Source organism: Ixodes scapularis, unplaced genomic scaffold, assembly GCF_016920785.2.
Source record: "Ixodes scapularis isolate PalLabHiFi unplaced genomic scaffold, ASM1692078v2 PGA_scaffold4__175_contigs__length_147842914, whole genome shotgun sequence".
NCBI lineage: Eukaryota > Metazoa > Arthropoda > Arachnida > Ixodida > Ixodidae > Ixodes > Ixodes scapularis.
In genome coordinates, this window is record NW_024609879.1 from 96,407,495 (window position 1) to 96,478,938 (window position 71,444).

Sequence of the window (71,444 nt, forward strand, 5' to 3'; positions counted from 1 at the left end):
GGCGACCAGGCAGTACATACGACGCGGTGTAGCAGGCAGCGAGCGCAGGTTCAGAACGGCAGCGGAGGAGTTAGATGTGACTAAACTCACCCGCCGCGCGCGATACATCCCCTGCCTTGTACTGCCTGGTCGCCTTTTGCGCATTCTAGCTCGTATCTCTAGCCACTGTACCTACCATTTATTAGAAACGGTCGTTTATACCATTTTCAAAGTTTTCGCCGCCACGCTTTTATCGGGGTTTCAGAGAATGCCGAACACCTGGCCAAAGAACGTTCACGTTAAAAACGAGCCTCTTCTAAACAATCTACGCCGCCACTTCGCAGGCGATGGACGCGTAGGGATAAGTGCTGCCGACAGATGGCATACGCCGGGTCGAGGGACGGCCGGACGATTCGGCCATAGCCATCTCTCTACTAACAAAACCTGGCAGGTCGCCACGAGACGCGGCCGCCGAAAGTGAAAAGGTAGAGCGGCAGAACAAGAGTCATGTAAGGGCACCCCGCTGCAGCGAGACGCCGAAACACACTCGTTCCGAACGATGGAATGTCCGCTCGTGCTTCTCGCGTTCCTAGGGATAACGCTTCTTTTCTCGTCGAGTTTGAAAACCATGTTTCGGGCCCTCGCCGCTACAAAAGCTGTGAGCAAAGTACCACACTCCCCGAGAAACGCTCTATGCTACCAGATCCTCACGCTCCAAATCTGCGGCCGGGCACTCTATGGCTCCGTCATCGAATTGTCAGGCTTTGTGAGTATAGAGGAGGCTAGGATTCGGGTTATGATAGCAGAGGAGCCCGCAAAAGGAACCCGAATCGGCTGTCGCTCCTTCGACGCGGCACACGTCACCTGTTTGCAGCACTTATCCCTACGCGTGCATCGTCTGCGAAGGTGGCCTAGATTGCCCAGAACGGGATTTTTTTTTCTTTTTTACCGAGGTAAGTTTATTCTTTGATCGTTTTCACTGTAAACTTCCACCACCTGCTTGCAGCTCTGTAGTAAATTCCACCGCGATACGTTGAGAAAGCGATTTTTGCAGGCCGGCTAAAGTGCCTTAAAAGCGTTGGCTTACAGGTGACGTTCGGGGCAAAAGACGCAGCTGCCTTGCCTTCTAGGTGGCCTTGGCGCTAGATTTCGTACGTGACCCAATGCGGGTAAGAGGTAGCCAGATTGAACGCAGGAGCTTCGTTCAGCTGGGGTTCGTGCCCACGACCATAGAAACTGCCGCTTCCAGTCACAGCGTGTCCTCACCAGCAGCCGCAACAAAGGAGCGTTCAAAGGAGAAGAAAAACTTGCTGCTTCCAGACGCTGAAGTTTTGTCTGTTAATAGTCCAACAAAAACCGAAGGTTCGCGCTGGGCGTGAGTACCATCCCTACCGAAAAACCCGGTATAACTTTTCGCTATCCTGATTATGGAATTGGAAATCTATCTGGATTCTATCTGGATTCCATCTGGAATTTATTTTTTCAAAAATTATTTCTATGTCTGCAATCTGGATTTCGGGTTTCCAGACACAAATTTCCGGTTCCATAATCCGGATAGGGAAAAGTTATACCAGATTTTTCGGTAGGAGCAAACTTGTACTTACCGGGTTACTAGTTCCTTGTCACTTTTACAGCGGAGCTGTTAAGGGCTAGTTTCTCCAGGATGGTGTCCGTCCTCAAATGACCGGATGGCACAGAACTCTGGACGGCTGCCGCCATCTATGAACGACGGCGGCAACTTTTCGAGCCTTTCCACTCTGGCTAGCCGACTTGCGGCAGGCCATTCATTCCCACCGTAGTACCGCTTCGCTGGTCTTCCTTCTTCACCAGAGTGGAAAGGCTCAAAGCTGTTTTTTTGCTATCGAAGTTTCACCTGCAAAAACTGTAGCAAAAGAACAAAAAAAAAAAGTCTGGCCTCTTTTGGGGCATTATTAATTTCCCCCATTATGTGGCTAATTAAAATAGGGTGCATGTGCGCTTCACTTAGGGTGATGACATCTGACCGATTTGTTCCTAACGCTTTTATTTCTTTGTTTCTGGGCGCGAGCAAGCGCGCGTACCGGCAGGAGCTCTTGCATGGCCTCCCATGCCTGGAAAATCGCCACGAGAAGCGGCCGCTGAAATGGAAAATGTGGGTCGGCAAACAACGGATGAGAGGAGAGCCTAGGGCGTGTGTATGAAGGCACTCTAGGAGAGCCACCTGACTGGCGCCCCGCTGCGGCGAGACGCCGAAACACACTTCTACCGAGCGGGGTCCTCACCGCAGCATAAGTTATGCGCTGACGTCCAGGTTCCCCGAGAAATGACTCTTCGGTGCTCTGTGCTATCAGATCCTTGCGCTCTAGATCTGCAACCGGGCACTCTATGGCTTCGTAGTTGACCTGCCAGGCTTTGTGAGTATAGAGGCGGCTATGGCTCTTGGCATTGACAGTGCTACGGCTGCACCTTTGGACCGGATATTACTTTGCATTTTTCTCGAGAGCGTGCGCTGTCGGCATCCGGTACTACAAATAATTTCATCACCCTAAGCAAATAAGCGCGCATGAAGGCACCCTAGATAGATCTAGGTGAATTTCAGATTAGGTGTGTGTTATCTTATCGAGACGTACACGTTTCAAAAGCGAAACGGATCGATTCTTGCTCCGGCAACCAAACCAAATGTGAAAACGAGTATGGTTGTTTTTAGGAGAAGGAATAAGTAACTGTAGTTAGTTCCGAAGGGGAACGTTTACGAGACAAGAACCCAACCTAGTTCAATGCCCAGCCCGCGACTAATTTTCACGACGAGAAGGCCTAGATGGGCCATAAAACGATATGCAGGAGATATACCGGTAGAGCCTAAGTTGTACACGAATAAACCCGTTAAAAAGAAAGGCATTATGAACGTAGAAGAATATTGAAGGCGGCTACTGTTTTACAAAAGCGACACATTCGCAGCAAAGAGGAAATAGCGGGTTACTTTCCACCTGAAATGACCAGTTTCTTTTGAATCGCAGTAGGGAATGGCGTATTTGATTACTTTTTGAGTGAGTAGATGATCAAACGTGTACACGTTACTGAATAAAAAAAGTAACGAAACACCCTTACTCGCGCTCAACTAAGTTCCTCTTTGCTGAGAAGAAACGCCTTATATATACTTTCGTTCGAAAGCAACAACTTACTTGTTTCTCTGGGCTTTTTTGAAAAAGTAATCATCTACCAATATTCTGTGTGGTTAATAATGCCTCGTTTTTGAACCCAGTCATGGGCATCTTTTTTACTTTCTTGGTTGGCGCCTTTTGTGAAAGACAGGCTTGAGCTTTTATTTGAACCGTTAACTTAATTCTGTTGCACCCGTTCCAGAAGCGACTGGTAAATAGAGTTACTAGTTACTTCGTCAAAAAGCAACGAGAATACGTTGTTTTTTGACGCATTCTACAAGTAACGTGCAAGTCCGGTAAAGAGTAATGTTATTTCGTTGCTTTATTTCAGTGACGTGTTCATATCTGGGCGTGCCCACTCCAATGTCCGACCGTCTCTGCTTTTTCAGTATGGGGTGGGGGGCACTGCCAGCCACCGGTGCAGTCGGAGACCTGCCCAAATCCCATCAAAGACATTGAAAAATTCTACAACACGTTGTCCGGAGAATGCGAGACGCTGGACGACTTGTGTCTCGCCGGCCCGAACCGCTTCCAGACGCTGTCCAATTGCCTAGAGACTTGCCTGCAGCGCGCACGGTGACCAGCGGCACATATTATGCCATACTTTTAAACAGATAATATATGAATGAATACAAAGGGAATAATTCATTTCGAGACATGTTATACCATGGTACCGGGAAGGAGTCTCCGACTGGTGTATTTAGCGCGTCTTCAAAAGTGGTCCCTGGATTTCTGCCTGATGACGTCATAAAAGTGCTACGCTGTCGCCTGCCGCGATCCTGCTGGTGTCTCAGCAACGGTAGTTTCCTGCCACAGGTAGTGCTAGCACCAACCGCCAGGATCGCGACGTCCGACAGCGTGAAAGTTGACTTTTTGTGACGTCATCTGTTGCCACTCGGAGGCCACTTTTTTCTGTATGGGCTTTTGATGTACATCAGTCGGTGACGCGTTTCAGGCACACTAACACACTGTTTATACACTTTGCCCACATCAGGCGTGGGCGCTGCGCGTGTGTAAGAACCGGAAGAAGGGAAGCACCGGCGCATGCGCAGTACCGGCGACAGAGCCGCCGCAGTGTTATGACGTCAGAGTGTCGAGTTGGTCTATAATAGGGACCAAATACATTTTTGCTGCCTCTATGATATGTTAAATATTTATTGTTAATTTATGACATTTTTTTCAATAGTCGTACAATTATTGTGTCCTGCGTTTTTTTGAAGATGAAAAAAAAAGAAAGCTGTGATGACTTTTTGTTGAGCATGTTTTAACATTTGCATATTTAGAGAAGTGCAAATTTAGTACGAATGAATGTGCCAGACGTTTTATTTTATATATATATATATAGGTACAGGGTGTTTTTTTAAGCTTAACAGATTTGTTTAAAAAAAGCCGTGAAAGTAACACTTATGCCGCTTGTGGATGTGAGTTATACGGCCAGGGGGACATATTATAGGGGGATAATCGTAAAGATCAGTCGCCTAATTAATTAAAATTTGTTAATTAACTTTTTAATTAATGGAAATAGACATATGGTTCCAATTAGAAACTTGCTCAGCGTCATTGAAAACCACTAAATCAATGATTTTCAGAAATTCTTTCGGCGCGTGAGAAGGGTAGTATTGTACTAAAGTTACCACTCGTGGAGCAGGTACAAAACTGGGGCTAGATAAAAGACGAAAAAATCGCGCGGGCGCGATTTTTCCGTTCCTTATGTAGCCCCCAGCCTTTATAATATATATATATATATATATATATATATATATATATATATATATATATATATATATATATATATATATATATATATATATATATATATATATATAATTGTACGTACTTGCTGCAAACTACGGGGTAGAAGCCTCTGACAGGCAGAAACGTCTTGTTGGCCTTTACCCGTGAAAATCCAAATAATTTATTCTTTAGCCACAGCTAAAACTTTGACGCGAAGATGGTAAACGCTCTGAAGATGCCTTTCTTGTTTCAGCTACCATTTCTTGGAAACAATCGCGTACAATAATCAACCATAATGAGCAGTTTTCACTGGACAAACGTTCAACACACAGCGCTAGCAAAAATTTTAATTGGAGGATGGAAGTTTAAAAGCTCGAACGAAACGAGGACAAACAAGACACAAAAACAACAGGAGAGGCGCTATTTTCGCCTGTCCTGTTATCTTCGTGTCTAGCGCATGTCTTAGAGCCGCTAACTAAACTACGCTCCAAAATAACGAAACTTCGGTCATTTCAGTATTAAAACCATGATTGCCAGTTATCTGAATCTTTATATAAAATCGCACGAACCGTTTTTCCGTCCTCCAGAAATGTTAGAACAGTTAGCGGCAGAGCAAAATGATATCATTTGAGCTTCTTATACCACCATGTCAAAAGCTGAAAAGGCGCATTCTCGAATTGTGACGATTGACAGTTGCGTCTGTTCTGCTCTGAGCACCAAGATGGCGGCGCCCACTAGCAGATAAGGGAATGGATGCCGATACTTTAAAGGCCCGTTCACACTCTTGCAACCGAGCACGAAGGAGAGAGGCGAGATCTGTTAACTGTATACACACTGACATTGTGGCGCCATCTATGCGGTGACCCTGGAACTGCATTTTACAAGAGCAAAGATTTCGCGGGATTTCCGAGGTCAAATGTGCGTAATACTTATAAGAGCGGCTCGTTTATAACGTTGACAAAAGTTTTTCGAGCCAAGAAAGAAAGGATAATGCGAGAAAGAAATAGAAAATATACCAGACCGCCAAGTTTCCGCTGCTACCCAATAGATGGCGCCAGTGTATCCTCTGGTTGTAAGAGGTTTTAAGGAACCCAGTTTTAAGAGGTCGTAAGAGTGTGAACGGGCCTTAAGCGTTTACTCATTTAGTGCCTCTAACCTGTCCTGCTGTCTTCGTGCCCTCTTTGTCCTTGTTTTGTTTGCGCTTTACAAACATTTTAAATAATATGGACGAACTAGCCAAAAAAAAGTTTTAATGCAAACCTATTGTACAAGCCCTACCCACCGGCGCGTACTGCCGAAAATTGTTCGGATCGACGAAATGAATGCTGAAATGTAAAATTATGTCAATTAATATGTAACAAACTGTGGTGCAAAAAAAGAAAGCTTAAAGTCGAAGAAAGGAAATGATGAGGCCATTCCACTCTGTAAAGGTGGATGACCCGCGAAGTTGTTGAGCACACAACACAGACGTGAAAGAATTTTGAACAAAGGTATGAAAACATTTATTGTCTTGATCGGTGGTCATCGTGACGAACGGTACGCACCGTTCGTCACGATGGCGGATGTCGAGGACTATCGCCGCCCCGAGAAGCCGAAGAAACTCATGACGTCATATGACGTCACAACTTCGAGTCACGTGTCGTCGATTTTCCCACTAAATTTATAGTGGGGAAAGTTCCCCGCTAAATTTAGCGAAAAAAAAAATGCATTGGTGTTGACGTCACTTGACGTCAATTTACCCGCTAAATTTAGTGGGAACATTTCTCCGCCAAATTTAGCGGAAAAATTTCCCCGCTCGGGGAAATTGACATCACGTGACACAAAGTCGTGACGTCACATGACGTCACGGAGCCGTGACGTCATTTCTATTGCCGCACAAAAAATCCACGGGACCCTAGCCCCCATAAACAGCTTCTCTGTAAAAGACGACAGTAGAACGTCTCAAACGCAGCTAAAATCATTATTTATTTTTCGCTCCTTGCACACACTGAATGCCGACATCCGTAGAGTTCCTGTATAAGGAGTATTCACTGGGCGCCATATTTGTGGGTGCTGTCTAGAGCGCATGCTCAGAACGGGCCCCCATTAATAGGCTGCTAAGACCTGCAATCTTGAGGGTGCGGAATGCACGTTACAAAAGAACTGTAAAAGCTCGCCATCAGCACCCGCTCAGCAGTCGCGCACACAGCTATGGCCGCCAGTGAATACTTCCTATAGGCTCCCTAAAGGGGCCCTGCAATCATATATAAGCGCCTACCTTCTTTGCTGTTTCCACGTCTCTTGGGGTTTGGGCAAGCCAGCGGGCACGGAGAGAGCAACTAAATATCAGTGCGTCATATTTTAACCGGACGACGCAGAAACCTCCTCCTCCGACGAGGGCGACCCGCGGTACCGAAAGCGCGCAAAATGTGACGTCTTTGGTCCTTGGCTTGCCACTGGTCAAAGCCGCTAAGAGTTTTTTATTTAGTCGCGATACAAAATATAAGTGTCGCGATCCGTTTCAATTATGTATGAAAGTAGTTTTTGTTCACTACTTTAGATCAGAAAAGAAACAAATGCAGTTTAGAAAGTACGGAAACAAGAAATGACCCGTCGACATACCCGCCACCAAGCGGTGGAAAAAAACGGCGCATACTAGAAAGAACTAGTGGGATGAGGCTACGACGACCGAGGAGCGTAGAAAGGTCCCGGATGTACGCGGCGACGCTGCGGTCGTATACACCAACTCAACTCTCCTACGTCACGCCGCGGTGGTGGCGCGCCGGACGCACTTCCGGTCTGGGGCGGTGGGCAGAAGTCGCCGTGCCAGACATGCATTCCTGTGTTCCTTTGGAAGAAACGAGACAAAAAAACCTGCCTTTTCGTAAAAATGCTGCGATGGGGGCTTTACAAAGAGAGTCTGGGAAGGTTTGAAGATCAGTTTTCATGTGTTTTTGCACCCTCCGTTCGTCCGAGAACGTCGATAGCAGCCGTGAAAAGAGCAAACCTGACGCTGTCGAACTACGATTGCGTGTGCGGGCCACAATTTGTAGTCGCCAGATGTATTTGCTTTGTTCCAACATGACCGAGAGAAAACCCCCAAGTTGTCCGGACCACCCACGGATTCAGTGCGTCTTCAAATTCACACGGCCGCCTGATCGTTCGAACTTTCGTCTGCTCTTTCAAAGTTGTCTGCTTTTTGTCGTTTGCTCGTTCAAACAAAAGCGGCCCGTAGACCAAACTTTGACCCGGTGATTGCAATAAGAAGTAATTGCAGGCCTCAAAAGACTTAAGTAGGCTCGGTGTAAGCAGTAGATACAAGATGTTGATCATTGGTACCGGTGGCCATCACCGACTTGTTACGCTTTGTCTGTTCCCGCTTCCGATTTTCAGTATCGACGTCGATCATCGCCGCTACCTTCTACACTTTTGCAGCACGAGGGTCGTCGCGACCGAAAATAGCTAGAAGAGTCTCATCATGGTTTTGTACGTCCATTCTGCGGCGGTCATGCAAATACATCACCGCACGTCAAATTATTTATGCAAAGTTTAGCAGCGTAACGAGCCTTGATGATTTCGCTCAGGCGATTAAAGTGGTAAGACATTGCGATGAGGACGTAGAATCGACAACTCCAACGCGAAAAAGAGTATGCATACTCACACAGACGCCGACAACGTGACATTCGAATGGTTTGTTGACGCGGGACGCGGTGCTTCTTGCCCGTACTCCATTGCGCGTGCGTTCCAACTGTCGTCTGCTCTTTCAAACTTGGCTGCTTTTTGTCGTCAGTTCGTTCAAACGACAGCGGCTCGTAAACCAAACATTGACCCAGTAATTGCGATAAGAACTAAGTGCAGGCCTCAAAACACTTTTGAAGGTTGGTTGGGGTAAGTCGGCTAAGTGTAAACAGATACAAGAAGTTGTTGATCATTTTTACCAGTGGCCATCACCGACTTGTAATGCCCGCTTCTACTTGAGGTTTTCAGTATCGATGTCCACCATCTCAGCTACTGTCCACGCTTTTGCAGTCCGAGCGACGTCGCGACTGAAAATAGCGAGCAGAATCTCGACGTGGGAGTCAGGCTTTATCGCCCATTCTGCGGCGTCCACGTGAAATGAATCGCCGCAAGTCACATTATTCACGCAAAGTTTTGCCTCGATAGTTTTTGCTGAAGCCGCTCAAGTAGTCAGACATTGTTAGGAGGACGTAGAATCAACAATTCCAACGCGAAAAAGAGCACGGGGACTCCCACCGACGCCAACAACAACGCAATTCAATGGTTTGTTTATGGGCGACGGCGGGCTTCTTGCCCACCATCCACCGCGCATGCGCGGCGCCGGTGACGTCCGCTAGGGGCGCTCCGGTTTGTTTGTAAACATGAGTTGGTGTATAGACCTTTCCAGCTGCATTCTCGAACTAGGCGCGTTACTGCTCGCGTCCCTGGTTTTGAGAGTGCATGCCAGTGTTGCCGGGCTTTGCTGAGCTGTGGAGTTGCTTGTCCGGCAGCGGTTTGCATGGGTACTCGTTCGGTTTTACGGAAAAGGAGTGTGGTCCGGAAAAGATTTCTGTATTCGGTAGTATGAGGCATGGCGTAGAACAATCCCAAATCGACTGGGCGCCACTGCGTCGTTGTAGGATGCACGAACAACCAGCGGAAGCGCAAGCTTGACGACGAGTGTATCTGCAGCGAACATGGCGTTGACAGAAATCGGTGCGGGTGTCCAGCTGACGAAAGTTTGCGTTTGGAGTGGTTAAGAGCTATAAATAGAAAAGGTTTTGTTCCAACTATATCGTCTCGCGTATGTTCCCAACACTTCGTCGGTGGGAAGCGCACGGATCAAAACAACGTTCCGATGATCAACCTCGGTTATGCCAGAAAGGTATGTATACAACTATTGAATATGTGATTTTGAGATCCAAGCTGTTCAGCCGATGCGATTCCCGGTTGCAGCGATGCTATTTACTGATCTTACTCTGGGTGGTGATGGGCCGTCGGCGTTTGATTCGCTACCAAAATGGACCGTTTCCGTGTAAAAAGGTTCGTGTTGTCGAAACAACAGCCGAGTCGACAAACCGCATGCAAGCGATTTGGCGAGCGACGAGACAAGCTAGCGACGGCGACCCGCTTCGCTGTTGCTCGGTCAGTCGTGCAACGATGCAAACTGCATGAAAGTGACGGGAGCGAGCGACCAAGACGATGAGCGACGTTTTCCAGGAATCCAAAAACCGAGCGGCGCGACGGGCGACAGTGAGAAATCTCCGTCGCTCGTCACTGACTCGTCGTTGCCGCCGTCGCTCGTCTTCGTCGCTCGCTAAATCGCTAAAATGCGGTTCGGTCCGCGAGTGTTAGATATGTGCCATGACTTTTAATATTTACCATTGCAGAATAAACCTGTACTAGTGAGTGCTGACTATGGTACAGGCTACCAGCATGCTAATCAGGTATGCTTTTGTTACAAAAATTTCTATCATTTCTTTTTAGCCCTGTATTTTCTCAACTTCATGAACTATCCTTGGGGCAAAACTCCTTAGACAATTATTACGGCAGAGATAACTGGGACGTTACTCCATTGTTTGTGTCAGTAATTGCCTTATTGCTTTGACTAATCTCTTCACTATGATTATTTACATAATTTAAAATACTTTAAGATGCTCCATTCTAAACATGTTTTCTGCTCAGTTTGGAACCATGCCACACAGAATGATCCAAACAGCAGACCCTGTAAGTACCTCCACGAACCCTGTGAATCGGCTGGGCATTACACACTTTTGCTCGAGCTTTATCTTGTCGCATTTGTTTCTCAGACGCAGTTGCTGCACTCTCACTCGTTCACGAGGACCTCTCTGACCGAAGAACTGCTGACCGAGCCGGTGAGATATTTGTGCCCTTCGTGACAAACGCGTCCTCCCATTTCCTTCGACATACTAATCAGAGTTTTGCCTCGTCCTTCCCAGGCTGAAGCCGAGCAACGCACGCCGAGACAGACGGCAGACCCTGTAAGTACCTCCACGAACCCTGTGAATCGGCTGGGCATTACACACCTTTGCTCGAGCTTTATCTTGTCGCATTTGTTTCTCAGACGCAGTTGCTGCACTCTCACTCGTTCATGAGGACCTCCCTGACCGAAGAACCGCTGACCGAGCCGGTGAGATATTTGTGCCCTTCGTGACAAACGCGTCCTCCCATTTCCTTCGACATACTTATCAGAGTTTTGCCTCGTCCTTCCCAGGCTGAAGCCGAGCAACGCACGCCGAGACAGACGGCAGACCCTGTAAGTACCTCCACGAACCCTGTGAATCGGCTGGGCATTACACACCTTTGCTCGAGCTTTATCTTGTCGCATTTGTTTCTCAGACGCAGTTGCTGCACTCTCACTCGTTCATGAGGACCTCCCTGACCGAAGAACCGCTGACCGAGCCGGTGAGATATTTGTGCCCTTCGTGACAAACGCGTCCTCCCATTTCCTTCGACATACTTATCAGAGTTTTGCCTCGTCCTTCCCAGGCTGAAGCCGAGCAACGCACGCCGAGACAGACGGCAGACCCTGTAAGTACCTCCACGAACCCTGTGAATCGGCTGGGCATTACACACCTTTGCTCGAGCTTTATCTTGTCGCATTTGTTTCTCAGACGCAGTTGCTGCACTCTCACTCGTTCATGAGGACCTCCCTGACCGAAGAACCGCTGACCGAGCCGGTGAGATATTTGTGCCCTTCGTGACAAACGCGTCCTCCCATTTCCTTCGACATACTTATCAGAGTTTTGCCTCGTCCTTCCCAGGCTGAAGCCGAGCAACGCACGCCGAGACAGACGGCAGACCCTGTAAGTACCTCCACGAACCCTGTGAATCGGCTGGGCATTACACACCTTTGCTCGAGCTTTATCTTGTCGCATTTGTTTCTCAGACGCAGTTGCTGCACTCTCACTCGTTCATGAGGACCTCCCTGACCGAAGAACCGCTGACCGAGCCGGTGAGATATTTGTGCCCTTCGTGACAAACGCGTCCTCCCATTTCCTTCGACATACTAATCAGAGTTTTGCCTCGTCCTTCCCAGGCTGAAGCCGAGCAACGCACGCCGAGACAGACGGCAGACCCTGTAAGTACCTCCACGAACCCTGTGAATCGGCTGGGCATTACACACCTTTGCTCGAGCTTTATCTTGTCGCATTTGTTTCTCAGACGCAGTTGCTGCACTCTCACTCGTTCATGAGGACCTCCCTGACCGAAGAACCGCTGACCGAGCCGGTGAGATATTTGTGCCCTTCGTGACAAACGCGTCCTCCCATTTCCTTCGACATACTTATCAGAGTTTTGCCTCGTCCTTCCCAGGCTGAAGCCGAGCAACGCACGCCGAGACAGACGGCAGACCCTGTAAGTACCTCCACGAACCCTGTGAATCGGCTGGGCATTACACACCTTTGCTCGAGCTTTATCTTGTCGCATTTGTTTCTCAGACGCAGTTGCTGCACTCTCACTCGTTCATGAGGACCTCCCTGACCGAAGAACCGCTGACCGAGCCGGTGAGATATTTGTGCCCTTCGTGACAAACGCGTCCTCCCATTTCCTTCGACATACTTATCAGAGTTTTGCCTCGTCCTTCCCAGGCTGAAGCCGAGCAACGCACGCCGAGACAGACGGCAGACCCTGTAAGTACCTCCACGAACCCTGTGAATCGGCTGGGCATTACACACCTTTGCTCGAGCTTTATCTTGTCGCATTTGTTTCTCAGACGCAGTTGCTGCACTCTCACTCGTTCATGAGGACCTCCCTGACCGAAGAACCGCTGACCGAGCCGGTGAGATATTTGTGCCCTTCGTGACAAACGCGTCCTCCCATTTCCTTCGACATACTAATCAGAGTTTTGCCTCGTCCTTCCCAGGCTGAAGCCGAGCAACGCACGCCGAGACAGACGGCAGACCCTGTAAGTACCTCCACGAACCCTGTGAATCGGCTGGGCATTACACACCTTTGCTCGAGCTTTATCTTGTCGCATTTGTTTCTCAGACGCAGTTGCTGCACTCTCACTCGTTCATGAGGACCTCCCTGACCGAAGAACCGCTGACCGAGCCGGTGAGATATTTGTGCCCTTCGTGACAAACGCGTCCTCCCATTTCCTTCGACATACTTATCAGAGTTTTGCCTCGTCCTTCCCAGGCTGAAGCCGAGCAACGCACGCCGAGACAGACGGCAGACCCTGTAAGTACCTCCACGAACCCTGTGAATCGGCTGGGCATTACACACCTTTGCTCGAGCTTTATCTTGTCGCATTTGTTTCTCAGACGCAGTTGCTGCACTCTCAAGGCTAGCCCACATGGCGCGTTTTTCAGTGCGTCTAGACGCGCGTCTCGGCTTGGCGCGCGCGCTAAGCCAGACGCGTACGCCCAGTCAAACCACACGCAGCTCTACTGGCTCTACCGCGCAGCGCTTCGCGTCTGCGTTTCCGAAGCGTCTATCCAACGTAGCCAGACGCGCTTAAGAAACACAAGCAAATTTTAAATAGAAATCGCGCGTTAAATGATGGCTACATGCCGTAATATTTAATTTTATTAATAGTAAGCACGCATTTTTATTACAGCAATTGCAGTGAAGCTCAATTTTACTAATTTTCATCCTTTTTAGTGCGTAGGCCTCATCCACGTTTCGATACGCCATTGGCATCACCATCGCCCGCACCAAAACATTCACAGCTGGCCGGCTGGCCGCTGACTGGTGCACGTGGTGCAGAGGTTGCGTTGTGGCGGTTGTTGCCGGTGTTGCCGGTAGTATTAATGTACCTTTGTCTCTCGGTGTCCTTCTAATCTTTACATTTCGCCTGCCAGAGTGCAGGACGCTTTTGTACTTTGCTAGGTCCTCTCTGTTCCGCTGAAGGAGCGTAGCCTCTCCCGCGGAGCAGAGAGGATTCCCTGGACTTGTGTAAAAGGTATGTTAAACTGATATCCGCGGGGGGAAGGACGTAACTACCCATGTTCGCCCTGCTGCTAGCGTTGGCGGGGCCTAAAAGCCGTTTTTATTTAAGGCCGCGAGCGTGCAAATTTATTTATTTATTTATTTATTTAGATACCTTAAGGACCCCCTTGGGGGTATTACATAAGGGGTGGGTACAGAGCGTAAAACAAAAGGGTAGAAAACACGCCAAAAACAACTCGCGTACAAAGAGCAAAAACACACAAATGTGAAAGGCAAACTGTACACATATAGATGGTTCGTACAAACCTAAAGTGGGGAGTCTAGCAAGCGTTTCTTAAATTCTATCGGGTCATGAGTGATGATGACGTTCTCGGGAAGATCGTTCCAATCAATGGCAGTGCGTGAAAAAAATGAATTCTGGAAGGTGACGGTTCTTGCTTTGGGGCGTCTTACGCCGAGGTTATGTCCCGTACGACGAAGCCGGTATTCTGAAGATATGATGTATGATGACCGGAGGCACTGACTGTAGTAAAATTTGTGAAAAAGAGATAGCCTAGCAAGTTTACGACGGACAGAAAGGACAGGGAGGTTTGCACGGATTTTAAGATTAGTTACGCTAGAAAAGGAAGAATAATCTGAGTAGATAAAACGTACTGCACGATTCTGGAGTGATTCGAGGTTATTGATGAGATAGGCCTGATGCGGGTCCCAGATGGCAGATGCGTACTCCAATTTAGGACGGACAAGGGATGAGTAGGCAAGCAGCTTTAGGTGAGGAGGGGCTAGCTTAAGGTTACGTTTTAAGAAGCCTAGTGAGCGATTAGCAGTGGAGATAACGTGACTGATATGAGTAGCCCAGGAAAGATCAGATGAGAGGTGGACTCCGAGATACTTATAGGAAAGGCTTTTCTGCAGAGGTACGTTATTAAGTGAGTAGGAAAACACGGAGGGGCTTACACGACGTGTAAATGACACGAGCTGGCATTTCTGGACGTTAAGAGACATCTGCCATTCTTCGCACCACGCTTGAATTCGTATGAGGTCATCTTGAATGAGTTGGTGGTCCGAAGGGTTAGTTACTTGGTGGTAGATGACGCAATCGTCAGCGAAGAGGCGAATATGCGACGTGATTGATACGGGTAGGTCGTTAATGTATATTAGAAATAGGAGTGGTCCAAGGACCGATCCCTGAGGAACGCCTGAGGTGACTTCGGCAATAGAGGATGATGACTGGTTAACGGTAACGAATTGATGTCTATGCGTAAGAAAGCTAATGATCCAGTTCAAAATCGCGGGGTCTAAGTTAAGTTGATTAAGCTTGTATATGAGACGTCTGTGAGGGACCTTATCAAAAGCTTTAGCAAAGTCTAGAAAGATGGCGTCAGTTTGAATGTTAGAGTCGAGGTTAACATGCAGGTCATGGACGAAAGACGCGAGTTGAGTTTCACAGGAGAAGTTTTTTCGGAAGCCGTGTTGGGCGGAGTGGATATAGTTGTTTTCTAACAAGTGATGAATGATTTTGGAGTAGATGATATGTTCCATTATTTTACACGACACGCTTGTTAGGGAGATGGGACGGTAGTTAGAAGGGGAGCACTTGTTTCCGTTTTTGTAGATTGGGACGATCTTCCCAACTTTCCAGTCGTATGGCAAGGAACCAGTAGAAAGTGACTGTGCAAAAAGCTTTGCCAATATTACGCTAGATATATCTTTAGTATTTTTCAACACTTTTACATTTATTTCGTCAATACCGGCTGATGAAGAAATCTTAAGGGTGTCGATGATTTTCACAATGCCAGCCGGTTCAAACGTGATCCCATCCATGGATGTAGGAAAGGCAGGAGGAACCATAGAAAACATATCATTGCACTCTTGTGTGAACACTGAACAAAAAACATCATTGAATTTTTCTGCACATTCGTCATCAGGAACCAAAGAGTCATCGTCGTTTTTAAGATTGATTACTATTTCAGGTTTAGGATTAACGACATTCCAAAACTTTTTTGGGTTGCTCTGCAGCATGCATGGGAGATCAACATTAAAAAACGCTCGTTTTTGTGTTCTGATTGCGCTTCTGAATTGTCTGTCGGAACTATAGAACTTATCCCAGTCCGAGCTGCGCTCCGTGGTTTTGGCTTTACGAAAGAGTCTCTTTTTTTTCGTGCTTAAACCTTTCAGGGTATCATTAAACCATGGAGCAGAAGCGCTTTCGAAAAATGTCACAGTTGGGATAAAGCTTTCAGCTAGTTGTTGCATTTTAGATTTGTACATAGTCCAATTTTCACAGACGGACCGATTGTCAAAGTCTATTAAAAGGACATCTAAGAATTTCCCTAGCTCAGTATTCATTCCTTGATAATTCCCTTTCTCGTATAGTTTTACGGTTTTCTTCCGCTTCGATTTTGACTGAATATTTAAAGAAAATGTGCAGTAAATCACTTTATGGTCACTTATTTCGTGTAGGTAGTTTATCGACTTTAGAGAGTCAGGATCAGAAACAAGGATGAGGTCAAGGATGTTCGAAGAGTGGGTGGTTGATCGTGTGGGTTTAGTTACAAGCTGCGAGAGATCGAAATTGAAGCAAAGGTTAACGAAACCAGTCGCTTCACTCGTATCAAGAGGGACCGAAACGGATAAGGCGGGCCAATCAATAGAGGGGTAATTAAAGTCACCGAAAAGCAGAATACTGGATTTGGGATATTTAAGGTACAATTCATTGAAAGCGTCATTGAGGTTAATTAGAAAAGATGGATCGCTGTGAGGGGGTCGGTAACATACACCGATAAGGAGCGAAGCGTGTTGAACCGTGCAGGAAAGCCATAGCATTTCCAACGGTGAAGACAAGCTTACTAGGTTGCACACAAAACTATCTTTTATCGCAATCAAGACCCCCCCTCCCCGGCCACTTTCCCTATCTTTGCGGAATATATTGAACCCAGAAGTGCCCGTAAAAATTTTGTAAACTCCGCGCGCGCGGGTGTGTGTGTGTGCGTGCGTGCGCAAGTGCGCTCTGCCTTGGAATGGCACAGGGCGGCTACCCCTTTTTGTGTGTGTATCTTTCTGTTTCGAGTGTTTTTATTTATTTTCCTTTCCCGTATCCCCTTCCCTACTTGGCGGCGGGCTAGCAGGCCCACCGGCGTAAGGGTCTCAACCTTTTTGCCTAGCCTCGCACACTGCCGAGTGGGTATCGCAATATGTGCAAATAAAAAGTATTATTATTATAATTATTATTATCGCCTTTGTCGCGAGGTCCGTGGCGAAAACTACAGTCCTACAGTGGCGAAAACAGTGGAGAAAATTCAAACGCTCCTTGCAACTAGTGAACACGGCGGTTCATTGGTTGTTGCCTTCTGGACGCAGCGCGAGACGCGACGCGTGGACGCAAAATATCTGGCTCCTCCAGATACGCCGGAATGCGCCAAAAAACGCTCCGTTTCGTCCCGGCGCCGGAAGTGACGTCAAAGCGCAGGCGCAGACGCGACGCAGACGCGGAGAAAAGCGCACCATGTGGGCTAGCCTTCACTCGTTCATGAGGACCTCCCTGACCGAAGAACCGCTGACCGAGCCGGTGAGATATTTGTGCCCTTCGTGACCAACTCGCCCTCCCATTTCCTTCGACATACTTATCAGAGTTTTGCCTCGTCCTTCCCAGGCTGAAGCCGAGCAACGCACTCCGAGACAGACGGCAGACCCTGTAAGTACCTCCACGAACCCTGTGAATCGGCTGGGCATTACACACGTTTGCTCGAGCTTTATCTTGTCGTATTTGTTTCTCAGACGCAGTTGCTGCACTCTCACTCGTTCACGAGGACCTCCCTGACCGAAGAACCGCTGACCGAGCCGGTGAGATATTTGTGCCCTTCGTGACCAACTCGCCCTCCCATTTCCTTCGACATACTTATCAGAGTTTTGCCTCGTCCTTCCCAGGCTGAAGCCGAGCAACGCAGGCCGAGACAGACGGCAGACCCTGTAAGTACCTCCACGAACCCTGTGAATCGGCTGGGCATTACACACGTTTGCTCGAGCTTTATCTTGTCGCATTTGTTTCTCAGACGCAGTTGCTGCACTCTCACTCGTTCACGAGGACCTCCCTGCCCGAAGAACCGCTGACCGAGCCGGTGAGATATTTGTGCCCTTCGTGACCAACTCGCCCTCCCATTTCCTTCGACATACTTATCAGAGTTTTGCCTCGTCCTTCCCAGACTGAAGCCGAGCAACGCACTCCGAGACAGACGGCAGACCCTGTAAGTACCTCCACGAACCCTGTGAATCGGCTGGGCATTACACACGTTTGCTCGAGCTTTATCTTGTCGCATTTGTTTCTCAGACCCAGTTGCTGCACTCTCACTCGTTCACGAGGACCTCCCTGACCGAAGAACCGCTGACCGAGCCGGTGAGATATTTGTGCCCTTCGTGACCAACTCGCCCTCCCATTTCCTTCGACATACTTATCAGAGTTTTGCCTCGTCCTTCCCAGGCTGAAGCCGAGCAACGCACTTCGAGACAGACGGCAGACCTTGTAAGTACCTCCACGAACCCTGTGAATCGGCTGGGCATTACACACGTTTGCTCGAGCTTTATCTTGTCGCATTTGTTTCTCAGACGCAGTTGCTGCACTCTCACTCGTTCACGAGGACCTCCCTGCCCGAAGAACCGCTGACCGAGCCGGTGAGATATTTGTGCCCTTCGTGACCAACTCGCCCTCCCATTTCCTTCGACATACTTTTCAGAGTTTTGCCTCGTCCTTCCCAGACTGAAGCCGAGCAACGCACTCCGAGACAGACGGCAGACCCTGTAAGTACCTCCACGAACCCTGTGAATCGGCTGGGCATTACACACGTTTGCTCGAGCTTTATCTTGTCGCATTTGTTTCTCAGACCCAGTTGCTGCACTCTCACTCGTTCACGAGGACCTCCCTGACCGAAGAACCGCTGACTGAGCCGGTGAGATATTTGTGCCCTTCGTGACCAACTCGCCCTCCCATTTCCTTCGACATACTTATCAGAGTTTTGCCTCGTCCTTCCCAGGCTGAAGCCGAGCAACGCACTTCGAGACAGACGGCAGACCCTGTAAGTACCTCCACGAACCCTGTGAATCGGCTGGGCATTACACACGTTTGCTCGAGCTTTATCTTGTCGCATTTGTTTCTCAGACGCAGTTGCTGCACTCTCACTCATTCACGAGGAACCCCCTGACCAAAAAACCGCTGACCGAGCCGGTGAGATATTTGTGCCCTTCGTGACCAACTCGCCGTCCCATTTCCTTCGACATACTTATCAGAGTTTTGCCTCGTCCTTCCCAGGCTGAAGCCGAGCAACGCAGGCCGAGACAGACGGCAGACCCTGTAAGTACCTCCACGAACCCTGTGAATCGGCTGGGCATTACACACGTTTGCTCGAGCTTTATCTTGTCGCATTTGTTTCTCAGACGCAGTTGCTGCACTCTCACTCGTTCACGAGGACCTCCCTGACCGAAGAACCGCTGACCGAGCCGGTGAGATATTTGTGCCCTTCGTGACCAACTCGCCCTTCCATTTCCTTCGACATACTTATCAGAGTTTTGCCTCGTCCTTCCCAGGCTGAAGCCGAGCAACGCAGGCCGAGACAGACGGCAGACTCTGTCAGTACCTCCACGAACCCTGTGAATCGGCTGGGCATTACACACGTTTGCTCGAGCTTTATCTGGTCGCATTTGTTTGTCAGACGCAGTTGCTACACTCGCACTCCTCCATTAAGACGTCTCTGATCAAACAGCCGGTGAGATGCCCATGCCCTGAATTATTTAGATATTCTCAATTTCCGGCGGGTACATTGATGCTGATCAGAAAAGCTCGTACTTACCCTTCTAATCATGGGAATGTTTAGGGGTAGTTTTTCATAGAACTAAAATTGGCATGTTAGTGATGAAATATGTGCTGCCTAGTTTTTAATTTAAAAATCAACAAAGATTGAGGTTTCCGGACCCTTCAACTCCTTCACCATCTTGCGAGTCACGTGCGCTGTGAAATCAATGGGGGACGCGTGGGATTCCCGTGAACCCCACGCGTCCCCAAGAAGCACGCCTGCACAGCGCGCTTCTTGGGAGCCGTTCGGCCGCCCTCCATTTCCCGTGTCACAACTGCCATCGTCGTCTTACCATTTGTGATTATCATCTCTCGGAGTTTCTTTCACACTACAGACACAACGTGCGCAGACTTATGCCGTAGTTGTTCAGACATAATCAAATGTCGTAGACACCAAGACGCGGTGAAGAGTACGGTGCAGACGACATTGCGCCTAGCACCCGTCATTATGTAGCGGAGCACGTGACATCTCGTACCACGTGATGGCCATGTTCTTGGCAGCCCGAGGCCAATGCTGCTAGACAGAACCGAAGTTTCGGTTTCAATTTTTGCTCGCTTTTTCTTTTTCCTGTGTTCTAGTTTGAGTGATTAAATTAAAGTAGTTATTATTTTTGATCCAGGTGTCGCAGAGGGACCAGTCGACGCAGTGGGAAATGGACCCATGTGATGACCATACATACTGCCAACTTCCGAGGATTGGACTGCGGCGCCCTTCAATGTCGGAGAAGTTAAAGGGCGACGACATTCAGTTTTACACTGGTATCTCCAGCGACGTTTTCAGACAGCTGGCAAGTGCAGTGTCAGCACTGGGACCTGTCAGCAGCAAACTTTCCACCGCTGACCAGCTCCTCATGTGCCTCATGAGGCTACGTCTAGGTCTGCTGTATGGTCACTTGGCTAGAATTTTTTAAGTGTCCGTAAGCACAGTCGGAAATATAGTGAAAACCATGATGGTGCTTCTGAAGAAGGTGATGAAGCTGGTGGTTGTCTGGCTGTCGAGACCCCAGATTCAAAACAGCTTGCCACAGTCATTCATTGAGAATGGCTTTGGTAAAACAACGTGCATTGTTGACTGCACGGAAGTGTTTCTTCAAAGGCCCACAAAACTGATGGCGAGGGCACAGACATACAGCGCGTACAAAGGACACAACACGATCAAATTTCTTACTGTCATTGCCCCAAATGGTCTTCTAATGTTCGTCTCGAAGGCTTATGGCGGGCGTGCCTCCGATAAATTTATCACGGCTGACTCGGGCGTCCAGGACTACTTTTTTCCTGGCGACGAGATCATGGCCGACAGGGGCTTCTCTCTGGACCGTGATCTGGAGGTCCTTGGTGTCAAGCTGAATGTTCCTGCCTTTACTAAAGGTATTTCTCACAAGACAGCTCGTCAAATGTTGAAGAGCTTAATCTAATTTTTTGTTTTTTTGATTTTACAGGGAAAGCACAGCTCAGCGAGAGAGAAGTAACAGGAACTCGCCGGATCGCCTCGGTTCGTATCCATGTGGAACGTGCCATTAACCGAATTAAGACCTACCGAATATTCAAACAAGCACTGCCAATCAGGTCAAAGAAGATGATTAGTGATATGATTTTTGTGTGTGCGGGATTGTGCAATCTCAAGCCTGCTCTCATTGCCAGCACTTTTGAAAAATAATTGGACCGTAGACTTATGTTGACCCAAGCTGCCCGCCAGTCCTGAATCGGTATCATTGATCTTGGACGACAGCCCAGCCCTGAGGAAAAACATTTTAATTAAGAACAATTAAATTTTTGTCAATAGGTGAAGGAAAAGTTATTAGAATAAAATGAAAAGCTTCAGATAATTACATTAGAGTGGTCACCCATATCATTATTATAATTGTGAAGCGTTGTAAGAGTGCATAGAAATTGTAAGAAGTAGATATGAAGTCTTAATTTTTAACCGATCATCACAGCTTTTAGCATCCATTCAAAAGAAATTGCCAAAGACACCAATTTTTGTAAACTAAATAGACGCCGAAAAACATTCACTGGTTTTCCGAATAGAGAAACAATGGAGAATCTCCAGGCTAAAAATAATGTGCCCCGATCCCCCAGACAAACAGCACGAGGTGGAACACACAAATTTTTATCACTCTAACCGAAAGAACACACAAAACGTCTTCACTCAGGTCCAGTTCTGGCCAGGAAACAGGACAGAAAGTAATGGTTACATACTGGTCTCTAGGCCTGCGGTACCTACATTGCACTGAGCTGCCTATATCGTCCTTCAATCGTCAACAGTCCTTGCTCGTACAGCCTCTCAATGCGTGGCAGCATTTCGGTGAAGTAGAACCTTCTCATTCGTGGCATGTTGTTCGTGATGTACTCTTCGTTAAGCTTCACTTTCACGACGGTTGCACTTTTAATGCTCCAGATGTAGAAGAAACAGGTCTTCTTCCCTGTGCAAAGCATCTGGAATTGCACTTGTGCATAGAATCTGTTATGTCCATCTTGAAGCAGGTCATACACTCTGTCCCCTATGAGCTTCAAATCATACTTGGCTGGCGTTTTGAGGCAGTCGTCCGTATCTGGGCACTTGATTTCAAGAAGCGCATCACAGTCTTCAATGATGCCGTCTGGACTGGCAGAAAGCCATGGCATGTGGCTGCAGATAACCGTTCCGCACTGGTTGACACTCAGCTTATAGTCCCGCACAAATTGAGCTCGTGCGACAGGCTCGTAGATCTGTCCATGGCGCGTGGATGCATTTCCTGCGACTTTGGGGCACACTACACTTGATGCAGATTTCTCCAACGATGTTGTTGGGCGAATGGGCACCACCTTGACTTTGGAAGCGGTGAGCCTAACCCGTCTTGCTATGTGCCAGAGGGGTGTGGCCGATGCAGCCTTGTCTCCTCCTCAAGGAGGACTGCTGCTGCAGGGCTCAGCATTACAAATTTTTCATAGAAACTGTTGCAAGCGGTACAGCTTCCAGGAAGGCTGTCAACATCTTCGTGGCTAGTGTGATCCTTAGTTCTGTCTTGTGCCACCTCGTTCCGTTGCTTGCGTGCTGGTGCATTGAGGGACTGGTACAGAAGTGTTCCTGTATAAAATATAAACAAAAATTATGGCTAGGCTCACTGGATATTTTGTTTTTATATAAGGAAAAGAGAGTCTTGTTTTTTTGTGTGTCGGTGGTTAAAGACGGACAGTGTTTGTGTACCTGCAGAACCTAACAATCTAGCCGAAGACCTTCCTAACCTATTAACTGAAAAGCAAATGAAAGAGTTCTGCCATTTTATCAAGTAGAGCTAAAAAGAAAATCACACTGTAGGTTAGTTATTTTCAAAATAATTATTAAATATGGTGGTTCCTAGATGTCTATCGTTTGTACACTCTTAATGTTTGATCACATTGCATGCTTTGTTATACTCTGTCATATGGCAGAGTTTGTGTATGATGCACTATCGTTAACAATATGAATAGTATTGCTGGAGCGTGTAACCTTGGGTTCATGCTGCACTACCTCCAGGCCAATAAAACAGCGGAGTGAACGAAGAGAACAGATGGGCTGCAATAATGAGCACTAAGTAAGTGCACATTTTTGCAGCCCCTTTCCACTTCAGTTTTACCAGCCTCGAGGTAGTGCAGCAAGTTCCAAAGGTCATTTGCTCTGGCGTTCCCAGCACATACGATTCACAATAGTACATTGCGTCTTTGATGTCACATTGTGCACATATTTGCATTTGTATAATATTGCTATGTTTTCATGTGAAATTCTATCGTTTTTGTCCCCATTTTGAAACTTGCATATCTACTGCTGGAAGCCGCATACAAGCGTACTACGCTTCAGTCGGCCTGTGGCTTCTAATTTCATTGTTTTCCTGTACGTTGTGTAAAATAAAGTGAGCAATGCATTCTGGTGATGCCTCTTTCAGATTGCTTCTGTTAAATAGTATTATAGTTTTACACAAACAAAGCATTTGATGAGAAAACATACCCGGAACTTGGAAAAGCCCTGGATACGGCGAGTTCTCATGAAGAGATTTTAGCTGGGCAGCGTCCATCACAGTCTTCAGAGGCCTTAGCTGGCTAGCTTGGGTAGGTTCATCCACAGTCCTTTTTCCAAGCTTAAATGTGATCTCACTTAGCCTCCCAGGCTCTACATTTCGCTTCGTACCCTTGTTCCACTGTGCTTCACTGTCTGTGCAGCTGAGGCCTGTCATGCCTCTGGCAACATCCAGGTCTACTTTCCACAAGACTGCACCAACATGGCTGCACACTCTAGCCTGACCTGCCATGCAAGTGCAGCCAGCCGTGATCACTTCTCCAGTGTTCTTCGCACACACCCACACATTTTTTGTAGGATTGTTAACAGCCTGCGACGGCTTCACTTGGCCTATGATGTAGGTGACAGCCTCGTCTACCTGGTGCACACTCAGGGCCCCGACCCACCCACACTGCAGATAGTTGTATGAATCCAGGCTCTTGAAAGCTTTCACATCCTTGAGGTCGCATGCTTGTGTACTAAGTAAATAGTAAACAATGTCGGCCTGCCTGATACCAGGCCACAGTCTGATGTCGTCAATCCACATAGTGACGTCTTCGGGGTGAGCATAGCACTCGCCATCTGAAATGAGTGGAGGCTGCATGTTACATAATATACACAACGGTTGCTTATAACTACAAATCACTACTTGTAACTTACCCCCAAGTAAGAGATTGGTTCAAGGGTTGCACACTGGGCACATACCAAATGTTTCCAAATTCTGATTTGGCCTAACGAAATGCTGTTTGTTAATTTTACTTTTACCAACAATATTTGTGAGTGTCAAAACACCCACTGCGGTTGAAAAAAAAAAAATGGAGAAGTTAGTTTCATAACATCGTGACTCCTGCAGAGTGAGGATCGGGCTCTGAAGATCCTTCACATTTTTCATCACAGATGCGCGACTTTCTTAAATCGTTCGCGTTTATAGCAAAAGATTACCCTACGAACGCACGTTTCCACCGCACGAGCGTCTGTCTGTCCGTGCTCTCTTACACGGCGCACATGCTTGTACTGAAAATTCTACAAGCGATACCTGCGCTACGTCGCATTCTTTAACACTGCGCTAACTGCTACTGTTTATAAAGCGCAAAGTAAAACATTCGCGGGTTTGCAGAAGACATGTTACATATATCGCGTTCGCATATCGATAGGCGTTGGCCGGTAAAGCAGCAGTCTGCTTTCACCGAGCGTCGCGACGGCCGGTGCTACTGATGTCGTCTGCTGGTAGTTGAGAGCTTCCCTGAGCAAAGCCGTTGCCCTAAATGACGTGTGTGGTTGCCAATTGTTGTGCCTAGATAAAAAGTATAATCCTGCAGCTCGAATCAAATTTGTGGACCAGTCGGTGGCCGAGTGTTTATCGCGTAATCAACATTGCGTGCTGCACGTTAATAACATCACTGCACTGGCCAAATGCCGCGTTTGCCAAATCCAAATGGCCTATCTACAGTGAATAAACACTAAAGGCTGAACTCTATGGGACGAATATGCTGCGAATAACCGACGGATTTTGCCCGGCGGCTTTTGCTCTGCGCGTCGAATCAACACAGTGGCTGCTACGTCGCGCGCAAAGCGAGCGTGCCGTCGGGCAGCGTTTGCCAGTTATTCGTCACATAATTCGTTCCATGGAGTTCAGCTTTAAGTCGTTCCCCTTGATGGCCGAGAAATTTGCCCATCGGCCTACTTATTTTTTAACCCCCTTACTTCGCATTGCAACTCACCTCTGATCAGTACCGGCGGCTTCGACGGCGGCATCGGCGGCGTGATAGCCGCTCCGGCAGTCCCACGGGCGGACGCCATCCTTCCGAAAGCGCAAAAAACAACTTATATGCGGACTAGAAAAATCCAGGGTAGCGAAAAGATGTATAAAAGATAAAATAAACAGTTCGTCCAATAAAATATGGGGAAAACGGCTCGTGGAAACGCGCTGTAGCACAGGCCGTTCAGGTAGATTCACGCATGGACACTCGTCGCCCACAGCTCGGCATGGCGCTGGCACTGGCCAGCTACTAGAGGTCGCGGTAGACGGCTATGGCCGCTCCCTATCGGCTAAAATTGCAAAGGTCTATACCGGCTCGAGAATCCGACCGGTTCCGAGCGTTCGGAAGGCCTTCGGCGCGGGCGCTGCTGGCGATTTGGCCATTTGTCGGTGCGTCAGCGCGAAGTGGCTCCCGTTCTGAACTGATCTTTACCCCGTGTTTGCTGTCGTTTGTGGCCAATGAAGTGTTACGCCGGATTAGTGTTTAGTCGCGCAGCAAATGCAATGCGAGCTGCCCTGGCCGCCCGCTTCATACAGCCTATCCAACACGTGCTTTAGTGGTGCCCTCTCGAGCCGTCGACACGGAGTGCGGCAGCCGTGAGCGCTCGATGAGCTCACTACTCCTCCCCTAGTTCACGGCCACTCAAGCCAGGACCTACGACGTCATAAAGGAGGTTATTTTTTGCTTGTTTATGTAATTCTAATTCGCCTATAACTTTTAAAATAAAGCGAAATTTGAGAAAAGAAAAGTTTGATTAAGTTACTACGTTCAGTGCGCTCATGTTCGGTGCAAATTAAAACCAGTCAAAAAGTCATTGCAGGGCCCCTTTAAGGAGCCAGAGTTGCGCGTCTGTTTTTCACGTGCCGCAGCGCCGCCATTCGCCGTGATCCGGTCACGTGAGGAGCAGACTCAAATGCCGTGCAGGACGTTGCGCGCGCCCCGGCGTACGTTCCCCTGCTTTTGGATAGGGCCATGTAGAAGTAGAAGGGAAATGCCCAGCATTTCTCTTCTACTTCTGCATGGCCCTACCCAGCATTTGCAAACGGCGTGCTGACGGCGGTTTTTTGCAACGTGCATTCCGCCCATCAAGACTGCCGGTCTTAGCATCCTATTAATGGCATCCTCTCTAAACATCGCCCTCAAATATGGCGTCTAGTGAACACCCTCTATTCGCCTCGAGATTCGATCGGCACGGCTCATGTGGTAAAAAGCAGAACTACGCTTTTGTTTTGCACTTGGAACAAAACGAATGCTACGCACGCGAGGCCTATGCCATGGAATCAAGCGCACTGGAATCAATTAAAAGGTAATTGACTAGTTATTTTGTTACTTTCTTCGATTACTTCTGCGTTACTCCAAGGAAAAAATTTCGGTGGCTTAGCTCGGCTGTGCCAGGGTATACGTAGCGTGAGCTTATGCGCACAAAATGAGGTGCTATCAAGCAGCTCCGGTGCAGCGTCAGACTTAGCTACTGCGCAACGGAGGCACACAGGTGGGCACGCGGCGGCGCCAGTGCGTCTGCCGCGGCTATGACGTCACTCCTCTGGAATGCGGAGCCTGGCGAGGCGCGCGCAGTGGCGGCGGAGCCCGCGGCAACGGCGACGCCGCCCCGCCAGCAGTGCGCCAAGTGACGTCACTGCTCCTCGCGCTTGCGCAGCAGTGCTCATTATGCGAGCCACGTGAAACTGCTCAACCTCGGCCAGTGTAGCACACGCTACAAAACGCAAAAGACAAGCAATCTCTGCTTCGTGTTTGAAGTGCGAAAGCTTTGGCTCCATCAAAAATAAAACAAATAAAATTTATTTACTACGATCTACGCCTTTATTTTAGGTTACTAATTTTAGGACGACCAATCTATAAAGTTTTGAAAGACTTAAACAGGTTTGAAACTAACGAGTCTGGAGCTGTCCAAAAGTACTGCACTAAATCCCATGAACATGCGACAAATGCATTTGGGCAATGGAGGCACGCACACCATTGGAGATAATCCGTTTTTGGCGTCGGCAAACTTCAAAACGCTATTCCCCTCAAGATGTGGTTTTCTATGGTTGTACCTTGCCTAAATAGGGGCCGCTTTACCCACTAAAGCTGACTGGCTGTGAGACCAAGATGCGGTACTTACGATTGGCTACATTTCGAAGACTCGCTTCAAGGAGGTTCTTATCCGACCGAATTCGATCGAACTTGATCTTTCTTGAACACCATGCTCACGAGAACAAAAATTCGCCCGACATATTAATGCATAATCTTTCAGCTGAACTGCGTTTGCCGTTTAGAAAATATTAAACAAACAGCATTGTCACTGATCCGCAGGCCGTCATGCGTTTACTGCCGCCCTTACGCGCTATCAATACTAGCGTCAAAGTCAGACACTGTTTGTTCTCGGAAAAATAAGGGTGTGTTCCATTTCCTTAAAACTTCTGTCTTAGTCCCTGCAGGCAAAATCGGCTGACGAGGAGCCCAGCATTTTCTTGTTTCTAAGATAACCAGGTCAGCTTCGGAGTCCCAAGCCGTTTTGATGTGCTCCCCGGCCAGCCTATTGCCTGCTGTCGAAAGTTGTTTTACTGACGGCAGGGTTGATGAGATAGGTTTCTCTGTTCTAATGAACCGGTGCTTCGTACCCGTCGTGTTTCCGCCTTACGCATCCGCTAGTACGATACCAGGTGACAGAAGCCACATAGCTGGTTGGCAGACATGTACACGTTGCTCAAGGAAGGGAACTAAATACCGTTACTCGTTACTCGCTCTAAAAGTAACTGAATACGTTACTCGTTACCGCAATTCAAAAGGAACGCGTAAGTTACTTCAAAAGTAACGAGTTATTTTTCACGTTACTTTGACGACCAAATACAGAACTGTTTTTGTTTCGTGGTTTATAGTTAAGCAGTAGCTGCCTCTTGAAGTTTTCATCGGTTATGTTTCCCCGTTTCCTTGAAAATACATCTCCGGCGACGCTGAAGGGTAGTTCTACCGACGCGTTCGAAGGAACGGCAATTCCTTTGAACTCGTCGGTAAAACGACTCGGTAGTGGGTTCTGTGCCTTCCCGTGTTCGCAACGTCCGGGTTTACGTTTGCTCCGCACCCGGTTTTAGAAGGTTCAACCAACGAACCTGGATGAAGGACATCCCCAGCTGTAGAGTTCAGTACGGCAACGTTTATCGCTGGACACGTCAGTCGAACTGTTTGGCGATATACGTTGCTATACAGTCATACTGTTTAGTTGTACTTCGGGTTGCCCACCTACCTTTCTCGCAATAGACGACTACTCAGTTAAGAAAAACAAGGCCATTTAAGCGGCATTTTCCAGGCTACTCCTCAAACGTAACGAAATACCGTTACTCGTTACTTGGCCTTCAAAGTAACTAAACACCTTACTCGTTCTTTTTCTAAAATAGTAACTAAATACGCTACTCGTTACCAAAAATAGTAACTAGGTAGAAGTAACTCGTTACGTACATGTCTGCTGATTGGTTCAGCCTGTACTTAGCTTTCACAGAGCTGTCTAGGATGAACAGGGGCACGATCTCTAAAGGTGAATTCCACTCGTAGATCTGGAGCGCATTCCAAAATCCGCGAGGGAGGCAAAATTCCGCTCCGTGGGACCCGCTCCGAATCGACGAGGGGAAGATAAACTTGCATTTTTGGAGCGACCTCCCGCACACCCCTTCTCCCTCCGCCGTACAAAATGGCCGCTGCTCGAACTTGACAAGCCCACCAACGCCTCAGCCGGCTAATCTTTCCGACGACCAGTGACGACTGTCACTGCTTAGCTGCAGAAGTAACACGCGACACAGACCGGGCGAAATTATACGTACCACGGCGCCCATGTCACAAATAACGAAGACGTCCGCGTTCGACACTGCCAGATACCTTTCGGCCGCCTCGAAGCGGCGGGGCACGGACAGCGATTGCCAGCGGTGGAGTTCAGATTTGTAATACGACTTTAATAAACACAGAGGTAACAAACCATCACTTGCGCGGTCGTTGCCTGGCCATTTCTTGCTTTATTTCACGGGAAAACGCCGACGGAATGCAGTGCAGAAAGGTAAACAATCACTGGCTGCAGAATGAATAGGCCTAACCTTGCGTCTGCCTCCCGCTTTTCTGTCGTTCCTTTTCTCGTTCTTTCTCTCGCGATCACAGAGTCAGCGCTTACGATTTGCCACGCTCCACATTCCCGGCTTTTTATCCCTGATCTACGCGAAGTAGCATTGGAGCCGTCACAATCCAGAGTAAACAACCGACGCCTCCGAACAGATCGAACTCCACGACCCGACCGGCCCGCCGATCTTTCCAACCTCGCCGCGCATGCGCACCGCCGATTTAGACGGAAATCACGTGGGCCGCTCTGTCAACTTCCGGAGAGATCTGTGAAACCCCGCAGAGCAAGTTCGGCGGAGTTTGGGGCGCTCCGTGGAGCGGGCGCTGCCAGAGATCTACGAGCTGAAGATGACCAGCTCGAGCGAGATCTGCGAGCGGAATATGCGCGCTCCAAATGGAGCGCTTTTGGAGCGCTCGAGATCTGCGAGTGGAATTCACCATAAGCTTTTTTCTGGTAGGCGCGTGTAGGCAAAAACATCGACAAGAAAAAAGCGGTTTGTGTGTCAATGACAAAAAAAAAGTAACGCTGATTGTTTTTTTGGACATTAAGGCGCGGGGGGAGGGGGGGGGGGGGGGGGGAGTGGAGAGGGAAGGAGGACGGTGGAGGTTGAAGGGAAGAAGCGGTCATTTGCACTACGGTCCTATACTCCTCACGAACTGCACGTGACAGTTTTATGAGCCATTAGTTTTCGGCTATTGAGTACTCGAAGTGGTCCGTTCGTTTTCAAAGAAGTCGAGGCCTGCTGCCTCGATATGGACAGTCTGATCTTCGCAGCCCGGCTGACCGTACGATCGAGTGCAAAAACGGGCTGTGGCTGGGCTGCCACGTTTTCCGTGAATTCCTTTCGTTCACCAGCACTCTTCGCTAGCCGTCCCCCGTCTTGTGTCACTATGCGAAAAGCGCGAAGGCCGTCGCATCGCCCTTCTTCGACTATCTCTCCCTTTTACAGGACGGGAGAAGCGTAGCGAGTAATTTCAGTAAATCTTTACTGAAAACGTAGCGGAATTGCATTAGAATATACATTTTCCAAAAAGTAAGGGATTAATTACTAAATTAAAAAGAAAGTAATGGATTAGAAGTAATTCCGTTACTTGTAACAAATTACTTGCAAGTCAGGTCTCTACCAATGCCAGCTAAATAGAAAGCTATAGTGGCTAATATTTTAGGTCACGCCAGCGCGTGAGCCATTTTGGACAACACGAATCCAGGGTGAGCACCGACGCCGCACTCGCGTCCAATGTTTGACCCGTGATGACACTACGGCCTGGTCTAGAGCCACTCTATATGGCAGCGCAGCTGCCAGAGTAGCGACACGACGCAAAATTATCTAGATGCACGAGGTCAGAAGCGCCGATAGAAATCTCCATTTTGGGCCTGGCGGTTGCCATGGTAACCGTGCTGCTACCGACGCCGGGCGGCATTTTTTTGCTAGTTGATATCTCCATTTGTCCATTGAAAAGTGGTTAAAGACGATTGGCATGGCGGTACGGCACGGGCCTCTGGAGGAACGGTGCCTGTTTCTTCTGGGAAGTGGGACGATTTGCAGCCCGGGGACTGTCGGGCGACGAGAGCTGCTATAGGTATCGTATGTGCACGGACAAGACGAGTGGTTTTCCGCGTCGCCGGGATAGCGGCCGCTTCGTGGGATGTACGTACCGTCCTTGTAGTTTCGGACTTCGCTCCCGTGAAAGAAAATCGGATTACGCCAGCCACGACAAGACGATTGCCTCAGGACATGACTGTTGCTCGACTGCCCAATGACTCAATGAGACCGTTCGGCTGGGCCAGGGGGCGCGCTGGAGCGATACCAGTGGCGCCGCGCCGTGGCATAAATTTGCCCTACTTAGCGGCTCGCTCGTCCCATCGCGCTGCCAGTCGCAGTGGCGGGCGCCGCGTTGAAGCTTTCTGTCAGTTAAAAAAAACTGATCATTTTTTAAAGAAACGAACCTCCGCAAAAAAAAAAAAAAAAAAAAAGAAAAGGTTGCCTGTGTGTCAGGTCTCCGGGGTGGAGCAGATAATCCATGCATAGGAATATTTGTCGTTTGCGAAGTGTGCCTCGCAAGTCCAAGACAGCGTCGGCTGTAACATCCGCCTCGAGATAAATGCTCTTTTCTCTTTATGGTTTGGCTAACTCTTCAAGGTCAGGGCTATTCGGACAAAGATGAGGGTGCTACATTGTTTAAATTGTCTTTTCGCGCACAGCTGCGGTGTCTCACACACACCTTGAACTCGGGTCAGTTCTCGGAGTTACCGGCTGATGGAAGCATGCCGCGCCGGTTCTTATTCATTCGGATGAAGTTAATGACGAGGCATGTGCAGCCTGATCGCAACACTGGGTCAAGTTCTAATAAAAAAACCGAAACGGTACGTCAATAAGGCCTCCGCTTTTATTATGAGCGGGTCCAACAATATATATATATATATTGCTATAGGCCGCAACACCTTGCTGTGTTTGCGCGCATCTGTCGCTGCCGTCAAAGCGGTAGAATCGCAATTCATGTACGTGTGTCAGTAAAGGCCCGTTCACACTCTTGCAACCGAGTGCGACCGAGAGAGGCCAAACCGGTTTTTAAGCCTCTTGCGATCTCTTAGGACCAGCTCCGCTCAGTGCATCCGGTCTTTCTCGGTCGTACTCGGTTGCAAGAGTGTGAACGCGCCTTAACCCACTTTTAATAGTATTAGTGAAGAGAGCGATCTCCAATCGACTTGCATTTGCGTTGTAAAGCGTCCCTTTTTTTAACTTATTTTTATGTGACCGCAGAAATAATTTTGAACACTGTTCCAGTTCACAACAAATAAAAAATTGTGTCACTATTTGTTTTGTTTGCTGTTTAGGTACAATTAAACTTGATATATCTTGAGGGTGTGTGCCAGGAGGGGATCGTCAATATTCCTTCACTCTCTCTCTCTCTCTGCAAGAAAAGATTACTTAAATTTAAATTTCAGTCATGAATGCTTAGTTACTGGCCTTTGTGACGTGCCCTGTCCTCGTCCTTTTTATTTTGCTTTCAATTTATACATCGAACATTGCCAACACACTCTTATTGGTTGACCGAGGAATGTCCGGGTTTGATGATTTAGAGTTACTTGGCAAGTAATTATGTCTGTTGTAGGTTAACTAGATAATTTTGATAATATATAAAAATAACTAGAGTACGGCCGTCAGTGTATATCTCTTTTCAACTATGCGCTCAAGTCAGTGCTCAATACGGGCTATGATTATCTGCTTCAATGGCCCTCATGCCTTTCGCTGCTTACTCGCCTTCTCTTGTAAGCATCAGGGAACAAAATGGATAGAAATTACTGTGAGAGCGCAGGCGAGCCGGTGTGTATATTAACAATTTGGATAAATTGCCCGAGACTGGGGCGAAAAAAGAAAAAAATATCAACCGTGTATGAGAGATGCCTCTTTCTTTCCAAGGTTGATGTTTCTAGTTTTCTCGACTCAGTCTCCACTAATTTATCAAAATTAAAAATAGGCTAGTAGGCAAGGTCAGCTGGGTTCTCAAATTTAAACTTGTTTAAAAAATAGTAACTGCATAATCGGGTTTATTGTGTCGACACCATCGGGGTACCATCCTAGCTGTTACATTAGGAACATTTAACATCGTCAACACGCTCAAGTCGGTCGACCCAGGGATGTTCTAGAATCTAATTTTGAGAGGCCCTTGGAAAGTAATTATACCTGCTGTGGGCTAACTACATTATTTTAATAATGTATAAAAACAACTTGAATACAGCCGTCAATTTTTGTTCAATTATGCGTTCAAGTCAGTACGCAATAGGGGCTATGATTATCTGCCTAATTTTCCCCAAGTCTGTTGCCGCTTACCCGCTTTGTCTTGTTAACATCGGGGAACAAAATGGGCGGGTAAGCAAAGTGAGCTTGGTTCTCAAATTTAAAGTCGTTTATAAAAAAAAAAAAAAAAATGGTAGCTGCGTATTGGGGTTTCGTTTGTAGACAGCCGTGGGGAACCATCGTATCTATTACATTAGGGACTTATCCTAGAACGTCAGTGTCGGATAGCGGGCCCCACGGGCGCCAGCTCAAACCGCCCCCAAGCAGCGCAAAACCCCTACATGCTCTCGCGTGTGACCTACAAAAATTCCCCAAATGTGACAAGCAAGCGTAGCAACATTACTGAATCACGCGACAAGATAGAGAAACAATAATTAAACCTGTCCTCCGCACAGCTGGCGCTCCATGCTTCTGGTGATCTTTCTTGAATCACCTCCCAAGAACCAAACAGAACTTTTCGGGAGGCGGATACCTTTCTGTTTAATACGATGCTGTGACATTTGGGTACCGTTTGCATTGATGCATTCGGTACATTACTTTACGAAGCGCGAGGCCAGGATGACAAGCACACCAGCCTCCCGCGTAGTCTTCTCCTCGTACTTCTAACAAGTATCGGCGCGCCTCGCCAGGGGGAGGAGTGGCGCTGCGTATGCGCGGCGAAACTTCAGCCGCACAGCCCTATAGTACGTGAATGTATGCTTAGCATCATGTACTTCTTTAAGACCTTATCATTCATTCAACACGAGATTATCTTACCGACTGGCGAGGAGCGACGTCGAGGACGATCTCACCCTCGTTTGGGCCATGAACAGTCGACGGGGTTAAACCAAGAAGGACACCATGTTGGTCTCCAAAGGATTGTTAACGCCGTCAAAAGAGACGGTCGCCGGATATGAGGTGTTCTTGCCGACAGGCCAAGTGGTCGTCCGGAAGTTTACCGGCATGCAATAAGTCAATATATCTGGTGTAGCACACATATCCGTTTTAAAGGGAGCATGAAATGATTTTTTAACTTCTTCTTTCTTAGCTGTAATCCTTAACTCAAAAGCGAATTGTGAAATCACGCGGTCGTGACATGCTAGGGCACCGGTGTGATGACCCCAGGCTTCCACCGTGCTTTTTAAGCACACCATAGAATTTGGCATTCGCCAGTGATGATAAGTTCCGTCAGTAAATTCATTGACCACGAACGCGAATTCAAATATGTGTCGACGAATTGACTGTAGACGAACGCATACGTCCTAGTGACGCAGTTTTCGTGTCCAATGCGTGAGCTGGGGTCGGCTGACGTCGTTTTGGCCTTTGTAGGATATTTAGAACCATACAGACATGATGATAACATCATAGCACACTGACATTAATGAGCACAAAACGGGCCCAGCTACAAAAAAAAAAAAAAAAATATTGCACGTAAAAAATATTTATGTGTAACTTGTGGAATAAAGTTTATTTTCTCTCTCTCTCTCTGTAACTTGTTAATTACAGAGACGAACACATCTCCGAGCATCTAAGTTTAATAGTATGTGTTGATGCATTGTTATATAGCAGATCATTTCATATTTTGAGGAAACGCCAGCTTGTCACTTGAAAAAAAAAAAAAAAAAAAAACCCAAAATAAACTGCGATCAAATGCAATCCATCGCAACGAAAGCACGTTATATCAAAGTCCTCAGAACTGCCAATTCGTAAAATCGTCGATTAGTACAAAATGTTAAAGATCGCAGGCGCTTCCGCGCTAAAAGTTGCTGTGATTATTCGGTGACGCAGGGATGAAACAAGTTCCCCTAGGCCCTACACGCGGGGTATACCTTTCGTTTCCATTCTCAGAAATTCAAACTTTCAAAGGAAGCTAGAAAAATGATAAAATGTTATCCTAAAAGCTATATCGTAAAATCGTTGATTAGTACAAAATGTAAAGATAGCAGGAGCTTCCTCGCTAAACGTTTCTGTGATTATGCGGTTACCTGGGCTGAAACAACTTCCACAATGCCTAACTTGCGACTCGTACATTTCGCACCGTTTCTGAGACACTCCAACGTTGAAACAAAGCCAAGAGTATGCGAAAATTGCATGCTAAGAGTCTTATCGATCCTTGAACACATCCGGGAATCCGAGCACCACTACGGCGAGACGACCGATTCGATCTTGCACAGAAATGGCGTAAAGTCCCATTCTTTCAGATGTTCACGTTATACCCTCATCAGAGAGCACGAAGAAGTCCGAAATCGTCGGCAATCAACTGCAAATCACGACTCCGCACACCGAACACTAATCCAGCAGCTCTGGGCGCTGCCATCTTACCGGTGACATCACGGCTCTTGCGAGGTCACGTGACGAGTAGTCACTCGGTTGCTATGGGCACGGTGCCAGCGCGTCTGGTTGCTATGGTACCGCGTGTGAATAATCGCGGTGAGAGGCGGCACGGGGAAAAGCGTGGCGCTACACCGGCAGCTACGCTGCCACATAGAGTGGCTCTAGCCTGGTCTAGGTGGGGCTATACGCATGCGGGTTTTTCGTCTGCTGGGTCAACTACGTGCCCATCGGCCTAAAAGGAAATGCGCGGATATGATAGGCTAAGGCAGCGTCGTTGCTATAATCATTTATAGCTTTCGATAGCGTTCGCTGAAAACTTTGGTGTTCGTGCATAGCGATGTGTTCAAAACTTGTAATCTTTACTCAAATAAACAGTGTGTGCAGGCGAGCTGGAGATAGTTTGTCATAATATAACACCCCAAACTGTGGTGAAAAAAAACTTCCTAGCCGAAAAAAAAAAAAAAAAACGGTGGATAGCATTTTGAACTTTGTTATTTCCTACTTCTGTCTTCCGTCTAGACCTCCCGTTTCATTCCCTTCACGATTGCATTGCACTTTTGTGCAACCCCATGTCGGATGATCACTTGTCGTATTTGGGACTTTACTTAACACTTCCGTTGATATCGATGATAGATCCTTTCTGAAGGTGGGCACCATCTAGTATCTGCTGCGCCTATTATCCGAGTTCTCAGTGGCTTAGACACGTACTGTGAGCATGTGTTGGTCACGAGAGTTGCGTCCGCACTCGGAATTAACTCGGTTCAGCTAGTATTGAAATCGAGCTCTGCGTCAGCATTCGACGAGGACTGGTCCAATGACACGTTTCCTGCTTGATAAATGGTGACCTTCAATGTTTTTTATGGACATTAGCAAAGGGTCTACTGATCAAAGACTGTCCAAATCTGTAGTGCAAATTTTTGTAGTACAAAATATGAACACAAACCAGCAGTGAAACCATAAGCTTTATTCAAAGGCAATGACCTCTCAGTTGGGCCCTACAATGAGGATAACGAACACTCACGCATGAAAAAATCAAAAAGACCTGATTCCGCACGGGAGCACAACGAAGTAACACGCGCTGTTCGGCCATTGCAACGGCTACGTGAGATTGCGAACATCCTCGGAACGCCTATCTAGTTTCATAAATTGAAGAGGGGATGAGAAAACGCCTTAAAACTTCATACTCGCTAGTTTCTCCGAGATTCCAGCGATGATCTTTTCTTCCGATGCATCCTTGTCATTCTTGAGCCTGCAAAGTAGCGCGTCGGTCAGCGCAAACTTGCGGAAGTCGTCGGCAGACTCTTGGTCCTGCGACGTGCCCTTGAGGAAGGCAGCCGCCCTGGACATCCGAAAGTAGTTTCGACGTAGTTGGGGCAAGAAGTGGAAGCACAAGAGCCGCACATGCTGCGAATCAAAGAGGTCGACACCCAAGAGACCGTAGTTGCAGTCGAGTACCTCGCCCAGCCTCGCAATGACATGGTCGGTTCCTTCGTTGCATCTGAATAGCGTCAGGTGGTTGATGGATCGGTTCCTCTTAAGCATGTCGACGAATGCATCTGTGGACCGAAGGTCGAACTGCCACGCCCTGATCCTGAGACGCAGTATGCTGCTGCTTTGCCGAATACCCTCGGCAAGAATTGTGATCTCATGAGTCCTGGTTTCAATGTATAGGTCGACGTCAGTCAGAGTCACGCTGGTTCTAAACAACAAGGCCAGGTAACGTGCGCAGTTAGGCGTCAATGGTGCATTCAGGCCAAGGGTCAACTTGGTAATGTGCTTCTGCAACCTGAGAGTAAAAAAAAAGTAGGATGCCAGCTCCGGGGGGACCACCTCCGTTCCAGCAATGTAGACTTCCGGCTGTCGGCACTTTTGCCTCATCAGCTTGATGAGCGTCGGAAGCTGATTTCTGCTGTAAGACCGAATCACCCTGTTGGAAATGCGGGGATTTCGGAGGATATCGAACAACTCGGTCAGGTCATCCATGTCTCCTGTCACACGCCCGATCCGAAGCTGCCGTACCGACGAGTTCGTTAAAAGCTTCTCGGCCAGCTCCTTCGCAGAACTCGCCGCGATCTTGCCTGTGGCGACATTCAGCTTCTGGATCGTCTCGTTGACTTCGAGGGCTTTAGAAAGGAAGCGGACTCCTGCCTCAGTAAGATCCGATCTCTGCATGTCAAGTTCGGTGAGAGAAACGTTGTTCGCGATTGCATCTGTGAAGATTGTCCATAGCTCGGTGTGATTCTCCAGAGGACAGAAAGCAATACCCAGAGACTGGAGACGTTTGTTTCGAATCAGCGCGTTCGCTAGATCTCTGATGTCGTCCTCGTCGTATATTTCCTTGCCAACGCAGAGTGATCTCAGCGTTCGGTTCTTGGCAAGCGCGCGAAACGGGAAGCGAACGGGTCCGTTCAGCTCGTACCTGAACTCTTCCAGGTCCCTGTTTCGTTCGAGCAGGTCTTCCAAGGGTTTGAGCACACCAAGGCAGCCCACTCTGAAGCTGAGATCGAGGGTTTTTAGGCGACGGCAATGGCCCAGCGTGCTCAGGATGGCCTCAAGAGAGTCCCTCAGCACGTGGATCCCACAAAGTGCAACATACGTAAGGACAGAGTCGTTAGACCTCATTGCCTCTATGATATTAGTGGTCGCGAAGTCGGTAAACGCCATACCGCTTAGAGTAAGTGATTCTAGCGAACGAATGTCGGACAGCGAGAGCGAGAACAACTCGTCATTGTTTGGGATCTCCTCAAACGGCAGCCAGGCTGTCACTTGGAGACGGCGGATATGGGCCCTAAAGTTAACCAAGCTGAAGAACGGACGGGACAGGATGCCGAAGGCGATGTCGGCGTTGACGTTGACGTATTCGATGCAGTGGTGGTTGTTGAGGAGCCACAGCGCTGCCAGCAGTGTCGACATACTCTCATTGAGTCGCAGCGTGGGTGCCACATGAAAAGAAATGGGCACCATGGAGAGGTACAGGCGTCCCGGGTTGTGGCAGCGGAGCTCTATGCCGCCGCAGTTGACTGCGATGTTCCAGGCCAGCTGGTGGTCTTGAAGCCAGCACGGCGAGGCCCGGCTTGCAGTGCACTGGGCGTCGAACGGGGATCCGTACTGGGCCAACCGCCTCCCGATCAGCGCGTAGCGGCGTTCCAGCTCTTCCATGGCAGGCATAAGGTGGCCGAACTCGGTCCCTAGCTGCCGTGCAAACGCCGACGGTGGCACGAAGAGTGGCTCCGCGGGAGCCTGCCTGGGAGCCAAGAAGCACTCTGTCAGGTATTTTCTCGGCGTAGCCCAGCACTTGTACGTAACGCGTTACTAGTACGTAGTTACTTTTTCGGTAGCGAAGTAACGACCCAATTGCTTTTTAACAGAATAAAGGAGCAACGCCGCTTTTTAAACGAGTAACAGTATTTAGTTACTCGAGGAAGAAAACGTCTACAACATAAGTATCCAACCTAGTTGTAATCTGTGCGGTATATAGACCGCCCAGTGCAAACATACCTTGTTTTCTCGATGAATTAACTGAAATCTTGAAACAATTCAATAGCAACAAATACTTGGTCGTTGCTGGCGATCTGAACATAGATGTAATGAATGCTGCTAAGTACGGTGTATCTGATTATCTGAATTTACTAGCAGGTTTTGGATTAGAGAATATAATTGCAGATTATACTAGGGAAGAATACCTGGGATCCCGCATAACAAAGTCGTGTATTGACCATATTATCGTTAGAGGAGGTGACCTTAAAATGCTTTCTGGTGTAATTAGACAAAAAGTTGCTGATCATTATTTTATAGCTCTGGCGATAATAGGGGTGAGTACTGAGGAAACCGATCGTGTAGTATATAGGCGCATTCTTGATAATAATAAGATTGACAAAATGATACGGGAATTAAACTGGGCCTCCCTCCTTGATTTTGATCACATTACTACTTACCAGATGCTTGCGAATAATTTGAGGTCGATATACGAAAAGTGTTGGAAAACTGTAAAAACAAGAAAAAGAAATCCACAAAATGCCTGGATAAACGACGAAATATTGACACTATGCCGTGAAAAAGATAGGTTGTGGAACATTTGTAAAGCAATACCACATAATCCTATAATTAAAGGAGAGTTTAAAAAAAAACTACGTAATAAGGTAACTGCCAAAATAAGACTGGCAAAAAATATCATTATACATCTAAATTTCAACAATGCAAGGGAAATCCGAAGAAAACTTGGGATTGGATAAAGGAAATTACGGGAAGTAAAGGGAAACAAAATATAGATAAAACAATTAAAAGAGCTTTCGGCTGTAACAATATCAGTTCTTTATGTAACCAATTTAAGGACTCTTTTGTTAAAAGGATTGTGGATCTGAGAAAATCACTACAAAATCAAGAAGAAGAATCAAATAGCTACGAGAATAGCGTGCACTCAGCTTATTTGCCTCAGATGACAGAGGTAGATTTTAGATGCTTAATAAACAACATGAGAGCGTCAAAACCTACGGGGAAAGACTCGATTAAGGGACATTCAGAATTATTTTGAGGTATTAAAAGACGTTATAATAAAAATAGTAAACGAGTCACCCTCATCAGGGAAAGTTCCTATTGAATTAAAAACAGCTGTTAGACCATTATATAAAAATGGCAGTAAAAAAGAAATTATGAATTATAGACCAATTTCAATATTGCTAATATCATAGCGCCAATTATGGAAAAATGTGTCTTTAACACAATGACATCGTATTGCGAGAAGTTCTGTTTAATAAATGAGTCTCAGTATGGATTCCGTAAAAATAGAAGCACTGAACTTTTGCTGGAAGATCTTTTAGATTATTTAAACTACAGTCTTGATAGGAATCAATTTGTTTTAGCCCTATTTTTAGATTTAACTGAAGCTTTCGTAACTATTGATCACGAGCGACTAGTAATAAAACTAAGGAATATGGGTTTCAGAGGTCCTTTTAACGCGTTCTTTAGAGACTATATTACAGACAGATATCAGTTGGTCAAAATTGGTAAGTTTAAAAGTAGATTAACATAACTCAACTCGGGAGTACCTCAGGGGTCGGTACTGGGACCCATTTTATTTAATATTTATATAAACGATACTGCCTTGATATTAGGGCACAGTGATGAACGAAGTGCATTGTTCATTTTTCAGAAAGATATTGAAATAATAATGAGCTGGTTTTCTGTTAATCATATATTTGTTAATCCCAGTAAGACAAAACTAATGTTTTCGTAGTCCGTATAAACATTTACATCTTAGCACTCCGTTGTTTCTCCATTCACAGAACTGCACACGTTGCAGTTGTGTAGCATTAGATTATGTTACAACAACTAAATATTTAGGATTACACCTAGATCAACATCTCCTATGGAATGAGCATGTAGAATATCTCATCAAAAGAATGCGTGTTGTCTCGGTTTATTTATATAAGATGCGTAGTGTAGCGACATTGTCATTACGAAGGAGGGTGTATTTTGCACTGGGCGAGTCTATTCTCCTATATGGGATCTCTTTATATAAAGAAAAACTTGACAAAATACTACATAAAATTGCAATTAATATTACTTATGGAACAACCTACTCTGAGTTGGAAATTAATAGGAAAATTAATGTCTTAAATTTGTTATCCATAGAGAAACTACACTGTTATGATATTTTAGTAAAGCACTATTATAAGAGCAACTTTAAAATCGTATTACAAAAGGAACGAACACTTAGGCGCAAAGAAAGTTTTGTTATTCCTAAGATTTATACGAACTATGGAAAAAAAACGCGGGCATATTACGTCCCATTTTATTTTAATAGGATTCCAGATATTTATTATAACATGGAGTCACTGAAACAAGTCAAATATGAATTAAAAGAGTGGTGTTTGAATTTTGAAATGTAATTTGGCTTTATTGGTTTAGCACTCCACTGAGTTTTGTCTCTTTTCTTGTCTGATTTTTATTCATTTATTTGTATTTATTTTATGTGTGCCAGTAATGCACACAATAAGAGGATTTTAGTGTAGCAGCCCGCTGGACGCCAGGTCCCGCATACAAGCATACCAGTGCTTTTGCGGGCCTGCATATGTATTATGTTTATGATGTGAATAAAATTTATTATTATTATTTATTATTATTATTATTAGTTCTCCCCCTAGCTCTTGCCTGTAGATTACACAAAAAAAAAAAAAGCCAGATGGACCACAAAAACGATGCTCACAAGGCATGTCAGTATTGCCACAGTTATCCCTAAACAAACGCCTTAATAAGCGAAAAAGAATGAATGACAAAAAAATATTGAAGCGGCTACTCCCCCATGGAAACGACACCTTCATTGTAACTAGAAACTAACGCGTTACTTTCAAGCCGAGGTAACGCGCTCCCTTAGAAACGCAGTAACGACTAACGCATGAAGTTACTTTATTTTAGGAACGTGTACAGTCACGTACGTTCATAAGAAGTACGAGCAGCGGAGCGGCGACCGAATAAGTCCTAGGGTGCCACATAGCGGCGGATGTGGGCGCTGTTTAAAGAGACCGGTTCATATTTTATTAATCGCGATAAATTTTATCTTTGTGATTCACCGATGACGTCGCAGCCTTTACGCTGTGCTCTGTAGTGGTGAGAACGATGTCGGCTCTTTTTCGCATGAATTCGTGGCGTTGCGCCTACTTTACGTGCAACCACAGGAGCTGCATATTTTATTGACAGATTCCTCTTAGTATATTATATTGAAGCCGTTTCAATTCCGCTCAAAAGGGGCGTCGTTCCCCAATATTCCTATACTACTGTGGCTCGTGAGCTATCATTGTAATCATTATGCTGGAATAATAAAAAATGACCTTCATTGACTGAAATATATTACCCACAGTGTGATTAGAATGCTACATTTTTAAAGGGATACTTCAACGACATTTGAAATATTCCCGTCGTGTTCAAAAATAGGTTGAATATGATCCACAATATCCGTAAATGACAATCGCACGTTTGTATTTTGAGCCTGGTGGCTGTATTTTTTGTTATAAACGGCCCACTCTGGCAAGCGCTCGGAGAAGGCCCAGCGGAGACCACGTGACATCCAACGCAATCGTGACGTGGGTCTTCTCAAGACGAGCAAAGCTACAGTAAGGCTGACGTCGAGAGGATGGCCTAGTCGTTCCAGCCACCGAAGCGGCTGCTTTTGTACAAATTTTGAGTGACGGCTTAATCTTCTATAATCTTGTAGGGGGACAATAGCGACTTCTGCGACACACAAAAGGCATTCTCGGGAAGAGGGGAGTTCCTCCTGCCCCTCTTCTCTCGTCGTGGCCGGAGACGAGACAACCTCCGTCACTAGCTGTCAAGGTTCCTAGACGGGCATTACAAGCGAGGCGTTAGCGACATCCACCAGGTGCTCTTTGTTAATCGTTTAATTCGTTTTAAAATTCCTTTTCGTGACTTTTTTAAAGGGATACTTCAACGAAATTTGAAATATTCCCGTCGTGTTCAAAAATAGGTTGAATATGATCCACAATATCTGTAAATGACAATCGCACGTTTGTATTTTGATCCTGGTGGCTGTATTTTTCGTTATAAACGGCCCACTCTGCCAAGCGCTCGGAGAAGGCCCAGCCTAAAGCACGTGACATCCAACGCAATCGTGACGTAGGTCTTCTCAAGACGAGCAGAGCTACGGCGAGGCTGACGTCGAGAGGATGGCCTAGTCGTTCCAGCCACCGAAGCGGCTGCTTTTGTACGAATTTTTGAGTGACGGGTTAATCTTCTATAATCTTCTAGGGGGACAATAGCGACTTCTGCGACACACAAAACAGATTCTCGGGAAGAGGGGAGTTCCTCCTTCCCCCCTTCTCTCGTCGTGGCCGGAGACCAGACAACTTCCGTCACTAGCTGTCAAGGTTCCTAGGCGAGCATTACAAACGAGGCGTTAGCGACATCCACAAGGTGCTCTTTGCTAATCGTTTAATTCGTTTTAAAATTCCTTTTGAGACTTTTTAAACAAGATATTGGTATGTTCCATGTGATACTGCTCTTTTGAACACATACAGACCAAAAAATGAGCGCCGAAATTTCGTTGTAGTATCCCTTTAATAAGATATTGGTATGTTCGATGTGACGCTGCTTTTTTGAACACATAAAAAAAAAATGAGCGCCGAAATATCGTTGTAGTATACCTTTAAGCTCCCATTTCTACTCATCTCTACTTAGGGGCTGGATGACGCATTAAGCGAACAGGTATGAAGTCGCCGAAACTAAGCGGCTTGTTTTGTAAGTGAGCACTTGACAAGCTTTTCAACTCTTTCGAGTGCTGGTTTAAGCAGAGTTCATGGCTGCTGGATTTTTTCTTCTCATCTCAAAAGAACGTGTCTATTGTTCTTAGACGCATTCATGAATTACCGCTCTTCATAATCAAAGGGTCGTCACTGATCGTGTGGAGATGAGCACTGATGTCTACTATAGGGGTGAGGCACCAGACGACCAGTGAGGCTAAGTAACCTACGGCGTCATAAACATACACGCAACACAATTATTTGCTGCGCAGTAAAAATGCGTACGGACTCCAGAAGTCTCGTGGAATGCCAATCAATGTGAACATTGATATTGTAGTTGATCAAGTGCGCAGATGTCCCACGTCCAAATACCTTATTTTACGAGTTTAATTTAAAACATAATTATATATTTAAAAAAAAAAACAAAAAAACCTCGAAGACACAAGGGATTATGAACAAAGCATCGACTGAATGCACACGAAAATCCGGCAGATACCTGACTTCCGGGAAAAACACCGAACTTCCGGTGGCTTCACGAAATAACAAAAAATAACCGGTCTCTTTAAACGCTGGTCGGTCGGAAAGCAACTATGCGCCATCCAGCCCCTAAAGTAGATATCAGTGTTCATTTCCACCCGATCGCTGACGACCCCTTGATTAGGAAGAAAAATAATTCAACATTGCGCCTATACCACCAAAATGGCGAGTGTCGCGCCTCGTGTAGCCTAACTACGACGGGAAACATCGATAACAAATCTCGCCGGAAAAGTGCCAGAAAGTTCCGCTAGCAGGTTCTGCATGCTGAGGGAGACATGCATTGCACTGTTCGTGTCTCTTTTTACCCTGACTGTACATGTCTACCTTGCATACAGGGTTGCGTTACGACCCGGGGGGGGGGGGGGGGGGGGTTGCGTGACTGCTTTCGTTTCAAAGACGACTTCTTGCATAAAAACAAACGCTTGCACCGGTCTTTTCTTCTTTTTTTTTTTCAGGAAGAAATATATTGTTCTTGGTGGACGAGTATGATATACGAAGCCACCAATTAGATCAGGATAACGCCCGTGATGTCACATCCGTCCACAGCCTTACACCTGTCGCCTTTGCATTGCTTAAATATAAACACCTAAAGAAGCGCGAAAAATACAAGGACGAGCAAGTAGACAGACAAGAGCGCAAGCGGGGTTACATAGAAAAGAGCCCGATGTAAAAGAAACTGCATTAAGGTAGCAATTTGATTCCGAACTGATATTCGATTAAATTCGTAATCAATGGAAAAAAGCAATATAATCTCGTATTGCTGGTAAGCGCAAGTCTTCATCTATCATTCTTCTTAAAACTTCCTTCTTTCATCGACTTATGCCACTAGTCCGATAGCCTGTGCTTGGTAATCTCCGCTTTCCCAGCGTCTATTTTTCCGTCGCTGCCTTTAAAGACTAAAGCCTTCACTAAATTAGTATCGCCTTAAACAACTGCAAGGTGAAGCCCTTTACAGTAAAGTATTAAGTGTCCAGACGTCTCCTTTTCCTTCCCAGATCCCCCCCCCCCTGCTTCTCCCACTCCCCCACCGTATAGACCTTCTTCGCATAACCTCAAACCAGCCAGTAACTGACGTACCCTCGACCTGGTGCATTTTTGGATTACCCGCTGACACAGGGTATGCAACCGCCAAGGGTATGGGCGAAAAGGCTTAAAAACGGACGTCGTGCATGAGATAGTTCCGAGTGCTCCTGCAATTTCCGAAAATCTACGGTTGTCTGGCTACCACAGCGTGGTCAATGGAAAAATAAGTTTAAAAAGCATAAGAACAATAGCAGCAAGTGTGCCATGAGCACAAGAAGCTGCAGCGCGGGTGTGGCTGCAATGTTATCGAGCTTCGCATTTTCCCCAAGAATCCTTATTTATGAAATCAGTCGATTGCGAGCTTTAATCGCGAGAGATTTGAATCAGAATCAACGTCACGTTTAAGCTCACGACTACTTCGTCTACGACAAGAGGACCGATGTTAATTCCCGGTGCAGGTAGTCCAATTAGGTTATCACTGCAAGCCCCATGGTATGTGAAAAGTATGAAAAAGTTTACATGCCACCACTCAAGATGGAGCTATCAAATGTCGAGAGCTTACCTGCATATACTACATTAAACTGCTCATATATACTTCGCTGTGAAAACTCAATCAAAACACCCCACCGTCTTCGTCCTCGTTCTCTCGAGGAGGCAATGGTGATGGCCTAGGAGTAGCCAGCTGGATTCAACCGGACAAGCTCCAACCAAATTATTGCAGCCCACCATAGCCAAGTCTAGCCAAGTTCCCCCCATACCCACACCGTTCCCTACCCAGATAGCTGTGCTGCCAGAACTAGCCGTTGTTTCTTTTTCTAAGCCGCTAGACGGCGTCGTCGGCGCCGCAATTCTCAAGATGGCAGCGCCGTTAAAGAAAAGGTCTATATATATGTCCTGATATTTTGCTCTGTAGACGATAATTCGTAACGCCGGTATCCTGGCCTCAAATAATGAATTTCCCCTTGAATTCTCACGTACTTTCCATATCAGTGTCTAGCTTACATTTCCCATTTCCCGTGGTAGTATTAATAGTTGATTTATCCGTAAAGTATAAAGGCGATTTGCGGACGAGACAGTGTTGCACCACTCTACACTTTCGGATCGTCTGCTAGCGTAGAACGGTCAGCGGAGCTTCAAAACTGGTGACCCATGACCAAGACTTTTTCTAGCAATTTACCATGTAAGTGTGACGTCACTGCTTCCAAGAAACCGCCGCTAGGGACGTCGTTATAGGCGAACACATGGGACTGGACTTCGCTCTACTCTAACTTCGACTTCTCTCTTCGACTCTAAAAGAAATCGCCGAAGTTCTCGCTGTGCACTGGACATCAGGGTCATGAATGTCATTCCGCGATAGCATTGATAAAAGGTGCCGTTTCCACGGGACGACTGACGGAGGCTCCGTGATCGAATTTGGCTACCCACTCGTACTCGTAGCCTCTGTACCCAGCAAAAAAGCGCGCTTGACGAGGCAGCCGCGGCTTGGTTTAATCTGAAATAAAATGATTGGACACTTTCTTTTTCAATATTTCTTTCCAGGAGCATGGTTGCGCTATAAGCACGCGGAATTCTACGGCTCTAGCAAATTTAACCAAGATCATGCGCAGTGTTCACTCGAAAACGTAACGGACAACTAAATTCGGTCCGAGCAGGTCATTTTTAGCGTACGCTATAGTATTGCGTATTGCGTACGTAAGATCCAGCAACGCTAAACTAAAACTGTCTAATACGCTAGCCCTTCTATTGCGTTCTGCGCATGCGCACTCACGACCCGCGATCTCCTTGCGCACGCAAAGCTATAGCGTACGGTCCACTAAAACTGTCTACTGTCTAATATGTCGACTGCTACGCTGAACACCCTTTGAACTGAAGCACTGCGTGGGAGTGCCATATTGTGCCTCGCGAATGCTTTATGCTCTGCATTGAGATTTTTCAGCGAAGCAATGGAAGTACTATTTACCTCGAAGATAGAGCAAAGCTTCATCGTTGCAGCCGTTGCCTGACATTTGAGAGTTTTAGTAAATTGCTCCGATTCCTCCGATAACGATAAGATGAATGTATCGTTATCGGACTCATCGGGACGATCTACAAAAATTCTCCATTGTCGAAATCGCTAAGCTGTAGAAGTAATCATACATCTAGGATCTAGCCAAAACTAAAATAAGAATTATGTCCATCTTACTATACCGGCATATATAGACCCTTTCCGATATTCAGTGCCATCTGGTGGTTCGTAAAGCAGCTTGTATCGGCACCGTCACTTTCGCAAGTCAACAGCACGCGAGGATTTGTTCAGTGTGAGTTCTTTATCGGTCACTTTCAGTTCGATGGTCACCAAGAACCTGCATTCAGAACAAAGCTCCAACCCACTCAGATGCCTCGAGAAAATTCTATACACCAAATTGCTTTAAAGCCGATTGTGTGCTGCCCACAGATTGACTGAATCTGACTTATTAGAAATAAACGCTTACGTAGCTTTGTGTTCCATTCCTACGTTGCGTCGTACTGACCGCCCAAGGTACAGGCCTCGCACCATCCCCTTAGGAGCATCTTCAACGTCTTCCTTTTTCAGTCACTAGAAGGCCGCCATTGGTATGGCACAGATGCCGCTCCACAGATGATGATAGTGATCGAAGTGGCCAGGCTGAATTTCGGAAAGCGTCTATTGCCAGACAATAGCAAAACATAGTTGTAAAAGTAAGCTGATAATTCAATAATAAATGAGGTTTGGCTTGATATTCTTCGTCCTTTGGTTCTGAACAGGTCGAGCCTCGGTTGAGACGTTAGTAAATAAAAAAAGGTTTCCAGTAAATAAATTAAGTATTAAAAAAAGGACACTCATAACAATTAATTAGGACGGTGGTTAAAACAAGAAAATGTAAACGCATGTGTGCCCTGCGTACCTTTCTTGGTGCTGTTCAAAAACGCACTGAGCACGAACCGACTGCTGTTTACTCCGGTGTTTTCCAGATAGACATCCGCTGATGCCACGGGCAGCGAATGGCAGAGTGCTCATGAGTTTCACTCTCTCATTAAGCCAGAATATGAAGTCTACGTCAGCCACCATTATGTTTTATTTGTAAAATATCTACTTGAGATAAGATGCGTCCTCCTGGGGTCGGTACAAGAAGAAGAAAGGAAGACTATTAACATTTTCGAAGAGCTCGCAAATAGCTGACTCACAAAAGGGTGACCGAGATGCAGATAACCTGGCTGGAATTCACAAATAAAGTGGGCAACTCGAAAAGTTGGACTACAAAAAAGTAAGTAGGTTCTAAAATAGGGTCAAATAAGGTGAAAGAAACAGAAAAAAATACATCCTGTTTTCTAAGAGAAGATGATAAGTGTGCAGCAACGAACGAGCATGCATGATTGTGGCCAGAACACCTTCACAAATTAGCACATCTCTTTTAGTGGATTTTAGGGTAGACGGAGCGTTGTCTCGTGTTGCGACGTTATACTAAAACCAAGAAGGACATTGTTAACTCTTGTCTGTGCACTTACCGCCTCGAGCTTCTCGAAGAGGCATACAATCACTTGGTAACATCTCCCCGCCTTCGATCGCAAAGAAAAAACAAAGGGACTAAAAAAAGTGGATATAACTTGACCACTCTTCCCCCGTCCCCTTTTTTTTTCTTTAAGTAGAGATGTTAATTTGGATTTTTTTGACAGTTTTGTTAGGGTCTAAAAAAATTAATTTAAAAAGTTGGTGTTGCAAAAAAAAAAAAAAGGCTTTGAGAAACTGAAGAGGGCCAAGCCTCCCTCTGCGCTGATCAATTCGCGTGGCAGTGTCACTGCGCTCGACTTTAACCCCCTTTAACCGACTTTAACGACACGACACAAAATTGTCTCGTGTCGTCGCTTTGTTCTCCCACAAAGTTTTAAGTCTATGATGGTCAGAGCAGACGTGTGCTTACCTCTGGTGAGCCATGGCCCGTGATGAGCCCGAGGAGCGCCTTGGCTTGTTCCGCGGCATCGTGTCCCAGAACGTCGAGCGTCAACTAGGCGACGACAGATTCACTTCGTCCGAGGACTGAGATGCACCCGAGCGCCCTAGCCGAATGCGTTGGTGTCGATGACGTCAGTCACGCCCCCCTCTCTTGATTAGGAATGTGGCCGCCTACAGAACGTGAAGTGTGATAGGACTGTACTATCTGAACAAGAATAAGATGTCTGTACTGGAACTTGCTTCGATGATTTTCAAAGATTTACAAGGAAGTGAAAAGATACCGCTGCGAGCATGTTGCACTGTTATCAACAGACAGCACACGACGTCGGGCCAACATTGGTATTCAATTGGCAAACAATGGTCCAATATTGGGCCAATGTGGCCATCCTAGAACCAATATTGGTGGTACAGGGGAATATACTGGCCAACGTTGGCCTGACTTGACCAACGGCTCACCAACGTTGGTAATCGATTGGCTTAGGCCGGCCAACATTGGCCTACCTCAGCCAACGGCTTACCAACGTTGGCAATCGATTGGTTTAGACTGGTCAACATTGGCCAACCTCAGCCAACGCCTTAACAACGTTGGCTATTGGTTGGCTTAGGTTGGCCAACATTGGCCTGTCTTAGCCAGTTGGTTACGAACATTGGTAATCGATTGGCTTAGGCTGGCCAACGTTGGTCTGTTTTAGCCAATGAGTTGCCATCATTGGTAATCGTTTGGCTAAGACAGGCCAATGTTGGCCACCTTAAGCCAATCAATTACCGACATTGGTAATCGATTGACTTAGGCTGGGCAACATTGGCCTGTCTTAGCCAGTGGCTTACCAATGTTATATATAATTGGCTTAGTTCTTTTAATGTGCTGATCGCGCACGCTGAGAACAATCTCTAGCTATGCCTCCGGGGGGAACGATTCTTCTGTTTTCACACGCAGAGCAAGTTAGCAACTGAATTAGAACGCTGTATGCCTTGCGAGCTGTAGCAAGTTTGAACGTCCACGCAGAAAAAAACCGTGTTCGGTGACAGGTTAAAAATAAACGATTGGTTTAAGCTGGCCACCAATTGCCTGTCTTAGCCAGTGGCCTACCAACGTTGGTAATTAGCGGCGAGATGTTTTGGTGGCGCCCTCATATGGTTCCCCCTTGTCACGTCATTACCTTGCGAACAACAAGTTCGATGGTGTTTGTAAATAGCATGGTGGAAGCCTGAAATCATTGCGTTCTCAAAGGAACACTGCCAACACCGTCGAAATTAAAGTTCCTTCATTCTTCTTATTTCCGTCGATGGTATACCCTTTCCGACGTCATAGTCAGCTTTTGGGCCAATCGTGAAAGTCCGACCACAGCGACGCTTTCGGTCGCGCACGTCGCCAATTGATTGGCTTAAGGCCGGCTCAGACACTTGCGTTTGAGTGCGTTTGACTGAGTTGCGTCGAGTACCGAAAGCGAGTCACCGGCACATCTGTGCTTCGTATGAAGCGTGGAATCCAATTCAAGGAATCATCTTGGCACGCGATATAAGCAGCAGGGATGTCCTGGTTTCTCGCTGCCGCAACGCAGTAAAACGCAGTCAAACGCAACTGTCTGAACCAGGCTTTAGTCTGGTGTGATGAGCGATCCCGCGACCAGCCGAAGAGGACGAGAAAGAAGAAGACGAGGTGGGGGCATGCGAGGAGCGCGAGAGGGGATTCGGGCGGTTGACAAAGGACGGTGCAGACGCGACCAGGCCGGACCTCCGTCGGCGTGACCAGACGTCAAGAGGCCCGACCCACAACCCACTCACGCAGTCCGGGCGCCAACCTTCCGGAGGTAGACAAGACTGCATGCGTGGCGCAGTTGAACTCCCGCTGCCACTCCGTGCCACAGACGTTCTGAGCCTGACTCAAGCCTTCGGCCAACGCCCAACTGCCTCGTCGTTACGTCCTTCGGCCCAGACCTTGGCGGACACCTGGTCATAGGCTGCCACCGGCGTACGGGGCCTGATTCAAGCCTTCGGCCATCGGTCAACTGCCTCGTCACTACGTCCGGACCTCGGCCCTGACATCGTAGACCCCTGATCATCGGCTACCACGGGTGCTACGCCGCAAGGACTGAAAAGTCGTGAGCGAGGAACTTTTTAGGGGACACTCAAACCTTAACATTTGTTGAAGTGCTGCTTGGGAGTGTGATTTACTAAGACCAATGTGGGTTTGAAAGCGTTGACCTTTGACCTTTGGATCTTTTCGTAGATGCCATCAGTGCGAGGCTAACAATTGAAGAATCGTCAGCTTAAAAATGGTGCTGAAGTGGCTGCCAGGGTCTTGCGACAGGGGAGGCTGCAGGAAGAGGCGTTCGGAAGCCGTAATGGCTCCCCAGCCCCAGGACTCCCCCCAGGACCTTCCCCAGGACCAGGCATAGGCTCCCCGCTGAGCTTCCTCCCTAGCCCCTTTCAATAAAAGTTCCGAAAAAAGTATTAATTGACCTTGAAATAGTCATTTGCTCGCCAGATAAAATAGTGCACAGACAAAGCATGGACGACCTTGCCATTTGTGCCCAGAATGTTTTTCTTGCAGTGGGCTGCTAATAAGAAACAGGCCAGGGGTTCTTAAAACCCAATGTTGGAACAACCAGGATTTAACCACATTGCCATCATTGCATGGCCAGCATTAAAGATATGGCATTAACACTGGGACATGCCATTGAATTAGTGTGAAAGCCAAAATTGGCATAGCCAATGATCATTGGCTATGCCAATTTTGGCTTTCACACTAATTCAATGGCTATGCCATCATTGGTATACAAGTTCAATCATTGAATAGGCCGTTATCTGCAGTCAAGCTGATTCATTGGCATGTCCCAGTGTTAATGCCATATCTTTAATGCTGGCCATGCAATGATGGCAATGTGTTTAAATCCTGGTTATTCCAACATTGAGTTTTAAGAACCCCTGGCCTGTTTCTCATCCATCATTAGCCATCATTGGCACCTTTTTTAGGCCATCGTTAAACCAATATTTCAGCCATCGTTGGCATCCACACTATGTCGACATAGTGTGGATGCCAACGATGGCTGAAATATTGGTTTAACGATGGCCTAAAAAAGGTGCCAATGATGGCTGGATCATTGGTTGAACGATGGCCCAACGTTGGCGCCAATGACGGCTGGAAGGTTGGTTGAACGATGGCCCAACGTTGGTGCCAATGATGGCTGGAACATTGGTTGAACGATGGCCCAACGTTGGTGCCAATGGCTGGGCCAACATTGGAAGAAGTTGCGCTCGGCCAGAATACCAATGTTGGACCAACCTCCGGAGCCAGCGTTTGCCATTGTTGGCCCGATGTAGGTCCAACATTGGTGTGCTGCCTGGGTTATGACTGACAAGAAGTGTCGAACTCTTATTGCTCTTTGGTGGTCCGGGGACCTGCAGAAGTCCTCCTCGCTCTCTTTTTTGTCCTTTCCCTCTTGTCTAGCTGCATTGCTAGGCGGAGGGGGGGAGGTCCCCTTGCCGGATTCTGAGAAGATAAGCCTAGGAAAGCTCATAATCTGCAGCAGGCTTTTTGGTCCCTCGCAAAGCCTAGCCCTCCGGGTGGATGTTTTACGAAGCTAGAAGGCTGCACCCTGGCAGTCACCCATTATACTTCGGATACTCGACAAGTCAAGGCGTCTACCCGTAGAGCGCAGCATTTCCCCCTCCGATCGAGTCTGTGTGCCCTAGGGTGCGTTCATGTAGTGTGTCCTACATTAGCCGCACCAGCGAGGCTCTTTCCCGCGTTTTCGGTCGCTACGGGATTGCGGTGACTCATAAGCCCGCGTCAACAATCGGTCATCGCCTCTCCCTCCCGAAGGATCGGCCCCCCAAGGAAAGGGCCCCCGGCTTGGTCATACCTTGCAAAGATTGCCTGACCTCATACGTTGGCGAAAGTGACCTTCGCAGTGAGGCTTTCGCGACAGAAATGCGGTATCCGGAAGAAGGATGTGGAGGCAAGCGGCCTCGCGGAGCACGCGGAAGCAGCCGGCCACGCAGTTCACTTCGAAGGAAGCACCGTGCTAGCCTTGGAGAGGAATTGGCGAAAGCGGATCCTCGTTGAGTCTCGGTTCATCCAACGCACAAAGAGGAACGAACGTGAATCTTTTTTCGGGCTCCCTTCCCACCAGCTACGTCTCGGGACTGCGTGACGTCAGCAAATGCACATACATCCGTATGCGCATTTTCCGTCACTCACTCAGCTGTTATCCCCCCCAATCTAACGATGACCGTTTGGCCTTTGGCTGTAGCTCCCACGTTAGTTTTTCCTCTCTCTCTCCCCGTCACTCACCCGTAAACAAGGAACCAAACTTGTCTCGAAACTTCGGGTAAATGTTTATTTAAAGTTTTGTTTGGAGTCTACCTTTTTGCGTCTACCTTTTTTGCGGTTTCCACGTCTCTTGGGGTTCGGGCAAGTCAGCGGGCACGGAGAGAGTAACTAAATATCAGTGCGTCATATTTTAACCGGACGACGCGGAAACGAGGGGTGTAAAGGTGGGTGAGGAGGAGGTGGCAAATCCCGTGCGGCGACACCCGGGGTCCCGAGTGAAAGATCGCGAAAGAGAGCGACAAAACACGAGAGAAAGAAAGCAATGTTGCCAGCTGAAGAACGACAGTCGCAATGGTAAACGCGAAGACTGAAAACTCTCAGCAATATACACAGTGATAATTTAACATTGTAAACTAAATTTTGAGCTATTCTAATGCTTAAAAAAAGCAATATACTCATTACGCTGCATTAACTTCCTTTCTGTCGAAATCTCGGAATTCTGGTGGTTGCGCGGTTTCGTATTCCTCGGTCGCGCCCCCCCGCAAAGCCGGGTATCTGGTTCCATAGGCTTAGACTACGGGGGGGGGGCATCGGGGCGCGTGCCCTTCCTGGTAAAATCCGAAAGGGAACTCTGCCCCCCCCCCGGGCCTGGGCCATGATGCTTACCGAGACGCTGTTTACGTGCCATGTAACGAGCTTCTAGTAGTGGCATGGAAACAAAATAACGCCCACATTGCCTTTATTGACAAAATACGTAGGAAATGTAATCCCAGTGTGCTTTCGTCAGCTCAATCTCCAGTTCAGGCAAGAAGGTAACGCCCCCCCCCCCCCCCCCCCCCTTCCCGGAAAACTTTTCAGTTTTCGCCGGCGCTCGCCAGCGAGGCGTCAGCGGTGTGAGACGCCGCCGCGAGGTTTTGGAACGCTGTCCTGAGAACACGTTTCATTCAGTTGAAGTGGATGTTATCCCGACTTTCGTGTGCCGTATCCTCTTTGCGATACGTAACGATACTGGTGTCTTAATTTTACTCTGCTTCTGCCCAGGGCCGACGAACGCAGGCCCGCATCGTCTGCTTCCCGAGTTTGAGAATGCGTACTGCACGTCGGCCTCGTCTGCCGTATGTCCAGCCTCTTCTTTTTGTAAGAGACTGGACATACAAATAAAAGCTCCAAAAAGTCTCTTCGTTTTGAAGCTCCCATATAAAATCAAAATTGAATGTTTAAATATTTTTATTTTAAAGTAAGATAGGGCATCTTATTAAGTAATTAGGCGCGCACCTATATTTGTGCGATAAATAAGTTTTTTACAATATTTTTCTTAACTGCATAAGTTTTATGCAAATTACAGAAATATAAAGTATGATATCAACAAAAACAAAAATTATTTTCTTCGAAATATAATTTCTTGGAGTTCAGAGGCTTCTTTATTCAAATTAATTTTTAATACATATCCCAGACATAAAAAAAAAAAAAAATAAAAAAAAAATGACGGGTCTATTTTGGCATGGAATAACCCACTAATGATGATGTTCGGGGGAGAAAGGCCTTGTCTTCTAGTCATGGTTCAGTGACGCTAGAGAGAAGGTAGGCTAGCAAAGGCATTGTAGTGGGCAACCCTGTACGTCTGCAGGGTCTTGAACACGGGGAAGACGGCGGTCTCGTTGTTGGCGGCGCGGTTCGCGACGCGGCCCGTGACGAAGCCGTCGGCGTACTTCTTCAGCATGGCCTCGTTGTAGGACGCCAGTGGCCCCGGCCTCTCGACGAGCACGCCCGGTCCCGACCATCCCAGCTCGTTCTCGAACGTGGGCCAGTTGGCCCCCAACGTCCGTCGGGGAGGAAACGGAACGTACGCGTAGAAGTACTCCACGTCCAAGGAGGCGGCCATCGTGGAGGCGTCGGGGTGACGGGCTTGCATCAGCTCGTAGGCCACCCGGCAGAACTGCGAGTCGTAACAGGTGACTTCTCAAGAGAGACCGCACAGCTAGATGGACGCCCCCTCATATGGTTAAGTCGATTTTCATACCAAAAATGTCTTTACAATACTTGAAATGGCTGGACCACCACTACAAGGTTACATTTATTTGCGGCGTATTTTCATTATTAATAAATATTAATGCGTTGACGTTTTGTATCCGGAAGTTAGTCAGCCACAATGGGCGTGCTGGTGTGTCCTGTTCAGGTAATAAATTTAGCCAGTAGAGTACAATCGCAATCCTAGGGTCTTTAACGTGCATCATACAGTATAGTGATACATCTTCATATTCACTTTAGCAGGAAATCTTTATGTAAAAGTGTATTTGTGTATTCTCCAATGCGCCACGGGGGTTTTCGATTTATCACGTTCTGTCTTTTCTGTTTGATAAAAAAACAAAAGGCGTTTAAAAGCTAAGAGCAACTTTTTTATATTAATCTTTCCTGTGAAGTATAGTTAAGCACCTAAGTGCGCGTTTTCTTTTTGTCGTTTCGTAAGTTTTGATTAAAGCAAGACGTTTTTGAGATAGTTTGAGACGAGATGTACCAATTACTACCATATCATAGCCAGACTTGTGAAGTAATCTGATGCAAATAATGAATTACTTTTTTATGTAACCTTGTAAATGCCACGTTGCATTGTAGATACCTTGTTATTAGAGACTCCAGCGACCTATAGGGGACGCCACTATCGGGCAAATATGGCGGTCGAATCCAGGTCATGCGGCTTCATGTGCCAGCTCAACGCACAACGCTGGGGCAGCAGCAAGCATTGGACACTAAATTGGTTCCCCCGCGTTTTATCTTCCACGTTTCGAACCTGCGGCGATGTGTTGGGGTAAGCGAACTTCCAGAGGCTCGACTTTCTTCGAGGAAACGAGGAAAGGACTGCCCACTGTCCTTCCACGGTGCTGATGAACGTTGAGAAACGCAAAATGTCTAGCTCGCGCGGTTACATAGGTCGCGTGCAGAAAAACCTGGGTCACCAAGGCGATACTACGGTTACAACACAGTCACCGGTAGAACTGTTCTGTCGCGCAATCCACTGACAACATGTAAACACGGAAGCCAGAAGAGACGAGCAGAAATCGAGAAGGGACCTGTTCCGGCCAGTTTAGTGTTTTCCCGCTAGGTGCCGTTCGTTTTGCTGGAGCCGCGAATACCTTTTTTTTTTCGCAACATACTGCGTTCCAGTTGCCTAACCAGCATGGTATTATTACGAGAGCATGCAAACTACCACTGGTAACAAAAACAAATAATAACAACAGCGACGGCGAGTCTTACAAGGTTGTAGTGCAACAGCTGCACTCAAGAAGCGCTCACCCCTGAAGACATGGTGCAGACGAGGAAGTCAGACTCGGCGAGCAAGTGGATGTCGCTGACGACTCCGAAGAGCGAACGGCTTTGTCTCCGAGCCCCCACTTTGTGCCACTGGCTGGAAGATGCGGTATTGTGAACGACCACATAGTCTGGGAACCTGCACGGACAAGATAGCAAGGTACCGTATGCAGCTGGCAGAAGAAACTTGTCTGAACAAGGCGAATCAAGGCGGCAGAAGTTTGCTCGGGCTGGGCGGATCTCCCTGCAGAACACTGTCGGATTAGGGGCCTTCACGCATGCGCGGTAGCGGGCGCCTTGTAAACGTGTGCGCGAATAGATAAGGAACCTCCAGTGCCTCTCACTGGCTTCCTACCACCATAGAAACTCTATATGCTCCACTTTCGGAGCAGAGTATCGCAATGGTGCTACCAGGGCGCTCGTGTGGGATCCATGGCTGCACTGAGGGAAGTGACCGTGATTTCTGAGGCGACAAAGAGGCGCGTGGCTGGCGGCGCCTCGCGCGTGCACCGTCGTCTCGTCATTTGTCTCCGGTTTCCCTGTTTGCCTTCGGTAGATCGTAGCGGTCGACGAAAACGTCGTCCCTTCGTTTTCGCCTTACGAGCAAGCCGTTGCTGCGTGTTGTTGTTTGGTCCGAGCTGCCCCAATGTGCCGGTCGCTTATCGAGGGTATCGCGAATCGCTCCGCGAGCGCCCCGCAGACGCAAGGTAGCGATCGTCTCTCATGTCGTCTGCTTCCCAGAAGCAAATATTTTAAAAGATCGCTCGCGTTAATAAAAAGTAAAATAAATATTAAACAGTTATATTACACTTTTCGGGGGCAGATTATGTTCAATGGTCAAGAAATTTCCATTTCGTTTGATTCTAATTTAAAACGTATCTTTGGCGAACACAAAGCCAAAAACATGGACGAACGCCCACGTTTTCTCTGTTGGTCTTGTCGCGAAATCCTTTTGGCGCTTGTCACACTATGACTTCTGAGATCTAGGAATCCGGAGCTTTGTGTCAGGCGGTCAGAACCCTCGAGGGGAAAGGGGGGGGGGGGGGGGGCTGCCCTGCACCTTTTGGCGGTAAGTCAACTGGCTATGGGACAATAGTTGCGCGGCAGTTGGTCAGAAACGACGGACCCCCGCAGGCCCTTGCTCCGCCACATGGACTCGTAACTTTTTTGGGTGGGCGAGGATGAGTTCCTCAGGCGGTGGTCTTGTCGTTATGCCTGGCTGGTCGGCGGCCGTATTTACTTGTCTTTCGCGCCTCTCGCACATGTGTGGGAGGCGCAGTGGAGGGGTGGTACGGCGCGGGTGGCCGTTCGGGCAATATGCCGGCTAGCAAGGCCCTTCTTCCGTTTTCTGACGAGACGTAAGGTGCGGCCTTGTTTGGTTTGCTGAGTTATGTTTATTTCTTCCGCCCTTCTATCTTTGTAGTGGCCATGTTTGATTGTTTCCACAGTTACCCGGTTTTTATTTTTGTTTTTTTGTGGTGTAAATAAATTTTTCTATACAACCAAACTTGGGCCGAAGGTGTATGACCAGTAGCCTAACCAGACTTGCCTCACTTTGACGCTTCGTGATTATTTATAGAGTCCTATCGCGTAACTGGTAATTGACTGTTCTAAATTGGGAATCGTCTTAAGGGAGGTTCATACACTTGTGACCTCTTACGACCGTGCACATTAAAACCTTTTAAAATCTTTTACAACAATATAACACACTGACGCCATCCACCGGGCAGCCGAGGAACACTTGACAGTCCCGTATATTTTTTTTCTCGCATATCATTCTTTCTTTTTTGGCTTGAAAAACATTTGAAAATGTCCTAAACGATCATTTCTCATATAGTACACCCATTTGATTTTGCAAATACCGTAAAACCTTCACACTTGCCAAGCGCATTGGACCGATCTCCGTGTTCGGCAAGGGACCTGTCCCTCGGTGTTTCAATAGCGCCAACTCGGCCAAACCCAGAACCTGTGCCTCCTTCTCTTCAGAGCGCGGCAACGTCTCAAGATCAACGACCAGGCTAGGATGATCACATTCACGCAGATCACCAGGTCACCATCGACACCTACCATGTAGGCAGCGAGTACGGTTTCGACGCTGGGTATGCGAAAGATGATCGAGAGCCGAAAGGGAAGAACCTAACGAAGAGCAAACGACGGAAGCGCTAGAAACCTGGTGGAGGCGCGCACGCGATCTCGAGAGCGCGAGAGCCAGTGCTGCCACATTACTATAACGCTTGCAAAACGGAGGCCGATGTGGCCCCCTAGTGTTGGGGCGCCGGACGGCGGTGCAGCCCAGCGGTGCCAAACGGCAGCACCGTCACCGCTAGAGTAGTCAGGCTTTAAAGTTCCTTCAATGCATTGCGGCAGCGGTGGCGTAGCCGAACTGGCTGCTGGGATCGGTCTATTCCAGGGTCACCTCAATGATGGCATCACCTTGCCACTCTCTTCTCTCGTCGTAAGAGATCACAAGAACTCGGTACGAAGCAAACGCATGTGTGTGAACGGGCCTTTAGATTCGCGTACCTCGAGTCAGACAAAAACAATGAGCTCACTTTTTCCTTATCTCTACGACGACCTGGCGCTCGTCCGTGGCCACAAATACCCTCTTTCTTTTGATGGGAGTCGTCAGCAAGAGTTTGGCGTAGTATTCTTCCACGTGAGTCATGTACTCTTCGACCGAGTGGTAGGCTGCTTCGCCGTTCTTGTCGGTGCGCCTGATATGAACTCTGCAATGAGACAATCTTCCTACCTCACGTACGTGTTGCGAACACGATAGGCTTCCAAAAGCGTCTCCCGCAACGGGAACATTTAATCCGTGGTAACACTGATAATACATACTACAAAAACAAGTTCGCAGACCCTGTCTCAGTTGGGTTATAATTGCTTTCTTGTACGGCGCGTTCATGTCACATTGGCCACACAAACACCTTGTGAAGCGTGCAATAGAAACTTCTTTATTAAAAGGAATGATTTGTTGCTATCACATAATAATAACAGCAGACTAGTGCCTACAGCTCTCCCGAAACCAGTGAGAATGGTAGGATTGTTTCACTTAATTCATGCTTCACCTTTTCACGAGGGAAGCGTCGAAGAGCAACTATTATCTATCCTCAATCACAGGTTACCAAATACAGTGATCTTACTTTTCAAAAATTCATTTTATCTTAACAAATGTAACCTTTTCTTTTCGTAGCATTGAACCCGTCGCAACCAGGAACCCCGTCCCTTTGAACCACACCGATTAAACTAAATTCAAGATATCTGAAAGTGTTTTATTTTGCGCATCCCCCTTATGTAAAGCCTCTTCGGAGCTCTAAAAAAATATTAACACGTATCACAAAGGACATTAATCAATCCAATGAAAAAATGAATATTAATATCTAGTTCCTTATGGAAACTGAGGCTGTCAATAATTGTAATTCTAATTGAACATCCAACCCCCAATAAAAGTCTATATATCTAACTGAGCTCATTACTACAAACCCATCAGCTGGTACCAGACTGGTATAGCAAGGTGAACCCAGGAACCCATCCAGCTCAAGCAATATTCATATTCAAAGCTGAATTGAATCAATTAAAATTTTTAGGTCAAATTCATTTTGGCATGTTTGTTTTCTTACAGGATGTCGGGACTACAATAAAAAAGTCACCAAAATGTGTCTTGACTATGTCTGCACCCCCCTTCCCCCTCCCCCCCCCCCCCCTTTACCCCATCGCTCCTCAGAATTCCATCAGCAGACTTCCAACTCTAGAAATAGAAACTGGAATGACTACTCCAAGCCGAAATTATGTGCCAATGAAAATCTGCAAAAACATTTGCATTTTTTTTTGTCATTTGGCTACGGAGTTAAGTTTGCATGACGTTGGAATGAACCTGGTGTAATAATTGAAAATGAGTGTGTTAGTGAATAGATACGAATACTTGAAAGGATCAAGCGTCGAGGATGGGGACGGAAACAGGACTTCTTTCACCATCCATTTATGAAAGAAGTCATGTTTTTGTCCCCGTATGCGATGTTTTATCCTTGCAAGTTTTTGTACGTGGTGTTTAGTCGTACCAATAGAAGCAACTCACCCAACAATAGGGTGAATGTAACCGAGAGTCGCCTTGAGCTCCCTTATCTTCTGCAGGGTTGAGTTTTGAAGTCTGAAGGCGTAGCTCGCTATCTGCCCGTACCACCATGCGTACGGGTTTCCATGGTTGCCCACCAAAGGTTCCACAATCGTAGAAGGTAGATCCAGGATCTGGCTCCGCTCATCGGGGCCTGGATCCAGGTTTGACAAAAAGAAGTTGGCTATGGACGTCTTTCAAACGTATGCAGTGGGCTTATGAAAAATATCAGTATGCATAAAATTCGACAGACTTAACCTTGAGACATTAAAAAACTCCGAAGTGTTGGTGAGCATCTTCCGGAGAAAGAAAGCAGTCATATATATCAGCACAAAAATTATGCTTGCCCGATATTTTCTGGATTCCATTTGGGAACATGACCGTTATTCCATGTCAAAATGCAGTAGTTCTAAGGGGTTATAACGCTAGTTTTTAGAATAAGGAATTGAAGTTCATAAAATCATGAAACAGGAATCACGTTTTGTTTACAGACGCTGAATTTCGCAAAAATAAAATGGTGAGGCTTTTTTTTCTTTTCTTCTAACACTCATCTTTAGAATCGTTCTACTTTTCCAAAGCTTCGCAAAATCACTTACAGTATTTTTTTTTTTATTTTCAGACAGCTAAACGAAAGCTGGATGTGGGGAACCGCATGATCTATCTCCCCCGCGTGCGAGTATCTTGAGTGACTTCATAGGATCTTTTGTTCGATGTCCCAGGTTTCTAAAGCGGCTCTTGACTCTCTGCAGCGTCCCCCCCCCCCCCCCCCCCCCCTATTTAATCTCGGTTTCTAGTGGTTCTGCTTGCCGTCGAAAGTGTTCAGGGGGGGCGATAGGCGGGAGATTTCTCTCCTCTTCCTTTACAGCTTTTAAATTTTTGAAATGTCTAAAAAAATATCCCCCCCCCCCCCGGTTCCCTTGTTCTGACGGCATTACGTCACTCCTACAGTCTCCAAAAATATTATGTGACGGAGAGCCGATTGGGAAATATCAGCAGCCGCCAACCAACACAGCTCGCACTCCTGCCAAGTCAGGTCAGCCAAGTATCGAAACCTGTCGACCAATCTCAGATTTCGCGAGACACCCAAGCCCCTCGAAGCAACAAAAGGTAACTCGACTTTCCCTTCCTTTTGGATAAGCAGCAGGTCGTCTTCAGAAGCCTAGAAGTTCACACTGAACCAAGAAACGGGCTGAATGCCGTGTCCACTTTCCGCCCCGAAGTCCTGGGAACATTCACAAGCTGTCGGCAAGACACCGTCTGATGCGTGTTTCTTCCTTCCATGACGTTCACACTGGTAGTACAATAGCTATCCGCAGACATGGTGGGGGCATGCGTATACGTATGAAGCAACCACGCTCCGAACACGGTCGAGGCGCATGTCTGTATGTCTGCCACGTCTGCCATGTCTGCAGCGAACATGGCGTCTTTTGCGTTACGCATGATCAGTGCGGCGTCGGCTTTCGAACGAGACAAACCAAAGGCGAGGCACTCACCGGAGGAACGATTCCCGGGGTATCCCTTCTCGATGGTGTTATTCAACCGCGTATTGGAGCACGACGGCCCAGCCACCGGCAAGAACGTCCTTCCCCACTGCTTTCCGGGCGCGTAGTGCCACTGAGAGCTGTCGAGGATGACCGTCCTGCCCATCCGTAGTGCGGCTACGAAGCACCACAGCAGGTCGTGGATGCCCGCTCCGGCTCCACTCGGATTATCCAGGACACATCGGAGCTTGGGCGAGCGGCCGCAATCGCTTGGATTCTAAGAAAGCGGGGAACCGCGGAGATTTCATTAGGAGGATTACCGGGGAATGATTACGATCCATAGAACATAATGATAACCCTAAGGCTGAGGGAGAACAGGGTTCGAACAGTAAACGGGCAGAAAGAAAAAGGGACTACAGCATTTCTGTTTCCTTACAGATAACATCACGTTCTATGTTCAATACACACCGACTCGCCTGCACTCTAAGTATTGGTTCGTTGGTCCTTAGAACGCGTTTCTCATTGCGCATTCGCAAGATAGTATGTACATATACTTTTAGTGTTTAAACATATATTTCCTGTTTTTTAAGACATTCGTGCGCTGTCGAACTTTATTTTGTATAATGTTTTGAACCAAATTATTCTTGAAAATAAAATACTGCCCATGAGAAGTATTGCACAAGGAAAATAACACGAGAGATACATTTAAGCTAGTGAACTTTGATCATCGTAAAAACCTTAAACCGAGGAATAAAATAAAAAAAAAAGCAACGAAACACACAAAGGTCTTACCCCTTTTTTGTTTCTTGGTCTCGGATTTTTATGATATTGAACACATATATTTTCAGTCTTATAATTAACCGAAAAGCTTGTCCTATAAAATTCGGTGCTTCTCACGATCAGGGGAAAGTATCCGTGAATTTGTCAGCGGCAAACATGATGAGTGTAGAAAGCTACTGGCAGTTACTTTTCGCTAAAACCTAAACATAAAACGCGGCCTCTACAACGGTCTGTTTGCTTATGAAATCCCAGTGTTGACTGTCTTTTTCTGCCGCAGCATGTCAAATGCCTTGACACCCAATTGCTGCTCTTGACTAGTCAAATAAATCGTTTGATACCCTATACACCCAAGGGAAGTCCTACAATTCGGACTTAAAAAAAAATATAAATATAAATAGAAAGAAATAGAAATAGAAATAGCGACATAAGAAATTTAAGCACACAATCAGTTAAAATTCTTAATCTCTACTTCAAGAACAAAACAAAAACAACTTGTCAACGAAGGATGTGCGTGCACATCGGCATTGTTCAAAAAAAGCTTGTATGCAAGCAAACGAAATAAACGTAGTGCAACAAAAAATACTATTCTAGTGAAAAGTAAAATAAATAAATAAAAAAAACAAAAACAAGCTGCCGCAACGTTTTGTTTATATACTCCCTTAAAATCGCATCTCGTGTCCAAGTCAACGTGAAAGTGCGGACCTCCTCACTTGTAAGGTGTGTATCCTTTCTTGGACGTAGCTCTGTAGCTTGAGCATGTTGGATGCAGTGCTTTGATTCACGCCAACGAGATCCTTGATATTTTTTATGTCCAGCTCCATACTTCTGCGTCACAAGTAGAACAGATTAGGAAGACCCGAGGGTCTCCGGTTAAGCTACTCAACCATGGGTGAGATTTCGACTCAGTCTTGGGCTAAAGACAGTCTACAAAAATTAATTCCAGCCAAAGGAAAGGCATCTGAGACCACCGAGCCATCAATCAAGGATTAAATTTTTATCCTCTTGTATGTTTTTTAACCTCAAAACTCAGTGTCAGTTTCAGAAGCTGCAGTGGGCCTTCGTTATATAAAAAAAACAAAAAAACAACTAATTTTTGTTTTACACGACTTTCTCATATTGGTATGAGACTGAGAATAAGCAGCACGATCTTTGGAACCGAACTGAAGGGGGGGGGGGGGGGGGGGGGATTTACCCGTGATTTATTTGTAGCCTTTTTCTCATAGATGGCGCAGAATTGTTCCGGAACAACCGAGTTGCATGCTTGCAGGCATACGCAAGCAGGTATGGCGCTCGGGGTGAGCTCGGGCCACGGGCTGTTCGGCGTCGATCTAGGCGAGCTAGGTTTTGTTCACCCGGCGTCCGCCACTACCGGCAGAGGCCAACGGCCAACGCAAAACGCAAACAATATAGTAAAAAAAAAATGCTCCGGCTTCCGACTATTTCTGAAGTTGGAACCACGTTCGAACTCTTCAAACGCATTTTGTGAACACCCTACTTGCTGATGTTGTTGTGCGTTGGTTTGCACTCGAATTCTCAGATTTTGCAAGTGCATAATTTGTGTGCAGATGAAGACGCTCACACAGCTGACGCCTTGACATCATGTATCGGCTTTGGCGACATTCCTATAGCTTGTTGGTCGGATGAAATTTGGTTTCCGACGAATACGCAGCGGCGTGTTTTGTTTAGATCCTTGCAGCGCGTCTGACCGTGGTGCTATTTTCAGTACGTACGGCCCGTGCTTTGCTCGCTTTCAGAATCGACAAACACGTGCGTGCTGAGCTGTGAAGATCTCATGCTGAGCAGTGCGATCTTTACAGTCCAGCATTTTGTAAACAAAGAGTTTCTGGCCTATGCCATCCTCGGCGTTCGTGCGTAAGGCGGGTGCTTAGCTCACATCCCGAAACGACGAAACATTGTAACAGTCTGGGCTGTGATTTTGTAAACACAGAAATGGTTTATAAGCATTTTTAGCGTCTGCTCATCAGCGCTAAAATTGCGTAAAAAAAGAAACATAGTGCACCATAATTAGCGTTAACAATGATTTCCTCTTGGCGTGTTTGTAACTTTTATTTCACGTTGATTGCTCGCGTGCAACGTGAGCGAGCGTGCTGAGGCGCCGGGCATGTCTGAAGGAGTGAAGAGCACGCACGTTCAGCTTTGAGCGACACTAAAAGCTGCGCGAGTGCACAGGCGCGTGTAACATTGGTGTCATAGCCGGGGAAAGTTGTGCTACATTTGTGCCAAGCGGATGGAGCACGACACGCGCCGTATACCTCGACAGCGGACGCGTGCGAGATCGGTTTTGCCGGATATCTGAAAGATTTTCTCGACGTCTAGAGAATGGGTCTGAATAAAACGACGTCAAACAAGTAAATTCTGTGCATTTGAATTTTGATGTCATCAAAATGAGATTGAGCGCAGACAGAAATTGTACATGAGAGCAGCGTCAACGTTCGGCTGGAAGTCAAGCTGCTTGGGAGAAGAGCGTGTTGGTTGTGTTGTCCCCGTTTTAATTGTTTTACTCTTTCTTCATCCATGGAAGTCGAGTCCAGCCAACGCGTCCAAAGACGCTCCGTGTCGGGCTCGGGCCAACTTAGCGAGTGGGCGCCATTCGAGTGCGATGACGTACTTCCGAAGACCACGAAGTTATTCAGAGGCTTCCCTGAGACGATGAGACTATGCATGTATGACGTAGTGGTACGATGGCAACGCGCAATGCTTAAGCTTGTTAGCGCTACCGCGCGCCTGCCTTTTACTTTCGGGAGTATATGACCACGGCCGATGCTGCGAGCTATTCCAGAGTAACTATAACAGCCAATTCAGCACCACGTGACTTAGAGCTCCGAGAATCGCAAGGCGAATCCGGACAGTCACATCCCCTCAGTGCTGGTTTGACTCCGATGGCTTGTAGCGTCCTTCATGATACATCTCGCCTATTCAGTGACCCCTTTTTTTATGTGTTTGCTGATTAGACGGACTTTAGCATCTCTCGGCAACTGTGCATGGCAGGTGCCCTAACATATACCTTGCGTTTTTTATTTCCTCTCATTCCTATTTTTTCACTTCATCATTACCATAGCAGGTCGGGTTATTGCCATTTTAAACTCTACTGTGTATTTTCCACGCTGTTAAAAGTTTACTCGTCTGTTGCTAGTTGAAAGATGTGGTTGTGTTGTCCCTGTTTTAATTGTTTTATTCTTTCTTCATCTATGCATTTTCCAGTATTGGCCTTTGTGAAGGTTCGACAACGCCCGTTTCAGTGGCTCAGTATCTCTATGGTATCTCGGTAAGACAAGAAAGAAGCAATGACGGCTGTAATCTGGCGCAAGTCTAAAGCATCTATGTATTCAAGGTTCTATTTCACCATAAGTGCAAGCAAAGTCGAAGGCAAGAGCACAGTGGTTTCATGGCCTGCACTGACGTCACACCGGCTGCCATTGTGGTAGCCTTGGTATCTTATGCAGCCTAAACTGTGAACTATCGCATTCCCCCCCCCCCTTTTTTTTATTTTTGCAAGAGGAAGTAGAATGCGCACGGGCATGGTGCAAGGACATTACGTGCATGCCATGTGTAGCGTTAACTCGGCCGAATTTGCGTCTTCTTGCCTTTTGAGCTACACGACGCCGTACAATCAGAGTTTAGTTGTATGACCACATTGTCGGTTTTCACGGGATTATCATCAACTTGGTTCATGCGGCCGCACCGAATATGAAAGACATCGCATTTCTAGACAAGTAGATAACTAAATGTAATATGGCCCGAGCTCTCATGTTAAAATACGCCACATCGATTCTTTTTTTCTTTTTGCAAATGTAAGATTGATTCGAAAATGACCGTGATGTGAAGCGGCAGATCGAAGCCTGGGAAGCCAAACAAGCGCTGGGAGCTAAAGTCCTTGCATAAAAGGCAAGCTTGGCGTTTCTTACAAGAAAAGAGAATTATTAAGGAACGTGTGAGAGAAGCGTACCACGAGGCCACGAGCAAAAGCCCAACCACAGTTTCCGTTCAGGGGCCGCTTCATAACCGCTAATTTCAGTGCTGCGCCGCAATTTCCTTCCAAGTGTTCCACGAGGCACGGGGTCGAGAATTAGCGTATTTGATGATTTGATGACGCTTGCAAGACATACAAACATATCCAAGGGCTTTACCGAGAGCGTGTGACATTTCGGTGGGACCTATACTGTATTTCTTCTTATGGTGTACCGCAGGAAAGGCTACAAGCGCGAGCTCCTTGTCTGGGGCACATCTCGGCTGCACAAGCTCTTGTGCATTTAGGGCAGCTGCCAATGCTATGAGCTCGCACTCCTAGCCTTTGCTGCGGTACAACATAAAATGAAACGGGGTATAGTGAATCGCGGAGCGCGAGGTTACGTGGTACGTTCTTACCGCCAGATTGGCTGCATAGGTCGTGAGACTGGCCGTGGCCACTATAAAATGGAAAGTTAAAGCTGGTCGCGTGGCAGCGAGAAACAGCACGTTGCAATGGCATCACTACGTCACATATGCGTCGACCCTCATTGGTCCTATTTTTTGGTTGATTCAGCAGACAGAAATTTGGCACAGACCATTCTCTGGCAAAAACTGATCTCGGCAATGTCAAACAAAGGACCCGTGCCAGGACAGGAGTCGCCGTACGTGCAAGCTCGTGGAAAGAGCAGCAACAACAACATGCTCTGTCTTGACATTTGGTACTGGTGTCGCCATCTCGTTCAGCCCTTTCAAAATAAATCTAGCGAAAACGGCCCTGTCAAGTTTATTTACTCAAATACGCAAATACCGAGACATTTAAAGGGATACTTCAACGAAATTCGAAATATTCCCGTCGTGTTCAAAAATAGGTTGAATATGATCCACAATATCCGTAAATGAGAATCGCACGTTTGTATTTTGAGCTTGGTGGCTGTATTTTTCGTTATAAACCGCCCACTCTGGCAAGCGCTCGGAGAAGGCCCAGCGGAGACCACGTGACATCCAACGCAATCGTGACGTAGGTCGTTTCAGGACGAGCAAAGCTGCGGCGAGGCTGACGTCGAGAGGATGGCCTAGTCGTTCCAGCCACCGAGGCGGCTGCTTTTGTACGAATTTTGAGTGACGGGTTAATCTTCTATAATCTTCTAGGGGGACAATAGCGACTTCTGCGACACACAAAAGGGATTCTCGGGAAGAGGGGAGTTCCTCCTGCCCCTCTTCTCTCTTCATGGCCGGAGGCGAGACAACCTCCGTCACTACACTCTAAAAAAGGGGGTGTAGACGTGACACTCCTTGTCTCATATACGACACCCCAAAACTTCAGTTGGACGTACAGCGCACTGACGCCGAACTGACTGCCCAAACTTTGGCGACGGGTTTGATGACCGTGCGATATATTCTATTAAACAGCGAAAGTACGTATCAAAGTCTACAAAGAAAAAAACACACAGGTTTTGCAGTTGATCCTAGAAAACCCCGATACCTTTTTTTTGCAGTAAGTCACACTTACATTACCTATTTTTATGAGTTGTACAACTCGGCTATCAAGCCGCTCGTGAAATTTGGTTGTGTCGGTACAACGTCAGTGCGCTCTACATGCAATTGAAGTTTTGGGGTGTCGTCTATGTGACAAGGGGTGTAAGGTCTACACCCCCTTTTTTTTATAGTGTAGCTGTCAAGGTTTTTAGACGGGCATTACAAGCGAGGCGTGAGCGACATCCACCAGGTGCTCTTTGCTAATCGTTTAATTCGTTTTAAAATTCCTTTCCGTGACTTTTTTTAACGAGATATCGGTATGTTCGATGTGATGCTGCTTTTTTGAACACATATAGACCAAAAAATGAACGCCGAAATTTCGTTGTGGTATCCCTTTAAGCTTCCCGTAAGGGTCTTAAAATTAACGTAGAAGACACCTCTAATAAGTGCTACTATTCGTTTTGTCATTTTAGTCATCTTAATGATTTTAATTTTAAAACTGCCTCAAACTGCGCTGAAAAGAGTCAAAATGGTCATAATTCTGGATTTTATTAAAAAGCTGCAGCGCCCTCAGGAAAAAATCTAAGGATCGCACGACCTTCTTCAATTCTTCCCAATGGACCTAACAAAATAATCAATACTTTGGTGCATTCCTGAAACGCAGGTTTGTGTAGCGAAATTTACCCATTGAGATACGAGCGGGTGAATCCCCCTTAAATGTCAGCGTGAACTGCTCTCGTTGGCCAAAGTGCCAAGCACGCGATTCTTTCCTTATGTGCCTAGAAGACCCGACCTGCCGTTATCAATTTTTCAGTGACTTGAGTTTGTCTTTGTTTGCATTGTTTGAGCATTCTAATCTATTTTCAAATCACTGAAGTTTCACTTTGCTGGCTCTCCCTTTGCTCATCGTCAAGTGGACAAGGGAAGACGACACCAACCTCAAGAAATCCCTGGACTTGGAAAGGGTTGCCAGATTCTTCTTCCCAGCTAGGGTTTGCAGACGGTAAATTTGAAAATCTCTCAGGCCAATAATGGTGGCCTGCAGCTTCTGAAGCATGGTGGCGTACCTTTCCTCCGTTCCTTAACAACGAAAAAAAAAAAAAAAAATACAGGTATGCACAAACCTCAAATAAAATTGTCTCCATTAAAAAAGGCGGGCTCGAAAAATACCTTAAACGCTAATAGATTTTACAGAAACGGTGAAAACACCAACGGTTGGCAACATAGGTCGAAAATACGCCTGAAACGTACAACTTAAAGGGGCAGTGCAATGATTTTAACACTGAACGAATGTGCAGCTTGTATTTTTTACACTGTTTACTTCGGCATAAGTAAGAGAAAAAGTGCCACCATACCCCAAAATACCTCTATTTCGCTGCGTAATCGTAAAATAAAAAACGCTTTTTTTCCCAACCTGCGGCCACATGGTGGCCGCAAATGGAACCTGTGGTGTGACGTCATTCGGAGTGGTTTTTGTAAGTGATAGTGTTAGGCAATTGTAAGCTTGATTTAAAGTTAAGTTTAAAAAATCTTGTTGTTTAGGCATGCAGAAACGCTTCAAAAGCCTAATATTGCCGCTAAACGGGTATGAATTATTTGTGGCGCCATCCACCGCAAGTCAACAAAACCTGCCGTCGCCGTCATCCGTCGACGCCCGAGGTGCCTACGGCGGCTACACGAGAAACCCGGACGTTTTGTCTTTCCCTCGCTCGACGGAGTGCGTTGGTCGTGGTTCGTAGTATCGTGGTATCGTTATTGTTCCTGGTGTCTCGACCTCGTCTTCGACTACCCGCCGCGTCGCAAGCATCTTGCGCTGGACGTCGCTCAGGCCGTCCGCCCATACCGCCATGTTGGTCGGGAATCGGCTGGAGAGCGGGAGAACGGCGAGCCTGGCGAGCCGGCGAGCGCTGGGGAAACGGAAGCCAGAAGCACCCAACCGGAAACCAACGCCACGCCGAATGACGTCACAGGCGAAGCTGGTGCCGCTTCAATGTTGAGTTGAGGGGTGCCAGAGATACCAATTTCTTTTATTTTTTTTTAATGAAAACTAGCGCAAGCAGGAAAGAATAGTTTTCGGTCCTTCGTTTTATATGTGGCCGGGATCAATTCCCGCAATTAATTAGCCAAAGTCCGTAAATTGTTGCACCGCCCCTTTAATGTTTTCACGCGTGAACAAAAACAACCAATATACCAGTGACATTACTTCCTCGAAGAATTTGTCTAAAGAAACTTTTAGAGGCATGTATATTGCTTCAAGAAGGTAACTATAACTCCTTGAGCACTACTCGGTGTGGACTCAGAAATTTAAGCTACGTTTATTAAAACAATACACAAACTTTGCGATCGATCAGCAGCCAGCGATCCAAGTGGCAAAAGGCAACCTTTTGCCACTTGGATCTTGGGTCTTAAGTTTTATGGTATTTAAGATTTTTGAAATATAGCAGAAGCAAGTTAAAGCACGTCAGCGATAATTTTAGCTACAAAGTTTACGGGTACAGCTGTAAATACTTGTATTCGCAGATATATTTATTCAGATAAATTGCGAAGAGCCGGCCTCTTCAAAAAGGCAGCAGGAGGATTTCCAAATCATCAATCTGTTCTCGAGAGAGTAGCAGGACGTGTGTAACAGTAATTTTGTAATTTTCTTCAATGCTTAAGTTACTAAAATTACGTATCAAACTGTTCAGAGTGTGCATGAATATTTAAAAATATCA

At 46.9% G+C, this 71,444-nt stretch overlaps 2 protein-coding genes and 1 pseudogene across 2 annotated transcripts in view; 1 reads left to right on the forward strand and 2 right to left on the reverse strand.

Moving 5' to 3' along the window:
* Nucleotides 1–10,523: 10,523 nt before the first annotated feature.
* On the forward strand, nucleotides 10,524–19,487 carry LOC120839892 (paternally-expressed gene 3 protein-like). Its single transcript, XM_042293644.1, has 29 exons — nucleotides 10,524–10,556; nucleotides 10,640–10,705; nucleotides 10,790–10,831; nucleotides 10,915–10,980; nucleotides 11,065–11,106; nucleotides 11,190–11,255; nucleotides 11,340–11,381; nucleotides 11,465–11,530; nucleotides 11,615–11,656; nucleotides 11,740–11,805; nucleotides 11,890–11,931; nucleotides 12,015–12,080; nucleotides 12,165–12,206; nucleotides 12,290–12,355; nucleotides 12,440–12,481; nucleotides 12,565–12,630; nucleotides 12,715–12,756; nucleotides 12,840–12,905; nucleotides 12,990–13,031; nucleotides 17,520–17,585; nucleotides 17,670–17,711; nucleotides 17,795–17,860; nucleotides 17,945–17,986; nucleotides 18,070–18,135; nucleotides 18,220–18,261; nucleotides 18,345–18,410; nucleotides 18,770–18,811; nucleotides 19,170–19,235; nucleotides 19,320–19,487. Exons 1-29 carry the CDS (start codon nucleotides 10,524–10,526, stop codon nucleotides 19,485–19,487), a joined length of 1,671 nt encoding a protein of 556 aa, XP_042149578.1.
* Nucleotides 19,488–21,678: 2,191 nt separating this feature from the next.
* Nucleotides 21,679–24,685, reverse strand: LOC115319737 (annotated as a pseudogene).
* Nucleotides 24,686–55,141: 30,456 nt separating this feature from the next.
* The window catches only part of LOC8027429 (alpha-(1,6)-fucosyltransferase-like), a 19,297-nt gene continuing 2,994 nt past the window's right edge, over nucleotides 55,142–71,444 (reverse strand). The window contains exons 4-10 of the mRNA XM_042293314.1: nucleotides 69,669–69,810; nucleotides 63,996–64,110; nucleotides 62,518–62,782; nucleotides 60,989–61,178; nucleotides 59,466–59,639; nucleotides 56,899–57,052; nucleotides 55,142–55,543 (exon numbers count right to left, since the gene is read on the reverse strand). Coding sequence (XP_042149248.1) covers nucleotides 55,178–55,543; nucleotides 56,899–57,052; nucleotides 59,466–59,639; nucleotides 60,989–61,178; nucleotides 62,518–62,782; nucleotides 63,996–64,110; nucleotides 69,669–69,810 — 1,406 coding nt within the window. The 3' untranslated portion in view covers nucleotides 55,142–55,177. The remainder of the gene's footprint in view (nucleotides 55,544–56,898; nucleotides 57,053–59,465; nucleotides 59,640–60,988; nucleotides 61,179–62,517; nucleotides 62,783–63,995; nucleotides 64,111–69,668; nucleotides 69,811–71,444) is intronic.

Bases quoted from the DNA above. Each gene is read 5' to 3' on its own strand.
- LOC120839892 (XM_042293644.1), top strand. From the start codon at position 10,524: ATGCCACACAGAATGATCCAAACAGCAGACCCT. The intron at 11,932-12,014 runs GTAAGTACCTCC...TTTGTTTCTCAG, and splicing joins CGAGACAGACGGCAGACCCT to ACGCAGTTGCTGCACTCTCA. The intron at 17,861-17,944 runs GTGAGATATTTG...CGTCCTTCCCAG, and splicing joins AAGAACCGCTGACCGAGCCG to ACTGAAGCCGAGCAACGCAC.